A 71,852-nucleotide genomic window follows, 5' to 3' on the forward strand; every position below is an offset into this window, starting at 1 on the left:
TGTAACTCGGGTCGGGTTTAAACGGATAGGAAGGAAAATTTTTTTGTTCTCTATTTTTCGGCCTGTCCTTGCCCGTTTCGTCTTGAAATGAAGCCTGGAGGATGTTTTTTAATTTTTGAAATTTTTTCGCATTTATTTTTGAATTTTCTAACTCGGGTCGGGTTCGAACGGATAGGGAGGAAATTATTTTTGTTCTCTGTTTTTCGGCCTGTACTGGCCCGTTTCGTCTTGAAATGAAACTTGGATGATGTTTTTTAATTTTTAAAATTTTTTTGCATTTATTTTTGAATTCTCTAATTTGGGTCGGGTTCGAACGGATCGGAAGGAAATTTTTTTCGTTCTCAATTTTTAAGCTTGTCCTGATCTGTCTCGGCTTGAAATGTAGCCCGGAGGATGTTTTTTAATTTTTGAAATTTTTTCACATTTATTTTTGAATTTTCTAACTCTGGTCGGGTTCGAACGGATAGGGAGGAAATTATTTTTGTTCTCTATTTTTCGGCCTGTACTGGGCCTTTTCGTCTTGAAATGAAACCTGGATGATGTTTTTTAATTTTTAAAATTTTTTTGCATTTATTTTTGAATTCTCTAATTTGGGTCGGGTTCGAACGGATAGGAAGGAAATTTTTTTTGTTCTCAATTTTTAAGCTTGTCCTGACCCGTTTCGTCTTGAAATGAAACCCGGAGGATGTTTTTTAATTTTTGAAATTTTTTCACATTTTTTTTTGAATTTTCTAACTCTGGTCGGGTTCGAACGGATAGGGAGGAAATTATTTTTGTTCTCTATTTTTCGGCCTGTACTGGTCCGTTTCGTCTTAAAATGAAACCTGGTTGATGTTTTTTAATTTTTAAAATTTTTTTACATTTATTTTTGAATTCTCTAACTTGGGTCAGGTTCGAACGGATAAGAAGGAAAATTTTTTTTTCACAATTTTTCAGCTTGTTCTGACCCGTTTCGTCTTGAAATGAAGCCTGGATGATGTTTTTTAATTTTTATAATTTTTTTGCATTTATTTTTGAATTTTCTAACTCAGGTCGGGTTCGAACGGATAGGAAGGAAAATTTTTTTGTTCTTTATTTTTCGGCCTGTCCTGACCCGTTTCGTCTTCAAATGAAGCCTGGATGATGTTTTTTCATTTTTTAAATTTTTTTGCATTTATTTTTGAATTTTGTAACCGGGTCGGATTCGAATGGATAGGATGGAAAATTTCTTTGTTCTCTATTTTTCAGTCTGTCCTTACCCGTTTCGTCTTCAAATGAAGCCTCGATGATATTTTTTAATTTTTAAAATTTTTTTGCATTTATTTTTTAATTCTCTAACTCGGGTCGGGTTCGAACGGATAGGAAGGAAAATTTTTTTGTTCTCTATTTTTCGGCCTGTCCTTGCCCGTTTCGTCTTGAAATGAAGCCCGGAGGATGTTTTTTAATTTTTGAAATTTTTTCGCATTTATTTTTGAATTTTCTAACTCGGGTTGGGTTCGAACGGATAGGAAGGAAATTATTTTTGTTCTCAATTTTTCAGCCTGTCCTGACCCGTTTCGTCTTGAAATGAAGCCGGGATGATGTTTTTTAATTTTTCAAATTTTTTTGCATTTATTTTTGAATTCAGTAACTTGGGTCGGGTTCGAACGGATAGGAAGGAAATTATTTTTGTTCTCTACTTTTTGGCCTGTACTGGCCCGTTTCGTCTTGTAATGAAACCTGGATGATGTTTTTTAATTTTTAAAATTTTTTTGCATTTATTTTTGAATTCTCTAATTTGTGTGGGGTTCGAACGGTTAGGGAGGAAATTATTTTTGTTCTCTATTTTTCGGCCTGTACTGGCCCGTTTCGTCATGAAATGAAACCTGGATGATGTTTTTTAATTTTTTTGCATTTATTTTTGAATTCTGTAATTTGGGTCTGGTTCGAACGGATAGGAAGGAAATTTTTTTTGTTCTCAATTTTTCAGCTTGTCCTGACCCGTTTCGTCTCGAAATGACACCCGGATGATGTTTTTTAATTTTTAAAATTTTTTTGCATTTATTTATGAATTTTCTAACTCGGGTCGGGTTCGAACTGTTAGGAAGGAAAATTATTTTGTTCTCTATTTTTCGGCCTGTCCTAACCCGTTTCGTCTTGAAATGAAGCCTGGATGATGTTTTTTAATTATTAAAACTTTTTTGAATTTATTTTTGAATTTTGTAACTCGGGTCGGGTTCGAACGGATAGGAAAGAAAATTTTTTTGTTCTCAATTTTTCAGCCTGTCCTGACCCGTTTCGTCTTGAAATGAAGCTGGGATGATGTTTTTTAATTTTTCAAATTTTTTTGCATTGATTTTTGAATTCTGTAACTTGGGTCGGGTTCGAACGGATAGGAAGGAAATTATTTTTGTTCTCTATTTTTTGGCTTGTACTGGCCCGTTTCGTCTTGTAATGAAACCTGGATGATGTTTTTTAATTTTTTAAATTTTTTTGCATTTATTTTTGAATTCTGTAACATGGGTCGGGTTCGAACGGATAGGAAGGAAATTTTTTTTGTTCTCAATTTTTTAGCTTGTCCTGACCCGTTTCGTCTCGAAATGAAGCCCGGACGATGTTTTTTAATTTTTGAAATTTTTTCACATTTATTTTTGAATTTTCTAACTCTGGTCGGGTTCGAACGGATAGGGAGGAAATTATTTTTGTTCTCTATTTTTCGGCCTGTACTGGTCCGTTTTGTCTTAAAATGAAACCTGGTTGATGTTTTTTAATTTTTAAAATTTTTTTGAATTTATTTTTGAATTTTGTAACTCGGGTCGGGTTCAAACGGATAGGAAGGAAAATATTTTTGTTCTCTATTTTTCGGCCTGTCCTTGCCCGTTTCGTCTTGAAATGAAGCCTGGAGGATGTTTTTTAATTTTTGAAATTTTTTCGCATTTATTTTTGAATTTTCTAACTCGGGTCGGGTTCGAACGGATAGGGAGGAAATTATTTTTGTTCTCTGTTTTTCGGCCTGTACTGGCCCGTTTCGTCTTGAAATGAAACTTGGATGATGTTTTTTAATTTTTAAAATTTTTTTGCATTTATTTTTGAATTCTCTAATTTGGGTCGGGTTCGAACGGATCGGAAGGAAATTTTTTTTGTTCTCAATTTTTAAGCTTGTCCTGATCTGTCTCGGCTTGAAATGTAGCCCGGAGGATGTTTTTTAATTTTTGAAATTTTTTCACATTTATTTTTGAATTTTCTAACTCTGGCCGGGTTCGAACGGATAGGGAGGAAATTATTTTTGTTATCTATTTTTCGGCCTGTACTGGGCCTTTTCGTCTTGAAATGAAACCTGGATGATGTTTTTTAATTTTTAAAATTTTTTTGCATTTATTTTTGAATTCTCTAATTTGGGTCGGGTTCGAACGGATAGGGAGGAAATTTTTTTTGTTCTCAATTTTTAAGCTTGTCCTGACCCGTTTCGTCTTGAAATGAAACCCGGAGGATGTTTTTTAATTTTTGAAATTTTTTCACATTTTTTTTTGAATTTTCTAACTCTGGTCGGGTTCGAACGGATAGGGAGGAAATTATTTTTGTTCTCTATTTTTCGGCCTGTACTGGTCCGTTTCGTCTTAAAATGAAACCTGGTTGATGTTTTTTAATTTTTAAAATTTTTTTACATTTATTTTTGAATTCTCTAACTTGGGTCAGGTTCGAACGGATAAGAAGGAAAATTTTTTTTTCACAATTTTTCAGCTTGTTCTGACCCGTTTCGTCTTGAAATGAAGCCTGGATGATGTTTTTTAATTTTTATAATTTTTTTGCATTTATTTTTGAATTTTCTAACTCAGGTCGGGTTCGAACGGATAGGAAGGAAAATTTTTTTGTTCTCTATTTTTCGGCCTGTCCTGACCCGTTTCGTCTTCAAATGAAGCCTGGATGATGTTTTTTCATTTTTTAAATTTTTTTGCATTTATTTTTGAATTTTGTAACCGGGTCGGGTTCGAATGGATAGGATGGAAAATTTCTTTGTTCTCTATTTTTCAGTCTGTCCTTACCCGTTTCGTCTTCAAATGAAGCCTCGATGATATTTTTTAATTTTTAAAATTTTTTTGCATTTATTTTTTAATTCTCTAACTCGGGTCGGGTTCGAACGGATAGGAAGGAAAATTTTTTTGTTCTCAATTTTTCGGCCTGTCCTTGCCCGTTTCGTCTTGAAATGAAGCCCGGAGGATGTTTTTTAATTTTTGAAATTTTTTCGCATTTATTTTTGAATTTTCTAACTCGGGTTGGGTTCGAACGGATAGGAAGGAAATTATTTTTGTTCTCAATTTTTCAGCCTGTCCTGACCCGTTTCGTCTTGAAATGAAGCCGGGATGATGTTTTTTAATTTTTCAAATTTTTTTGCATTTATTTTTGAATTCTGTAACTTGGGTCGGGTTCGAACGGATAGGAAGGAAATTATTTTTGTTCTCTACTTTTTGGCCTGTACTGGCCCGTTTCGTCTTGTAATGAAACCTGGATGATGTTTTTTAATTTTTAAAATTTTTTTGCATTTATTTTTGAATTCTCTAATTTGTGTGGGGTTCGAACGGTTGGGGAGGAAATTATTTTTGTTCTCTATTTTTCGGCCTGTACTGGCCCGTTTCGTCATGAAATGAAACCTGGATGATGTTTTTTAATTTTTTTGCATTTATTTTTGAATTCTGTAATTTGGGTCTGGTTCGAACGGATAGGAAGGAAAATTTTTTTGTTCTCTATTTTTCGGCCTGTCCTTGCCCGTTTCGTCTTGAAATGAAGCCCGGAGGATGTTTTTTAATTTTTGAAATTTTGTTGCATTTATTTTTGAATTTTTTAATTCGGGTTGGGTTCGAACGGATAGGAAGGAAATTTTTTTTGTTCTCAATTTTTCAACCTGTCCTGACCCGTTTCGTCTTGAAATGAAGCCGGGATGATGTTTTTTAATTTTTCAAATTTTTTTGCATTTATTTTTGAATTCTGTAACTTGGGTCGGGTTCGAACGGATAGGAAGGAAATTATTTTTGTTCTCTATTTTTTGGCCTGTACTGGCCCGTTTCGTCTTGTAATGATACCTGGATGATGTTTTTTAATTTTTAAAATTTTTTTGCATTTATTTTTGAATTTTCTAACTCGGGTCGGGTTCAAACGGATAGGAAGGAAATTTTTTTTGTTCTCAATTTTTCAGCCTGTTCTGACCCGTTTCGTCTTGAAATGAAGCCGGGATGATGTTTTTTAATTTTTTTGCATTTATTATTGAATTCTGTAATTTGGGTCTGGTTCGAACGGATAGGAAGGAAATTTTTTTTGTTCTCAATTTTTCAGCTTGTCCTGACCCGTTTCGTCTCGAAATGAAGCCCGGACGATGTTTTTTAATTTTTAAAATTTTTTTGTATTTATTTATGAATTTTCTAACTCGGGTCGGGTTCGAACGGTTATGAAGGAAAATTATTTTGTTCTCTATTTTTCGGCCTGTCCTGACCCGTTTCGTCCTGAAATGAAGCCTGGATGATGTTTTTTAATTTTTCAAATTTTTTTGCATTTATTTTTGAATTTTGTAACTCGGGTCGGGTTCGAACGGATAGGAAGGAAAATTTTTTTGTTCTCAATTTTTCAGCCTGTCCTGACCCGTTTCGTCTTGAAATGAAGCCGGGATGATGTTTTTTAATTTTTCAAATTTTTTTGCATTTATTTTTGAATTCTGTAACTTGGGTCGGGTTCGAACGGATAGGAAGGAAATTATTTTTGTTCTCTATTTTTTGGCCTGTACTGGCCCGTTTCATCTTGAAATGAAGCCGGGATGATGTTTTTTAATTTTTTAAATTTTTTTGCATTTATTTTTGAATTCTGTAACTTGGGTCTGGTTGAACGGTTAGGAAGGAAAATTATTTTGTTCTCTATTTTTCGGTCTGTCCTTGCCCGTTTCGTCTCGAAATGAAGCCCGGATGATGTTTTTTAATTTTTAAAATTTTTTTGCATTTATTTATGAATTTTCTAACTCGGGTCGGGTTGAACGGTTAGGAAGGAAAATTATTTTGTTCTCTATTTTTCGGCCTGTCCTGACCCGTTTCGTCTTGAAATGAAGCCTGGATGATGTTTTTTAATTTTTAAAATTTTTTTGAATTTATTTTTGAATTTTGTAACTCGGGTCGGGTTCAAACGAATAGGAAGGAAAATTTTTTTGTTCTCTATTTTTCGGTCTGTCCTTGCCCGTTTCGTCTTGAAATGAAGCCCGGAGGATGTTTTTTAATTTTTGAAATTTTTTCGTATTTATTTTTGAATTTTCTAACTCGGGTCGGGTTCGAACGGATAGGGAGGAAATTATTTTTGTTCTTTGTTTTTCGGCCTGTACTGGCCCGTTTCGTTTTGAAATGAAACCTGGATGATGTTTTTTAATTTTTAAAATTTTTTTGCATTTATTTTTAATTCTCTAATTTGGGTCGGGTTCGAACGGATCGGAAGGAAATTTTTTTGTTCTCAATTTTTAAGCTTGTCCTGATCTGTCTCGGCTTGAAATGAAGCCCGGAAGATGTTTTTTAATTTTTGAAATTTTTTCACATTTATTTTTGAATTTTCTAACTCTGGTCGGGTTCGAACGGATAGGGAGGTAATTATTTTTGTTCTCTATTTTTCGGCCTGTACTGGGCCTTTTCGTCTTGAAATGAAACCTGGAAGATGTTTTTTAATTTTTAAAATTCTTTTGCGTTTATTTTTGAATTTTCTAACTCGGGTCGAGTTTGAACGGATAGGAAGGAAATTTTTTTTGTTCTCAATTTTTCAGCCTGTTCTGACCCGTTTCGTCTTGAAATGAAGCCGAGATGATGTTTTTTAATTTTTTAAATTTTTTTGCATTTATTTTTGAATTCTGTAACTTGGGTCTGGTTCGAACGGATAGGAAGGAAATTTTTTTTGTTCTCAATTTTTCAGCCTGTCCTGACCCGTTTCGTCTTGAAATGAAGCTGGGATGATGTTTTTTAATTTTTCAAATTTTTTTGCATTGATTTTTGAATTCTGTAACTTGGGTCGGGTTCGAACGGATAGGAAGGAAATTATTTTTGTTCTCTATTTTTTGGCCTTTACTGGCCCGTTTCGTCTTGTAATGAAACCTGGATGATGTTTTTTAATTTTTTAAATTTTTTTGCATTTATTTTTGAATTCTGTAACTTGGGTCGGGTTCGAACGGATAGGAAGGAAATTTTTTTTGTTCTCAATTTTTTAGCTTGTCCTGACCCGTTTCGTCTCGAAATGAAGCCTGGATGATGTTTTTTAATTTTTAAAATTTTTTTGCATTTATTTTTGAATTCTGTAACTTGGGTCGGGTTCGAATGGATAGGAAGGAAATTTTTTTTGTTCTCAATTTTTCATCCTGTCCTGACCTGTTTCGTCTCGAAATGAAACCCGGATGATGTTTTTTAATTTTTAATATTTTTTTGCATTTATTTATGAATTTTCTAACTCGGGTCGGGTTCGAACGGTTAGGAAGGAAAATTATTTTGTTCTCTATTTTTCGGCCTGTCCTAACCCGTTTCGTTTTGAAATGAAGCCTGGATGATGTTTTTTAATTATTAAAATTTTTTTGAATTTATTTTTGAATTTTGTAACTCGGGTCGGGTTCGAACGGATAGGAAAGAAAATTTTTTTGTTCTCAATTTTTCAGCCTATCCTGACCCGTTTCGTCTTGAAATGAAGCTGGGATGATGTTTTTTAATTTTTCAAATTTTTTTGCATTGATTTTTGAATTCTGTAACTTGGGTCGGGTTCGAACGGATAGGAAGGAAATTATTTTTGTTCTCTATTTTTTGGCCTTTACTGGCCCGTTTCGTCTTGTAATGAAACCTGGATGATATTTTTTAATTTTTTAAATTTTTTTGCATTTATTTTTGAATTCTGTAACTTGGGTCGGGTTCGAACGGATAGGAAGGACATTTTTTTTGTTCTCAATTTTTTAGCTTGTCCTGACCCGTTTCGTCTCGAAATGAAGCCTGGATGATGTTTTTTAATTTTTAAAATTTTTTTGCATTTATTTTTGAATTCTGTAACTTGGGTCGGGTTCGAATGGATAGGAAGGAAATTTTTTTTGTTCTCAATTTTTCATCCTGTCCTGACCTGTTTCGTCTTGAAATGAAGCCTGGATGATGTTTGTTAATTTTTAAAATTTTTTTGCATTTATTTTTGAATTCTGTAACTTGGGTCGGGTTCGAACGGATAGGAAGGAAAATTTTTTTGTTCTCTATTTTTCGGCCTGTCCTTGCCCGTTTCGCCTTGAAATGAAGCCCGGAGGATGTTTTTTAGTTTTTGAAATTTTTTCGCATTTATTTTTGAATTTTCTAACTTGGGTTGGGTTCGAACGGATAGGAAGGAAATATTTTTTGTTCTCAATTTTTTAGCCTGTCCTGACCCGTTTCGTCTTGAAATGAAGTCGGGATGATGTTTTTTAATCTTTCAAATTTTTTTGCATTTATTTTTGAATTTTCTAACTCGGGTCGGGTTCGAACGGATAGGAAGGAAATTTTTTTTGTTCTCAATTTTTCAGCTTGTCCTGACCCGTTTCGTCTTGAAATGAAACCCGGAGGATGTTTTTTAATTTTTGAAATTTTTTCACATTTTTTTTTCAATTTTCTAACTCTGGTCGGGTTCGAACGGATAGGGAGGAAATTATTTTGTTCTCTATTTTTCGGCCTGTCCAGACCCGTTTCGTCTTGAAATGAAGCCTGGATGATGTTTTTTAATTTTTAAAATTTTTTTGCATTTATTTTTGAATTCTCTAATTTGGGTCTGGTTCGAACGGATAGGAAGGAAATTTTTTTTGTTCTCAATTTTTCAGCTTGTCCTGACCCGTTTCGTCTTGAAATGAAGCCCAGAGGATGTTTTTTAATTTTTGAAAATTTTTCACATTTATTTTTGAATTTTCTAACTCTGGTCGGGTTCGAACGGATAGGGAGGAAATTATTTTTGTTCTCTATTTTTCGGCCTGTACTGGTCCGTTTCGTCTTGAAATGAAACCTGGTTGATGTTTTTTAATTTTTAAATTTTTTTTGCATTTATTTTTGAATTCTCTAACTTGGGTCGGGTTCGAACGGATAGGAAGGAAATTTTTTTTTCACAATTTTTCAGCTTGTTCTAACCCGTTTCGTCTTGAAATGAAGCCTGGATGATGTTTTTTAATTTTTATAATTTTTTTGCATTTATTTTACAATTTTCTAACTCGGGTCGGGTTCGAACGGATAGGAAGGAAAATTTTTTTGTTCTCTATTTTTCGGCCTGTCCTGACCCGTTTCTTCTTCAAATGAAGCCTGGATGATGTTTTTTAATTTTTTAAATTTTTTTGCATTTATTTTTGAATTTTGTAACTCGGGTCGGGTTCGAATGGATAGGATGGAAAATTTTTTTGTTCACTATTTTTCAGTCTGTCCTTACCCGTTTCGTCTTCAAATGAAGCCTCGATGATATTTTTTAATTTTTAAATATTTTTTGCATTTATTTTTGAATTCTCTAACTCGGGTCGGGTTCGAACGGATAGAAAGGAAAATTTTTTTGTTCTCTATTTTTCGGCCTGTCCTTTCCCGTTTCGTCTTGAAATGAAGCCCGGAGGATGTTTTTTAATTTTTGAAATTTTTTCGCATTTATTTTTGAATTTTCTAACTCGGGTTGGGTTCGAACGGATAGGAAGGAAATTATTTTTGTTCTCAATTTTTCAGCCTGTCCTGACCCGTTTCGTCTTGAAATGAAGCCGGGATGATGTTTTTTAAATTTTCAAATTTTTTTGCATTTATTTTTGAATTCTGTAACTTGGGTCGGGTTCGAACGGATAGGAAGGAAATTATTTTTGTTATTTATGTTTTGGCCTGTACTGGCCCGTTTCGTCTTGTAATGAAACCTGGATGATGTTTTTTAATTTTTTAAATTTTTTTGCATTTATTTTTGAATTCTGTAACTTGGGTCGGGTTCGAACGGATAGGAAGGACATTTTTTTTGTTCTCAATTTTTTAGCTTGTCCTGACCCGTTTCGTCTCGAAATGAAGCCTGGATGATGTTTTTTAATTTTTAAAATTTTTTTGCATTTATTTTTGAATTCTGTAACTTGGGTCGGGTTCGAATGGATAGGAAGGAAATTTTTTTTGTTCTCAATTTTTCATCCTGTCCTGACCTGTTTCGTCTTGAAATGAAGCCTGGATGATGTTTGTTAATTTTTAAAATTTTTTTGCATTTATTTTTGAATTCTGTAACTTGGGTCGGGTTCGAACGGATAGGAAGGAAAATTTTTTTGTTCTCTATTTTTCGGCCTGTCCTTGCCCGTTTCGCCTTGAAATGAAGCCCGGAGGATGTTTTTTAGTTTTTGAAATTTTTTCGCATTTATTTTTGAATTTTCTAACTTGGGTTGGGTTCGAACGGATAGGAAGGAAATATTTTTTGTTCTCAATTTTTTAGCCTGTCCTGACCCGTTTCGTCTTGAAATGAAGTCGGGATGATGTTTTTTAATCTTTCAAATTTTTTTGCATTTATTTTTGAATTTTCTAACTCGGGTCGGGTTCGAACGGATAGGAAGGAAATTTTTTTTGTTCTCAATTTTTCAGCTTGTCCTGACCCGTTTCGTCTTGAAATGAAACCCGGAGGATGTTTTTTAATTTTTGAAATTTTTTCACATTTTTTTTTCAATTTTCTAACTCTGGTCGGGTTCGAACGGATAGGGAGGAAATTATTTTGTTCTCTATTTTTCGGCCTGTCAAGACCCGTTTCGTCTTGAAATGAAGCCTGGATGATGTTTTTTAATTTTTAAAATTTTTTTGCATTTATTTTTGAATTCTCTAATTTGGGTCGGGTTCGAACGGATAGGAAGGAAATTTTTTTTGTTCTCAATTTTTCAGCTTGTCCTGACCCGTTTCGTCTTGAAATGAAGCCCAGAGGATGTTTTTTAATTTTTGAAAATTTTTCACATTTATTTTTGAATTTTCTAACTCTGGTCGGGTTCGAACGGATAGGGAGGAAATTATTTTTGTTCTCTATTTTTCGGCCTGTACTGGTCCGTTTCGTCTTGAAATGAAACCTGGTTGATGTTTTTTAATTTTTAAATTTTTTTTGCATTTATTTTTGAATTCTCTAACTTGGGTCGGGTTCGAACGGATAGGAAGGAAATTTTTTTTTCACAATTTTTCAGCTTGTTCTAACCCGTTTCGTCTTGAAATGAAGCCTGGATGATGTTTTTTAATTTTTATAATTTTTTTGCATTTATTTTACAATTTTCTAACTCGGGTCGGGTTCGAACGGATAGGAAGGAAAATTTTTTTGTTCTCTATTTTTCGGCCTGTCCTGACCCGTTTCTTCTTCAAATGAAGCCTGGATGATGTTTTTTAATTTTTTAAATTTTTTTGCATTTATTTTTGAATTTTGTAACTCGGGTCGGGTTCGAATGGATAGGATGGAAAATTTTTTTGTTCACTATTTTTCAGTCTGTCCTTACCCGTTTCGTCTTCAAATGAAGCCTCGATGATATTTTTTAATTTTTAAAATTTTTTTGCATTTATTTTTGAATTCTCTAACTCGGGTCGGGTTCGAACGGATAGAAAGGAAAATTTTTTTGTTCTCTATTTTTCGGCCTGTCCTTTCCCGTTTCGTCTTGAAATGAAGCCCGGAGGATGTTTTTTAATTTTTGAAATTTTTTCGCATTTATTTTTGAATTTTCTAACTCGGGTTGGGTTCGAACGGATAGGAAGGAAATTATTTTTGTTCTCAATTTTTCAGCCTGTCCTGACCCGTTTCGTCTTGAAATGAAGCCGGGATGATGTTTTTTAATTTTTCAAATTTTTTTGCATTTATTTTTGAATTCTGTAACTTGGGTCGGGTTCGAACGGATAGGAAGGAAATTATTTTTGTTATTTATGTTTTGGCCTGTACTAGCCCGTTTCGTCTTGTAATGAAACCTGGCTGATGTTTTTTAATTTTTAAAATTTTTTTGCATTTATTTTTGAATTCTCGAACTTGTGTCGGGTTCGAACGGATAGGGAGGAAATTATTTTTGTTCTCTATTTTTCGGCCTGTACTGGCCCGTTTCGTCTTGAAATGAAACCTGGAAGATGTTTTTTAATTTTTAAAATTTTTTTGCGTTTATTTATGAATTTTCTAACTCGGGTCGGGTTCGAACGGTTAGGAAGGAAAATTATTTTGTTCTCAATTTTTCGGCCTGTCCTAACACGTTTCGTCTTGAAATGAAGCCTGGATGATGTTTTTTAATTATTAAAACTTTTTTGAATTTATTTTTGAATTTTGTAACTCGGGTCGGGTTCGAACGGATAGGAAAGAAAATTTTTTTGTTCTAAATTTTTCAGCCTGTCCTGACCCGTTTCGTCTTGAAATGAAGCTGGGATGATGTTTTTTAATTTTTCAAATTTTTTTGCATTGATTTTTGAATTCTGTAACTTGGGTCGGGTTCGAACGGATAGGAAGGAAATTATTTTTGTTCTCTATTTTTTGGCCTGTACTGGCCCGTTTCGTCTTGTAATGAAACCTGGATGATGTTTTTTAATTTTTTAAATTTTGTTGCATTTATTTTTGAATTCTGTAACATGGGTCGGGTTCGAACGGATAGGAAGGAAATTTTTTTTGTTCTCAATTTTTTAGCTTGTCCTGACCCGTTTCGTCTCGAAATGAAGCCCGGACGATGTTTTTTAATTTTTGAAATTTTTTCACATTTATTTTTGAATTTTCTAACTCTGGTCGGGTTCGAACGGATAGGGAGGAAATTATTTTTGTTCTCTATTTTTCGGCCTGTACTGGTCCGTTTTGTCTTAAAATGAAACCTGGTTGATGTTTTTTAATTTTTAAAATTTTTTTGAATTTATTTTTGAATTTTGGAACTCGGGTCGGGTTCAAACGGATAGGAAGGAAAATTTTTTTGTTCTCTATTTTTCGGCCTGTCCTTGCCCGTTTCGTCTTGAAATGAAGCCCGGAGGATGTTTTTTAATTTTTGAAAATTTTTCGCATTTATTTTTGAATTTTCTAACTCGGGTCGGGTTCGAACGGATTGGGAGGAAATTATTTTTGTTCTCTGTTTTTCGGCCTGTACTGGCCCGTTTCGTCTTGAAATGAAACTTGGATGATGTTTTTTAATTTTTAAAATTTTTTTGCATTTATTTTTGAATTCTCTAATTTGGGTCGGGTTCGAACAGATCGGAAGGAAATTTTTTTTGTTCTCAATTTTTAAGCTTGTCCTGATCTGTCTCGGCTTGAAATGTAGCCCGGAGGATGTTTTTTAATTTTTGAAATTTTTTCACATTTATTTTTGAATTTTCTAACTCTGGTCGCGTTCGAACGTATAGGGAGGAAATTATTTTTGTTCTCTATTTTTCGGCCTGTACTGGGCCTTTTCGTCTTGAAATGAAACCTGGATGATGTTTTTTAATTTTTAAAATTTTTTTGCATTTATTTTTGAATTCTCTAATTTGGGTCGGGTTCGAACGGATAGGAAGGAAATTTTTTTTGTTCTCAATTTTTAAGCTTGTCCTGACCCGTTTCGTCTTGAAATGAAACCCGGAGGATGTTTTTTAATTTTTGAAATTTTTTCACATTTATTTTTGAATTTTCTAACTCTGGTCGGGTTCGAACGGATAGGGAGGAAATTATTTTTGTTCTCTATTTTTCGGCCTGTACTGGTCCGTTTCGTCTTAAAATGAAACCTGGTTGGTGTTTTTTAATTTTAAAAATTTTTTTGCATTTATTTTGGAATTCTCTAACTTGGGTCGGGTTCGAACGGATAAGAAGGAAAATTTTTTTTTTCACAATTTTTCAGCTTGTTCTGACCCGTTTCGTCTTGAAATGAAGCCTGGATGATGTTTTTTAATTTTTAAAATTTTTTTGCATTTATTTTTGAATTTTCTAACTCAGGTCGGGTTCGAACGGATAGGAAGGAAAATTTTTTTGTTCTCTATTTTTCGGCCTGTCCTGACCCGTTTCGTCTTCAAATGAAGCCTGGATGATGTTTTTTCATTTTTTAAATTTTTTTGCATTTATTTTTGAATTTTGTAACTCGGATCGGGTTCGAATGGATAGGATGGAAAATTTTTTTGTTCTCTATTTTTCAGTCTGTCCTTACCCGTTTCGTCTTCAAATGAAGCCTCGATGATATTTTTTAATTTTTAAAATTATTTTGCATTTATTTTTTAATTCTCTAACTCGGGTCGGGTTCGAACGGATAGGAAGGAAAATTTTTTTGTTCTCTATTTTTCGGCCTGTCCTTGCCCGTTTCGTCTTGAAATGAAGCCCGGAGGATGTTTTTTAATTTTTGAAATTTTGTCGCATTTATTTTTGAATTCTCTAATTTGGGTCGGGTTCGAACGGATCGGAAGAAAATTATTTTTGTTCTCAATTTTTAAGCTTGTCCTGATCTGTCTCGGCTTGAAATGAAGCCTGGAAGATGTTTTTTAATTTTTGAAATTTTTTCACATTTATTTTTGAATTTTCTAACTCTGGTCGGGTTCGAACGGATAGGGAGGAAATTATTTTTGTTCTCTATTTTTCGGCCTGTGCTGGGCCTTTTCGTCTTGAAATGAAACCTGGATGATGTTTTTTAATTTTTAAAATTTTTTTGCATTTATTTTTGAATTCTCTAATTTGGGTCGGGATCGAACGGATAGGAAGGAAAATTTTTTTTTTTCACAATTTTTCAGCTTGTTCTGACCCGTTTCGTCCTGAAATGAAGCCTGAATGATGTTTTTTAATTTTTAAAATTTTTTTGCATTTATTTTTGAATTTTCTAACTCAGGTCGGGTTCGAACGGATAGGAAGGAAAATTTTTTTGTTCTCTATTTTTCGGCTTGTCCTGACCCGTTTCGTCTTCAAATGAAGCCTGGATGATGTTTTTTCATTTTTAAAATTTTTTTGCATTTATTTTTGAATTTTATAACTCGGGTCGGGTTCGAATGGATAGGATGGAAAATTTTTTTCTTCACTATTTTTCAGTCTGTCCTTACCCGTTACGTCTTCAAATGAAGCCTCGATGATATTTTTTAATTTTTAAAATTTTTTTGCATTTATTTTTTAATTCTCTAACTCGGGTCGGGTTCGAACGGATAGGAAGGAAAATTTTTTTGTTCCCTATTTTTAGGCCTATCCTTGCCCGTTTCGTCTTGAAATGAAGCTCGGAGGATGTTTTTTAATTTTTGAAATTTTGTCGCATTTATTTTTGAATTTTGTAACTGGGGTTGGGTTCGAACGGATAGGAAGGAAATTTTTTTTGTTCTCAATTTTTCAGCCTGTCCTGACCCGTTTCGTCTTGAAATGAAGCCGGGATGATGTTTTTTAATTTTTCAAATTTTTTTGCATTTATTTTTGAATTCTGTAACTTGGGTCGGGTTCGAACGGATAGGAAGGAAATTATTTTTGTTATCTATTTTTTGGCCTGTACTGGCCCGTTTCGTCTTGTAATGAAACCTGGCTGATGTTTTTTAATTTTTAAAATTTTTTTGCATTTATTTTTGAATTCTCGAACTTGTGTCGGGTTCGAACGGATAGGGAGGAAATTATTTTTGTTCTCTATTTTTCGGCCTGTACTGGCCCGTTTCGTCTTGAAATGAAACCTGGAAGATGTTATTTAATTTTTAAAATTTTTTTGCGTTTATTTTTGAATTTTCTAACTCGGGTCGAGTTCGAACGGATAGGAAGGAAATTTTTTTTGTTCTCAATTTTTCAGCCTGTTCTGACCTGTTTCGTCTTGAAATGAAGCCGAGATGATGTTTTTAATTTTTTAAATTTTTTTGCATTTATTTTTGAATTCTGTAACTTGGGTCTGGTTCGAACGGATAGGAAGGAAATTTTTTTTGTTCTCAATTTTTCAGCTTGTCCTGACCCGTTTCGTCTCGAAATGACACCCGGATGATGTTTTTTAATTTTTAAAATTTTTTTGCATTTATTTATGAATTTTCTAACTCGGGTCGGGTTCGAACGGTTAGGAAGGAAAATTATTTTGTTCTCTATTTTTCGGCCTGTCCTAACCCGTTTCGTCTTGAAATGAAGCCTGGATGATGTTTTTTAATTATTAAAACTTTTTTGAATTTATTTTTGAATTTTGTAACTCGGGTCGGGTTCGAACGGATAGGAAAGAAAATTTTTTTGTTCTCAATTTTTCAGCCTGTCCTGACCCGTTTCGTCTTGAAATGAAGCTGGGATGATGTTTTTTAATTTTTCAAATTTTTTTGCATTGATTTTTGAATTCTGTAACTTGGGTCGGGTTCGAACGGATAGGAAGGAAATTATTTTTGTTCTCTATTTTTTGGCCTGTACTGGCCCGTTTCGTCTTGTAATGAAACCTGGATGATGTTTTTTAATTTATTAAATTTTTTTGCATTTATTTTTGAATTCTGTAACATGGGTCGGGTTCGAACGGATAGGAAGGAAATTTTTTTTGTTCTCAATTTTTTAGCTTGTCCTGACCCGTTTCGTCTCGAAATGAAGCCCGGACGATGTTTTTTAATTTTTGAAATTTTTTCACATTTATTTTTGAATTTTCTAACTCTGGTCGGGTTCGAACGGATAGGGAGGAAATTATTTTTGTTCTCTATTTTTCGGCCTGTACTGGTCCGTTTTGTCTTAAAATGAAACCTGGTTGATGTTTTTTAATTTTTAAAATTTTTTTGAATTTATTTTTGAATTTTGTTACTCGGGTCGGGTTCAAACGGATAGGAAGGAAAATTTTTTTGTTCTCTATTTTTCGGCCTGTCCTTGCCCGTTTCGTCTTGAAATGAAGCTTGGAGGATGTTTTTTAATTTTTGAAATTTTTTCGCATTTATTTTTGAATTTTCTAACTCGGGTCGGGTTCGAACGGATAGGGAGGAAATTATTTTTGTTCTCTGTTTTTCGGCCTGTACTGGCCCGTTTCGTCTTGAAATGAAACTTGGATGATGTTTTTTAATTTTTAAAATTTTTTTGCATTTATTTTTGAATTCTCTAATTTGGGTCGGGTTCGAACGGATCGGAAGGAAATTTTTTTTGTTCTCAATTTTTAAGCTTGTCCTGATCTGTCTCGGCTTGAAATGTAGCCCGGAGGATGTTTTTTAATTTTTGAAATTTTTTCACATTTATTTTTGAATTTTCTAACTCTGGTCGGGTTCGAACGGATAGGGAGGAAATTATTTTTGTTCTCTATTTTTCGGCCTGTACTGGGCCTTTTCGTCTTGAAATGAAACCTGGATGATGTTTTTTAATTTTTAAAATTTTTTTGCATTTATTTTTGAATTCTCTAATTTGGGTCGGGTTCGAACGGATAGGAAGGAAATTTTTTTTGTTCTCAATTTTTAAGCTTGTCCTGACCCGTTTCGTCTTGAAATGAAACCCGGAGGATGTTTTTTAATTTTTGAAATTTTTTCACATTTTTTTTTGAATTTTCTAACTCTGGTCGGGTTCGAACGGATAGGGAGGAAATTATTTTTGTTCTCTATTTTTCGGCCTGTACTGGTCCGTTTCGTCTTAAAATGAAACCTGGTTGATGTTTTTTAATTTTTAAAATTTTTTTACATTTATTTTTGAATTCTCTAACTTGGGTCAGGTTCGAACGGATAAGAAGGAAAATTTTTTTTTCACAATTTTTCAGCCTGTTCTGACCCGTTTCGTCTTGAAATGAAGCCTGGATGATGTTTTTTAATTTTTATAATTTTTTTGCATTTATTTTTGAATTTTCTAACTCAGGTCGGCTTCGAACGGATAGGAAGGAAAATTTTTTTGTTCTCTATTTTTCGGCCTGTCCTGACCCGTTTCGTCTTCAAATGAAGCCTGGATGATGTTTTTTCATTTTTTAAATTTTTTTGCATTTATTTTTGAATTTTGTAACCGGGTCGGATTTGAATGGATAGGATGGAAAATTTCTTTGTTCTCTATTTTTCAGTCTGTCCTTACCCGTTTCCTCTTCAAATGAAGCCTCGATGATATTTTTTAATTTTTAAAATTTTTTTGCATTTATTTTTTAATTCTCTAACTCGGGTCGGGTTCGAACGGATAGGAAGGAAAATTTTTTTGTTCTCTATTTTTCGGCCTGTCCTTGCCCGTTTCGTCTTGAAATGAAGCCCGGAGGATGTTTTTTAATTTTTGAAATTTTTTCGCATTTATTTTTGAATTTTCTAACTCGGGTTGGGTTCGAACGGATAGGAAGGAAATTATTTTTGTTCTCAATTTTTCAGCCTGTCCTGACCCGTTTCGTCTTGAAATGAAGCCGGGATGATGTTTTTTAATTTTTCAAATTTTTTTGCATTTATTTTTGAATTCTGTAACTTGGGTCGGGTTCGAACGGATAGGAAGGAAATTATTTTTGTTCTCTACTTTTTGGCCTGTACTGGCCCGTTTCGTCTTGTAATGAAACCTGGATGATGTTTTTTAATTTTTAAAATTTTTTTGCATTTATTTTTGAATTCTCTAATTTGTGTGGGGTTCGAACGGTTAGGGAGGAAATTATTTTTGTTCTCTATTTTTCGGCATGTACTGGCCCGTTTCGTCATGAAATGAAACCTGGATGATGTTTTTTAATTTTTTTGCATTTATTTTTGAATTCTGTAATTTGGGTCTGGTTCGAACGGATAGGAAGGAAAATTTTTTTGTTCTCTATTTTTCGGCCTGTCCTTGCCCGTTTCGTCTTGAAATGAAGCCCGGAGGATGTTTTTTAATTTTTGAAATTTTGTTGCATTTATTTTTGAATTTTTTAACTCGGGTTGGGTTCGAACGGATAGGAAGGAAATTTTTTTTGTTCTCAATTTTTCAGCCTGTCCTGACCCGTTTCGTCTTGAAATGAAGCCGGGATGATGTTTTTTAATTTTTCAAATTTTTTTGCATTTATTTTTGAATTCTGTAACTTGGGTCGGGTTCGAACGGATAGGAAGGAAATTATTTTTGTTCTCTATTTTTTGGCCTGTACTGGCCCGTTTCGTCTTGTAATGATAATTGGATGATGTTTTTTAATTTTTAAAATTTTTTTGCATTTATTTTTGAATTTTCTAACTCGGGTCGGGTTGAAACGGATAGGAAGGAAATTTTTTTTGTTCTCAATTTTTCAGCCTGTTCTGACCCGTTTCGTCTTGAAATGAAGCCGGGATGATGTTTTTTAATTTTTTTGCATTTATTTTTGAATTCTGTAATTTGGGTCTGGTTCGAACGGATAGGAAGGAAATTTTTTTTGTTCTCAATTTTTCAGCTTGTCCTGACCCGTTTCGTCTCGAAATGACACCCGGATGATGTTTTTTAATTTTTAAAATTTTTTTGCATTTATTTATGAATTTTCTAACTCAGGTCGGGTTCGAACGGTTAGGAAGGAAAATTATTTTGTTCTCTATTTTTCGGCCTGTCCTAACCCGTTTCGTCTTGAAATGAAGCCTGGATGATGTTTTTTAATTATTACAACTTTTTTGAATTTATTTTTGAATTTTGTAACTCGGGTCGGGTTCGAACGGATAGGAAAGAAAATTTTTTTGTTCTCAATTTTTCAGCCTGTCCTGACCCGTTTCGTCTTGAAATGAAGCCGGGATGATGTTTTTTAATTTTTCAAATTTTTTTGCATTTATTTTTGAATTCTGTAACTTGGGTCGGGTTCGAACGGATAGGAAGGAAATTATTTTTGTTCTCTATTTTTTGGCCTGTACTGGCCCGTTTCGTCTTGTAATGATACCTGGATGATGTTTTTTAATTTTTAAAATTTTTTTGCATTTATTTTTGAATTTTCTAACTCGGGTCGGGTTCAAACGGATAGGAAGGAAATTTTTTTTGTTCTCAATTTTTCAGCCTGTTCTGACCCGTTTCGTCTTGAAATGAAGCCGGGATGATGTTTTTTAATTTTTTTGCATTTATTTTTGAATTCTGTAATTTGGGTCTGGTTCGAACGGATAGGAAGGAAATTTTTTTTGTTCTCAATTTTTCAGCTTGTCCTGACCCGTTTCGTCTCGAAATGACACCCGGATGATGTTTTTTAATTTTTAAAATTTTTTTGCATTTATTTATGAATTTTCTAACTCAGGTCGGGTTCGAACGGTTAGGAAGGAAAATTATTTTGTTCTCTATTTTTCGGCCTGTCCTAACCCGTTTCGTCTTGAAATGAAGCCTGGATGATGTTTTTTAATTATTACAACTTTTTTGAATTTATTTTTGAATTTTGTAACTCGGGTCGGGTTCGAACGGATAGGAAAGAAAATTTTTTTGTTCTCAATTTTTCAGCCTGTCCTGACCCGTTTCGTCTTGAAATGAAGCTGGGATGATGTTTTTTAATTTTTCAAATTTTTTTGCATTGATTTTTGAATTCTGTAACTTGGGTCGGGTTCGAACGGATAGGAAGGAAATTATTTTTGTTCTCTATTTTTTGGCCTGTACTGGCCCGTTTCGTCTTGTAATGAAACCTGGATGATGTTTTTTAATTTTTTAAATTTTTTTGCATTTATTTTTGAATTCTGTAACATGGGTCGGGTTCGAACGGATAGGAAGGAAATTTTTTTTGTTCTCAATTTTTTAGCTTGTCCTGACCCGTTTCGTCTCGAAATGAAGCCCGGACGATGTTTTTTAATTTTTGAAATTTTTTCACATTTATTTTTGAATTTTCTAACTCTGGTCGGGTTCGAACGGATAGGGGGGAAATTATTTTTGTTCTCTATTTTTCGGCCTGTACTGGTCCGTTTTGTCTTAAAATGAAACCTGGTTGATGTTTTTTAATTTTTAAAATTTTTTTGAATTTATTTTTGAATTTTGTAACTCGGGTCGGGTTCAAACGGATAGGAAGGAAAATTTTTTTGTTCTCTATTTTTCGGCCTGTCCTGACTCGTTTCGTCTTGAAATGAAGCCTGGAGGATGTTTTTTAATTTTTGAAATTTTTTCGCATTTATTTTTGAATTTTCTAACTCGGGTCGGGTTCGAACGGATAGGGAGGAAATTATTTTTGTTCTCTGTTTTTCGGCCTGTACTGGCCCGTTTCGTCTTGAAATGAAACTTGGATGATGTTTTTTAATTTTTAAAATTTTTTTGCATTTATTTTTGAATTCTCTAATTTGGGTCGGGTTCGAACGGATCGGAAGGAAATTTTTTTTGTTCTCAATTTTTAAGCTTGTCCTGATCTGTCTCGGCTTGAAATGTAGCCCGGAAGATGTTTTTTAATTTTTGAAATTTTTTCACATTTATTTTTGAATTTTCTAACTCTGGCCGGGTTCGAACGGATAGGGAGGAAATTATTTTTGTTCTCTATTTTTCGGCCTGTACTGGGCCTTTTCGTCTTGAAATGAAACCTGGATGATGTTTTTTAATTTTTAAAATTTTTTTGCATTTATTTTTGAATTCTCTAATTTGGGTCGGGTTCGAACGGATAGGAAGAAAATTTTTTTTGTTCTCAATTTTTAAGCTTGTCCTGACCCGTTTCGTCTTGAAATGAAACCCGGAGGATGTTTTTTAATTTTTGAAATTTTTTCACATTTTTTTTTGAATTTTCTAACTCTGGTCGGGTTCGAACGGATAGGGAGGAAATTATTTTTGTTCTCTATTTTTCGGCCTGTACTGGTCCGTTTCGTCTTAAAATGAAACCTGGTTGATGTTTTTTAATTTTTAAAATTTTTTTACATTTATTTTTGAATTCTCTAACTTGGGTCAGGTTCGAACGGATAAGAAGGAAAATTTTTTTTTCACAATTTTTCAGCTTGTTCTGACCCGTTTCGTCTTGAAATGAAGCCTGGATGATGTCTTTTAATTTTTAAAATTTTTTTGCATTTATTTTTGAATTTTCTAACTCAGGTCGGGTTCGAACGGATAGGAAGGAAAATTTTTTTGTTCTCTATTTTTCGGCCTGTCCTGACCCGTTTCGTCTTCAAATGAAGCCTGGATGATGTTTTTTCATTTTTTAAATTTTTTTGCATTTATTTTTGAATTTTGTAACCGGGTCGGGTTCGAATGGATAGGATGGAAAATTTCTTTGTTCTCTATTTTTCAGTCTGTCCTTACCCGTTTCGTCTTCAAATGAAGCCTCGATGATATTTTTTAATTTTTAAAATTTTTTTGCATTTATTTTTTAATTCTCTAACTCGGGTCGGGTTCGAACGGATAGGAAGGAAAATTTTTTTGTTCTCTATTTTTCGGCCTGTCCTTGCCCGTTTCGTCTTGAAATGAAGCCCGGAGGATGTTTTTTAATTTTTGAAATTTTTTCGCATTTATTTTTGAATTTTCTAACTCGGGTTGGGTTCGAACGGATAGGAAGGAAATTATTTTTGTTCTCAATTTTTCAGCCTGTCCTGACCCGTTTCGTCTTGAAATGAAGCCGGGATGATGTTGTTTAATTTTTCAAATTTTTTTGCATTTATTTTTGAATTCTGTAACTTGGGTCGGGTTCGAACGGATAGGAAGGAAATTATTTTTGTTCTCTACTTTTTGGCCTGTACTGGCCCGTTTCGTCTTGTAATGAAACCTGGATGATGTTTTTTAATTTTTAAAATTTTTTTGCATTTATTTTTGAATTCTCTAATTTGTGTGGGGTTCGAACGGTTAGGGAGGAAATTATTTTTGTTCTCTATTTTTCGGCCTGTACTGGCCCGTTTCGTCATGAAATGAGACCTGGATGATGTTTTTTAATTTTTTGAATTTATTTTTGAATTCTGTAATTTGGGTCTGGTTCGAACGGATAGGAAGGAAAATTTTTTTGTTCTCTATTTTTCGGCCTGTCCTTGCCCGTTTCGTCTTGAAATGAAGCCCGGAGGATGTTTTTTAATTTTTGAAATTTTGTTGCATTTATTTTTGAATTTTTTAACTCGGGTTGGGTTCGAACGGATAGGATTTTCAGCCTGTCCTGACCCGTTTCGTCTTGAAATGAAGCCGGGATGATGTTTTTTAATTTTTCAAATTTTTTTGCATTTATTTTTGAATTCTGTAACTTGGGTCGGGTTCGAACGGATAGGAAGGAAATTATTTTTGTTCCCTATTTTTTGGCCTGTACTGGCCCGTTTCGTCTTGTAATGATACCTGGATGATGTTTTTTAATTTTTAAAATTTTTTTGCATTTATTTTTGAATTTTCTAACTCGGGTCGGGTTCAAACGGATAGGAAGGAAATTTTTTTTGTTCTCAATTTTTCAGCCTGTTCTGACCCGTTTCGTCTTGAAATGAAGCCGGGATGATGTTTTTTAATTTTTTTGCATTTATTATTGAATTCTGTAATTTGGGTCTGGTTCGAATGGATAGGAAGGAAATTTTTTTTGTTCTCAATTTTTCAGCTTGTCCTGACCCGTTTCGTCTCGAAATGAAGCCCGGACGATGTTTTTTAATTTTTAAAATTTTTTTGTATTTATTTATGAATTTTCTAACTCGGGTCGGGTTCGAACGGTTAGGAAGGAAAATTATTTTGTTCTCTATTTTTCGGCCTGTCCTGACCATTTTCGTCCTGAAATGAAGCCTGGATGATGTTTTTTAATTTTTCAAATTTTTTTGCATTTATTTTTGAATTTTGTAACTCGGGTCGGGTTCGAACGGATAGGAAGGAAAATTTTTTTGTTCTCAATTTTTCAGCCTGTCCTGACCCGTTTCGTCTTGAAATGAAGCCGGGATGATGTTTTTTAATTTTTCAAATTTTTTTGCATTTATTTTTGAATTCTGTAACTTGGGTCGGGTTCGAACGGATAGGAAGGAAATTATTTTTGTTCTCTATTTTTTGGCCTGTACTGGCCCGTTTCATCTTGAAATGAAGCCGGGATGATGTTTTTTAATTTTTTAAATTTTTTTGCATTTATTTTTGAATTCTGTAACTTGGGTCTGGTTGAACGGTTAGGAAGGAAAATTATTTTGTTCTCTATTTTTCGGTCTGTCCTTGCCCGTTTCGTCTCGAAATGAAGCCCGGATGATGTTTTTTAATTTTTAAAATTTTTTTGCATTTATTTATGAATTTTCTAACTCGGGTCGGGTTGAACGGTGAGGAAGGAAAATTATTTTGTTCTCTATTTTTCGGCCTATCCTGACCCGTTTCGTCTTGAAATGAAGCCTGGATGATGTTTTTTAATTTTTAAAATTTTTTTGAATTTATTTTTGAATTTTGTAACTCGGGTCGGGTTCAAACGAATAGGAAGGAAAATTTTTTTGTTCTCTATTTTTCGGTCTGTCCTTGCCCGTTTCGTCTTGAAATGAAGCCCGGAGGATGTTTTTTAATTTTTGAAATTTTTTCGTATTTATTTTTGAATTTTCTAACTCGGGTCGGGTTCGAACGGATAGGGAGGAAATTATTTTTGTTCTTTGTTTTTCGGCCTGTACTGGCCCGTTTCGTCTTGAAATGAAACCTGGATGATGTTTTTTAATTTTTAAAATTTTTTTGCATTTATTTTTAATTCTCTAATTTGGGTCGGGTTCGAACGGATCGGAAGGAAATTTTTTTGTTCTCAATTTTTAAGCTTGTCCTCATCTGTCTCGGCTTGAAATGAAGCCCGGAAGATGTTTTTTAATTTTTGAAATTTTTTCACATTTTTTTTTGAATTTTCTAACTCTGGTCGGGTTCGAACGGATAGGGAGGTAATTATTTTTGTTCTCTATTTTTCGGCCTGTACTGGGCCTTTTCGTCTTGAAATGAAACCTGGAAGATGTTTTTTAATTTTTAAAATTCTTTTGCGTTTATTTTTGAATTTTCTAACTCGGGTCGAGTTTGAACGGATAGGAAGGAAATTTTTTTTGTTCTCAATTTTTCAGCCTGTTCTGACCCGTTTCGTCTTGAAATGAAGCCGAGATGATGTTTTTAAATTTTTTAAATTTTTTTGCATTTATTTTTGAATTCTGTAACTTGGGTCTGGTTCGAACGGATAGGAAGGAAATTTTTTTTGTTCTCAATTTTTCAGCTTGTCCTGACCCGTTTTGTCTCGAAATGAAACCCGGATGATGTTTTTTAATTTTTAATATTTTTTTGCATTTATTTATGAATTTTCTAACTCGGGTCGGGTTCGAACGGTTAGGAAGGAAAATTATTTTGTTCTCTATTTTTCGGCCTGTCCTAACCCGTTTCGTTTTGAAATGAAGCCTGGATGATGTTTTTTAATTATTAAAATTTTTTTGAATTTATTTTTGAATTTTGTAACTCGGGTCGGGTTCGAACGGATAGGAAAGAAAATTTTTTTGTTCTCAATTTTTCAGCCTGTCCTGACCCGTTTCGTCTTGAAATGAAGCTGGGATGATGTTTTTTATTTTTTCAAATTTTTTTGCATTGATTTTTGAATTCTGTAACTTGGGTCGGGTTCGAACGGATAGGAAGGAAATTATTTTTGTTCTCTATTTTTTGGCCTTTACTGGCCCGTTTCGTCTTGTAATGAAACCTGGATGATGTTTTTTAATTTTTTAAATTTTTTTGCATTTATTTTTGAATTCTGTAACTTGGGTCGGGTTCGAACGGATAGGAAGGAAATTTTTTTTGTTCTCAATTTTTTAGCTTGTCCTGACCCGTTTCGTCTCGAAATGAAGCCTGGATGATGTTTTTTAATTTTTAAAATTTTTTTCCATTTATTTTTGAATTCTGTAACTTGGGTCTGGTTCGAATGGATAGGAAGGAAATTTTTTTTGTTCTCAATTTTTCATCCTGTCCTGACCTGTTTCGTCTTGAAATGAAGCCTGGATGATGTTTGTTAATTTTTAAAATTTTTTTGCATTTATTTTTGAATTCTGTAACTTGGGTCGGGTTCGAACGGATAGGAAGGAAAATTTTTTTGTTCTCTATTTTTCGTCCTGTCCTTGCCCGTTTCGCCTTGAAATGAAGCCCGGAGGATGTTTTTTAGTTTTTGAAATTTTTTCGCATTTATTTTTCAATTTTCTAACTTGGGTTGGGTTCGAACGGATAGGAAGGAAATATTTTTTGTTCTCAATTTTTTAGCCTGTCCTGACCCGTTTCGTCTTGAAATGAAGTCGGGATGATGTTTTTTAATCTTTCAAATTTTTTTGCATTTATTTTTGAATTTTCTAACTCGGGTCGGGTTCGAACGGATAGGAAGGAAATTTTTTTTGTTCTCAATTTTTCAGCTTGTCCTGACCCGTTTCGTCTTGAAATGAAACCCGGAGGATGTTTTTTAATTTTTGAAATTTTTTCACATTTTTTTTTCAATTTTCTAACTCTGGTCGGGTTCGAACGGATAGGGAGGAAATTATTTTGTTCTCTATTTTTCGGCCTGTCCAGACCCGTTTCGTCTTGAAATGAAGCCTGGATGATGTTTTTTAATTTTTAAAATTTTTTTGCATTTATTTTTGAATTCTCTAATTTGGGTCTGGTTCGAACGGATAGGAAGGAAATTTTTTTTGTTCTCAATTTTTCAGCTTGTCCTGACCCGTTTCGTCTTGAAATGAAGCCCAGAGGATGTTTTTTAATTTTTGAAAATTTTTCACATTTATTTTTGAATTTTCTAACTCTGGTCGGGTTCGAACGGATAGGGAGGAAATTATTTTTGTTCTCTATTTTTCGGCCTGTACTGGTCCGTTTCGTCTTGAAATGAAACCTGGTTGATGTTTTTTAATTTTTAAAATTTTTTTGCATTTATTTTTGAATTCTCTAACTTGGGTCGGGTTCGAACGGATAGGAAGGAAATTTTTTTTTCACAATTTTTCAGCTTGTTCTAACCCGTTTCGTCTTGAAATGAAGCCTGGATGATGTTTTTTAATTTTTATAATTTTTTTGCATTTATTTTACAATTTTCTAACTCGGGTCGGGTTCGAACGGATAGGAAGGAAAATTTTTTTGTTCTCTATTTTTCGGCCTGTCCTGACCCGTTTCGTCTTCAAATGAAGCCTGGATGATGTTTTTTAATTTTTTAAATTTTTTTGCATTTATTTTTGAATTTTGTAACTCGGGTCGGGTTCGAATGGATAGGATGGAAAATTTTTTTGTTCACTATTTTTCAGTCTGTCCTTACCCGTTTCGTCTTCAAATGAAGCCTCGATGATATTTTTTAATTTTTAAAATTTTTTTGCATTTATTTTTGAATTCTCTAACTCGGGTCGGGTTCGAACGGATAGAAAGGAAAATTTTTTTGTTCTCTATTTTTCGGCCTGTCCTTTCCCGTTTCGTCTTGAAATGAAGCCCGGAGGATGTTTTTTAATTTTTGAAATTTTTTCGCATTTATTTTTGAATTTTCTGACTGGGGTTGGGTTCGAACGGATAGGAAGGAAATTATTTTTGTTCTCAATTTTTCAGCCTGTCCTGACCCGTTTCGTCTTGAAATGAAGCCGGGATGATGTTTTTTAATTTTTCAAATTTTTTTGCATTTATTTTTGAATTCTGTAACTTGGGTCGGGTTCGAACGGATAGGAAGGAAATTATTTTTGTTCTCTACTTTTTGGCCTGTACTGGCCCGTTTCGTCTTGTAATGAAACCTGGATGATATTTTTTAATTTTTAAAATTTTTTTGCATTTATTTTTGAATTCTCTAATTTGTGTTGGGTTCGAACGGTTAGGGAGGAAATTATTTTTGTTCTCTATTTTTCGGCCTGTACTGGCCCGTTTCGTCATGAAATGAAACCTGGATGATGTTTTTTAATTTTTAAAATTTTTTTGCATTTATTTTTGAATTTTCTAACTCGGGTCGGGTTCGAATGGATAGGAAGGAAAGTTTTTTTGTTATCTATTTTTTAGTCTGTCCTGACCCATTTCGTCTTGAAATGAAGACTAGATGATGTTTTCTAATTTTTAAATTTTTTTTGCATTTATTTTTGAATTTTGTAACTCGGGTCGGGTTCGAACGGATAGGATGGAAAATTTTTTTGTCCTCTATTTTTTTGCCTGTCCTTGCCCGTTTCGTCTGGAAATGAAGGCCGGAGAATATTTTTTAATTTTTGAAATTTTTTCTCCTTTATTTTTGAATTTTCTAACTCTGGTCGGGTTCGAACGGATAGGGAGGAAATTATTTTTGTTCTCTATTTTTCAGCCTGTACTGGCCCGTTTCGTGTTGAAATGAAACCTAGATGATGTTTTTTAATTTTTAAAATTTTTTTGCATTTATTTTTGAATTCTCTAATTTGGGTCGGTTTCGAACGGATAGGAAGGAAAATTTTTTTGTTCTCTATTTTTCGGCCTGTCCTTGCCCGTTTCGTCTTGAAATGAAGCCCGGAGGATGTTTTTTTAATTTTTGAAATTTTTTCACATTTATTTTTGAATTTTCTAACTCGGGTCGGGTTCGAACGGGTAGGGAGGAAATTATTTTTTTTCTCTATTTTTCGGGCTGTACCGGCCCGTTTCGTCTTGAAATGAAACCTGGATGATGTTTTTTAATTTTTAAAATTTTTTTGCATTTATTTTTGAATTCTCTAACTTGTGTCGGGTTCGAACCTATAGGGAGGAAATTATTTTAGTTCTCAATTTTTCGGCCTGTACTGGCCCGTTTCGTCTTGAAATGAAGCCGGGATGATGTTTTTAAATTTTTTAAATTTTTTTGCATTTATTTTTGAATTCTCTAATTTGGGTCGGGTACGAACGGATCGGAAATTTTTTTTTTTTGTTCTCAACTTTTAAGCTTGTCCTGACCCGTTTCATCTTGAAATGAAGCCCGGAGAATGTTTTTTAATTTTTGAAATTTTTTTCCATTTATTTTTGAATTCTGTAACTTGGGTCGGGTTCAAACGGATAGGAAGGAAATTTTTTTGTTCTCTATTTTTCGGCCTGTCCTTGCCCGTTTCGTCTTGAAATGAAGCCTGGATGATGTTTTTTAATTTGTAAAATTTTTTTCCATTTATTTTTGAATTCTGTAACTTGGGTCGGGTTCAAACGGATAGGAAGGAAATTTTTTTTGTTCTCTATTTTTCGGCCTGTCCTTGCCCGTTTCGTCTTGAAATGAAGCCCGGAGGATGTTTTTTTAATTTTTGAAATTTTTTCCCATTTATTTTTGAATTTTCTAACTCGGGTCGGGTTCGAACGGGTAGGGAGGAAATTATTTTTGTTCTCTATTTTTCGGCCTGTACTGGCCCGTTTCGTCTTGAAATGAAACCTCGATGATGTTTTTTAATTTTTAATTTTTTTTGCATTTATTTTTGAATTCTATAATTTGGGTCGGGTTCGAACGGATCGGAAGGAAATTTTTTTTGTTCTCAATTTTTAAGCTTGTCCTGACCCGTCTCGGCTTGAAATGAAGCCCGGAGGATGTTTTTTAATTTTTTAAATTTTTTTGCATTTATTTTTGAATTCTGTAACTTGGGTCTGCTTCGAACGGATAGGAAGGAAAATTTTTTTGTTCTCTATTTTTCAGTCTGTCCTTACCCGATTCGTCTTGAAATGAGGCCTAGATGATGCTTTTTAATTTTTAAAATTTTTTTGCATTTATTTTTGAATTTTCTAACTCGGGTCGGGTTCGAACGGTTAGGAAGGAAAATTTTTTTGTTCTCTATTTTTCGGCCTGTCCTGACCCGTTTCGTCCTGAAATGAAGCCTGGATGATGGTTTTTAATTTTTAAAATTTTTTTGAAGTTATTTTTGAATTTTGTAACTCGGGTCTGGTTCGAATGGATAGGAAGGAAATTTTTTTTGTTATCTATTTTTCAGTCTGTCCTGACCCATTCCGTCTTGAAATGAAGCCTAGATGATTTTTTTTAATTTTTAAAATTTTTTTGCATTTATTTTTGAATTTTCTAACTCGGGTCGGGTTCGAACGGATAGGAAGGAAATTATTTTTGTTCTCTATTTTTCGGCCTGTACTGGCCCGTTTCATCTTGAAATGAAACCTGGATGATATTTTTTAATTTTTAAAATTTTATTGCATTTATTTTTGAATTTTTTAACTCGGGTCGTGTTCGAACGGATAGGAAGGAAAATTTTTTTGTTCTCTATTTTTCGGCCTGTCCTTGCCCGTTTCGTCTTGAAATGAAGCCTGGATGAAGTTTTTTAATTTTTAAAATTTTTTCATTTATTTTTGAATTCTGTAACTTGGGTCGAGTTCAAACGGATAGGAAGGAAAATTTTTTTGTTCCCTATTTTTCGGCCGGTCCTTGCCCGTTTCGTCTTGAAATGAAGCCCGGAGGATGTTTTTTAATTTTTGAAATTTTTTCGCATTTATTTTTGAATTTTCTAACTCGGGTCGGGTTCGAACGGATAGGGAGGAAATTATTTTTGTTCTCTATTTTTCGGCTTGTACTGGCCCGTTTCGTCTTGAAATGAAACCTGGATGATGTTTTTTAATTTTTAAAATTTTTTTGCATTTATTTTTGAATTCTATAATTTGGGTCGGGTTCGAACGGATCGGAAGGAAATTTTTTTTGTTCTCAATTTTTAAGCTTGTCCTGACCCGTCTCGGCTTGAAATGAAGCCCGGAGGATGTTTTTTAATTTTTTAAATTTTTTTGCATTTATTTTTTAATTCTGTAACTTGGGTTTGGTTCGAACGGATAGGAAGGAAAATTTTTTTGTTCTCTATTTTTCAGTCTGTCCTTACCCGTTTCGTCTTGAAATGAGGCCTAGATGATGCTTTTTAATTTTTAAAATTTTTTTGCATTTATTTTTGAATTTTCTAACTCGGGTCGGGTTCGAACGGTTAGAAAGGAAAATCTTTTTGTCCTCTATTTTTCGGCCTGTCCTTGCCCGTTTCGTCTTGAAATGAAGCCCGGAGAATGTTTTTTAATTGTTGAAATTTTTTCGCATTTATTTTTGAATTTTCTTACTCGGGACGGGTTCGAACGGATAGGGAGGAAATTATTTTTGTTCTCTATTTTTCGGCCTGTACTGGCCCGTTTCATCTTGAAATGAAACCTGGATGATGTTTTTTAATTTTTAAAATTTTTTTGCATTTATTTTTGAATTCTCTAATTTGGGTCGGGTTCGAACGGATCGGAAAAAAAAAAAATTTTGTTCTCAATTTTTAAGCTTGTCCCGACCTGTTTCATCTTGAAATGAAGCCCGGAGAATGTTTTTTAATTTTTGAAATTTTTTCGCCATTATTTTTGAATTTTCTAACTCTAGTCGGGTTCGAACGGATACGGAGGAAATTATTTTTGTTCTCTATTTTTCAGCCTGTGCTGGCCCGTTTCGTGTTGAAATGAATTCTGGATGATGTTTTTTAATTTTTAAAATTTTTTTGCAATTATTTTTTAATTCGATAATTTGGGTCGGGTTCGAACGGATAGGAAGTAAAATTTTTTTGTTCTCTATCTTCGGCCTGTACCGGCCCGTTTCGTCTTGAAATGAAACCTGGATGATGTTTTTTCATTTTTAAAATTTTTTTGCATTTATTTTTGAATTCTCTAAGTTTGTCGGGTTCGAACCGATAGAGAGGAAATTATTTTTGTTTTCTATTTTTCGATCTGTACTGGCCCGTTTCGTCTTGAAATGAAACTTGGATGATGTTTTTTAATTTTTAAAATTTTTTTGCATTTATTTTTGAATTCTCTATCTTGTGTCGGGTTCGAACGGATAGGAAGGAAATTTTTTTGTTCTCTATTTTTCTGTCTGTCCTTACCCGTTTCGTCTTGAAATGAAGCCTAGATGATGTTTTTTAATTTTTAAAAATTTTTTGCATTTATTTTTGAATTTTCTAACTTGGGTCGTGTTCGAACGGATAGGAAGGAAAATTTTTTTGTTCTCTATTTTTCAGCCCGTCCTTGCCAATTTCGTCTTGACATGAAGCCCGGATGATGTTTTTTAATTTTTAAAATTTTTTTGCATTTATTTTTGAATTCTCTAACTCTGGTCGGGTTCGAACGGATAGGAAGAAAAATTTTTTTCTCCTCTATTTTTTGGCCTGCCCTTGCCAGTTTCGTCTTGAAATGAAGCCCAGAGAATGATTTTTAATTTTTGAAATTTTTTGGCATTTATTTTTGAATTTTCTAACTCGGGTCGGGTTCGAACGGATAGGAAGGAAAATTTTTTTGTTCTCTATTTTTCGGCCCGTCCTTTCCAATTTCGTCTTGAAATGAAGCCCGGAGAATGTTTTTTAATTTTTGAAATTTTTTCGCCATTATTTTTGAATTTTCTAACTCTGGTCGGGTTCGAACGGATACGGAGGAAATTATTTTTGTTATCTATTTTTCAGCCTGTACTGGCCCGTTTCGTGTTGAAATGAAACCTGGATGATGTTTTTTAATTTTTAAAATTTTTTTGCATTTATTTTTGAATTCGATAATTTGGGTCGGGTTCGAACGGATAGGAAGGAAAATTTTTTTGTTCTCTATTTTTCGGCCTGTACCGGCTCGTTTCGTCTTGAAATGAAACCTGGATGATGTTTGTTCATTTTTAAAATTTTTTTGCATTTATTTTTGAATTCTCTAAGTTGTGTCGGGTTCGAACCGATAGAGAGGAAATTATTTTTGTTCTCTATTTTTCGGTCTGTACTGGCCCGTTTCGTCTTGAAATGAAACCTGGATGATGTTTTTTAATTTTTAAATTTTTTTTGCATTTATTTTTGAATTCTCTAACTTGTGTCGGGTTCGAACGGATAGGGAGGAAATTATTTTTGTTCTCAATTTTTCAGCCTATCCTGACCCGTTTCGTCTTGAAATGAAGCCTGGATGATGTTTTTTAATTTTTGAAATTTTGTTGCATTTATTTTTGAATTCTCTAACTCGGGTCGAGTTCGAACGGATAGGAAGGAAAATTTTTTTGTTCTCTATTTTTCGGCCTGTCCTGACCTGTTTCGTCCTCAAATGAAGCCTGGATGATGTTTTTTAATTTTTTAATTTTTTAATTTTTTTTGCATTTATTTTTGAATTTTGTAACTCGGGTCGGGTTCGAATGGATGGGATGGAAAAATTTTTTGTTCTCTATTTTTCTGTCTGTCCTTACCCGTTTCGTCTTCAAATGAAGCCCGGATGATGTTTTTTAATTTTTAAAATTTTTTTGCATTTATTTTTGAATTCTGTAACTTGGGTCGGGTTCGAATGGATAGGAAGGAAAATTTTTTTGTTCCCTATTTTTCGGCCTGTCCTTGCCCGTTTCGTCTTGAAATGAAGCCCGGAGGATGTTTTTTTAATTTTTGAAATTTTTTCACATTTATTTTTGAATTTTCTAACTCGGGTCGGGTTCGAACTGGTAGGGAGGAAATTATTTTTGTTCTCTATTTTTCAGCCTGTACCGGCCCGTTTCGTCTTGAAACGAAACCTGGATGATGTTTTTTAATTTTTAAAATTTTTTTGCATTTATTTTTGAATTCTCTAACTTGTGTCGGGTTCGAATGGATAGGGAGGAAATTTTTTTTGTTCTCAAATTTTCAGCCTGTCCTGACCTGTTTCGTCTTGAAATGAAGCCTGGATGACGTTTTTTAATTTTTGAAATTTTTTTGCATTTATTTTTGAATTCTCTAACTCGGGTCGGGTTCGAACGGATAGGAAGGAAATTTTTTTTGTTCTCTATTTTTCGGCCTGTCCTGACCCGTTTCGTCTTCAAATTAAGCCTGGATGATTTTTTTTAATTTTTTTAATTTTTTTGCATTTATTTTTGAATTTTTTAACTCGGGTCGGGTTCGAATGGATGGGATGGAAAATTTTTTTGTTCTCAATTTTTCAGCCTGTCCTGACCCGTTTCGTCTTGAAATGAAGCCTGGATGATGTTTTTTAATTTTTAAAATTTTTTTGCATTTATTTTTGAATTCTCTAATTTGGGTCGGGTTCGAACGGATAGGAAGGAAAATTTTTTTGTTCTCTATTTTTCGGCCTGTCCTTGCCCGTTTCGTCTTGAAATGAAGCCCGGAGGATGTTTTTTTAATTTTTAAAATTTTTTCACATTTATTTTTGAATTTTCTAACTCGGGTCGGGTTCGAACTGGTAGGGAGGAAATGATTTTTGTTCTCTATTTTCCGGCCTGTACCGGCCCATTTCGTCTTGAAATGAAACCTGGATGATGTTTTTTAATTTTTAAAATTTTTTTGCATATATTTTTGAATTCTCTAACTTGTGTCGGGTTCGAACCGATAGGGAGGAAATTATTTTTGTTCTCTATTTTTCGGCCTGTACTGGCCCGTTTCGTCTTGAAATGAAACCTGGATGATATTTTTTAATTTTTAAAGTTTTTTTGCATTTATTTTTGAATTCTCTAACTTGTGTCGGGTTCGAACGGATAGGGAGGAAATTATTTTTGTTCTCTATTTTTCGACCAGTACTGGCCCGTTTCGTCTTGAAATGAAACCTGGATGATGTTTTTTAATTTTTTAAGTTTTTTTGCATTTATTTTTGAATTCTGTAACTTCGGTTTGGTTCGAACGGATAGGAAGGAAAATTTTTTTGTTCTCTATTTTTCTGTCTGTCCTTACCCGTTTCGTCTTGAAATGAAGCCTAGATGATGTTTTTTAATTTTTAAAATTTTTTTGCATTTATTTTTGAATTTTCTGACTTTGGTCGTGTTCGAACGGATAGGAAGGAAAATTTTTTTGTTCTCTATTTTTCGGCCCGTCCTTGCCAATTTCGTCTTGACATGAAGCCCGGATGATGTTTTTTAATTTTTAAAATTTTTTTGCATTTATTTTTGAATTCTCTAACTCTGGTCGGGTTCGAACGGATAGGAAAATTTTTTTTTTTCTCCTCTATTTTTTGGCCTGCCCTTGCCAGTTTCGTCTTGAAATGAAGCCCAGAGAATGATTTTTAATTTTTGAAATTTTTTGGCATTTATTTTTGAATTTTCTAACTCGGGTCGGGTTCGAACGGATAGGAAGGAAAATTTTTTTGTTCTCTATTTTTCGGCCCGTCCTTGCCAATTTCGTCTTGAAATGAATCCCGGATGATGTTTTTTAATTTTTAAAATTTTTTTGCATTTATTTTTGAATTCTCTAACTCGGGTCGGATTCGAACGGATAGGAAAGAAAATTTTTTTGTCCTCTATTTCTTGGCCTGTCCTTGCCCGTTTCGTCTTGAAATGAAGCCTAGAGAATGTTTTTTAATTTTTGAAATTTTTTGGCATTTATTTTTGAATTTTCTAACTCGGGATGGGTTTGAACGGATAGGGAGGAAATTATTTTTGTTCTCTATTTTTCGGCCTGTACTGGCCCGTTTCATCTTGAAATGAAACCTGGATGATGTTTTATAATTTTTAAAATTTTTTTGCATTTATTTTTGAATTCTCTAATTTGGGACGGGTTCGAACAGATCGGAAAAAAAAAAATTTTGTTCTCAATTTTTTAAGCTTGTCCAGACCTGTCTCGTCTTTAAATGAAGCCCGGAGGATGTTTTTTCATTTTTGAAATTTTTTCACATTTATTTTTGAATTTTCTAACTCGGGTCGGGTTCGAACGGATAGGGAGGAAATTATTTTTGTTCTTTATTTTTCGGCGTATACTGGCCCGTTTCGTCTTGAAATGAAACCTGGATGATGTTTTTAATTTTTAAAATTTTTCTGCATTTATTTTTGAATTCTCTAATTTGGGTCGAGTTCGAACGGATCGGAAGGAAATTTTTTTTTTTCTCAATTTTTAAGCTTGTCCTGACCCGTTTCATCTTGGAATGAAGCCCGGAGAATGTTTTTTAATTTTTGAAATTTTTTCTCCTTTATTTTTGAATTTTCTAACTCTGGTCGGGTTCGAACGGATAGGGAGGAAATTATTTTTGTTCTCTATTTTTCAGCCTGTACTGGCCCGTTTCGTGTTGAAATGAAACCTGGATGATGTTTTTTAATTTTTAAAATTTTTTTGCATTTATTTTTGAATTCTCTAATTTGGGTTGGGTTCGAACGGATAGGAAGGAAAATTTTTTTGTTCTCTATTTTTAGGCCTGTCCTTGCCCGTTTAGTCTTGAAATGAAGCCCGGAGGATTTTTTTTTAATTTTTGAAATTTTCTCACATTTATTTTTGAATTTTCTAACTCGGGTCGGGTTCGAACGGTTAGGGAGGAAATTATTTTTGTTCTCTATTTTTCGGCCTGTACCGGCCCGTTTCGTCTTGAAATGAAACCTGGATGATGTTTTTTAATTTTTAAAATTTTTTTGCTTTTATTTTTGAATTCTCTAACTTGTGTCGGGTTCGAACGGATAGGGAGGAAATTATTTTTGTTCTCTATTTTTCGGCCTGTACCGGCCCGTTTCGTCTTGAAATGAAACCTGGATGATGTTTTTCAATTTTTAAAATTTTTTTGCATTTATTTTTGAATTTTTTAACTCGGGTCGTGTTCGAACGGATAGGAAGGAAATTTTTTTTGTTCTCAATTTTTCAGTCTGTCCTGACCCGTTTCGTCTTGAAATGAAGCCTGGATGATGTTTTTTAATTTTTAAAATTTTTTTCCATTTATTTTTGAATTCTGTAACTTGGGTCGGGTTCAAACGGATAGGAAGGAAAATTTTTTTGTTCTCTATTTTTCGGCCAGTCCTTGCCCGTTTCGTCTTGAAATCAAGCCCGGAGGATGTTTTTTAATTTTTGAAATTTTTTCGCATTTATTTTTTAATTTTCTAACTCGGGTCGGGTTTGGACGGATAGGGAGGAAATTATTTTTGTTCTCTATTTTTCGGCCTGTACTGGCCCGTTTCATCTTGAAATGAAACCTGGATGATGTTTTTTAATTTTTAAAATTTTTTTGCATTTATTTTTAAATTTTCTAACTCGGGTCGTGTTCGAACGGATAGGAAGGAAAATTTTTTTGTTCTCTATTTTTCGGCCCGTCCTTGCCAATTTCGTCTTGAAATGAAGCCCGCATGATGTTTTTTAATTTTTAAAATTTTTTTGCATTTATTTTTGAATTCTCTAACTCTGGTCGGGTTCGAACGGATAGGAAGGAAAATTTTTTTGTCCTCTATTTTTTGGCCTGTCCTTGCCCGTTTCGTCTTGAAATGAAGCCCAAAGAATGTTTTTTAATTTTTGAAATTTTTTGGCACTTATTTTTGAATTTTCTAACTCGGGACGAGTTTGAACGGATAGGGAGGAAATTATTTTTGTTCTCTATTTTTCGGCCTGTACTGGCCCGTTTCATCTTGAAATGAAACCTGGATGATGTATTTTAATTTTTAAAATTTTTTTGCATTTATTTTTGAATTCTCTAATTTGGGTCGGGTTCGAACAGATCGGAAAAAAAAAATTTTTGTTCTCAATTTTTTAAGCTTGTCCTGACCCGTTTCATCTAGAAATGAAGCCCGGAGAATATTTTTGAATTTTTGAAATTTTTTCGCCCTCATTTTTGAATTTTCTAACTCTGGTCGGGTTCGAACGGATATGGAGGAAATTATTTTTGTTCTCTATTTTTCAGCCTGTACTGGCCCGTTTCGTGTTGAAATGAAACCTGGATGATGTTTTTTAATTTTTACAATTTTTTTGCATTTATTTTTGAATTCTCTAATTTGGGTCGGGTTTAAACGGATAGGAAGGAAAATTTTTTTGTTCTCTATTTTTCGGCCTGTCCTTGCCCGTTTCGTCTTGAAATGAAGCCCGGAGGATGTTTTTTTAATTTTTGAAATTTTTTCACATTTATTTTTGAATTTTCTAACTCGGGTCGGGTTTGAACGGATAGGGAGGAAATTATTTTTGTTCTCTATTTTTCGGCCTGTACTGGCCCGTTTCATCTTGAAATGAAACCTGGATGATGTTTTTTAATTTTTAAAATTTTTTTGCATTTATTTTTGAATTTTTTAACTCGGGTCGTGTTCGAACGGATAGGAAGGAAATTTTTTTTGTTCTCAATTTTTCAGTCTGTCTTGACCCGTTTCGTATTGAAATGATGCCTGGATCATTTTTTTAATTTTTAAAATTTTTTTCCATTTATTTTTGAATTCCGTAACTTGGGTCGGGTTCAAACGGATAGGAAGTAAAATTTTTTTGTTCTGTATTTTTCGGCCTGTCCTTGCCCGTTTCGTCTTGAAATGAAGCCCGGAGGATGTTTTTTAATTTTTGAAATTTTTTCGCATTTATTTTTGAATTTTCTAACTCGGGTCGGGTTTGAACGGATAAGGAGGAAATTATTTTTGTGCTCTATTTTTCGGCCTGTACTGGCCCGTTTCATCTTGAAATGAAACCTGGATGATGTTTTATAATTTTTAAAATTTTTTTGCATTTATTTTTGAATTCTCTAATTTGGGACGGGTTCGAACAGATCGGAAAAAAAAAAATTTTGTTCTCAATTTTTTAAGCTTGTCCAGACCTGTCTCGTCTTTAAATGAAGCCCGGAGGATGTTTTTTCATTTTTGAAATTTTTTCACATTTATTTTTGAATTTTCTAACTCGGGTCGGGTTCGAACGGATAGGGAGGAAATTATTTTTGTTCTTTATTTTTCGGCGTATACTGGCCCGTTTCGTCTTGAAATGAAACCTGGATGATGTTTTTAATTTTTAAAATTTTTCTGCATTTATTTTTGAATTCTCTAATTTGGGTCGAGTTCGAACGGATCGGAAGGAAATTTTTTTTGTTCTCAATTTTTAAGCTTGTCCTGACCCGTTTCATCTTGGAATGAAGCCCGGAGAATGTTTTTTAATTTTTGAAATTTTTTCTCCTTTATTTTTGAATTTTCTAACTCTGGTCGGGTTCGAACGGATAGGGAGGAAATTATTTTTGTTCTCTATTTTTCAGCCTGTACTGGCCCGTTTCGTGTTGAAATGAAACCTGGATGATGTTTTTTAATTTTTAAAATTTTTTTGCATTTATTTTTGAATTCTCTAATTTGGGTTGGGTTCGAACGGATAGGAAGGAAAATTTTTTTGTTCTCTATTTTTAGGCCTGTCCTTGCCCGTTTAGTCTTGAAATGAAGCCCGGAGGATTTTTTTTTAATTTTTGAAATTTTCTCACATTTATTTTTGAATTTTCTAACTCGGGTCGGGTTCGAACGGTTAGGGAGGAAATTATTTTTGTTCTCTATTTTTCGGCCTGTACCGGCCCGTTTCGTCTTGAAATGAAACCTGGATGATGTTTTTTAATTTTTAAAATTTTTTTGCTTTTATTTTTGAATTCTCTAACTTGTGTCGGGTTCGAACGGATAGGGAGGAAATTATTTTTGTTCTCTATTTTTCGGCCTGTACCGGCCCGTTTCGTCTTGAAATGAAACCTGGATGATGTTTTTCAATTTTTAAAATTTTTTTGCATTTATTTTTGAATTTTTTAACTCGGGTCGTGTTCGAACGGATAGGAAGGAAATTTTTTTTGTTCTCAATTTTTCAGTCTGTCCTGACCCGTTTCGTCTTGAAATGAAGCCTGGATGATGTTTTTTAATTTTTAAAATTTTTTTCCATTTACTTTTGAATTCTGTAACTTGGGTCGGGTTCAAACGAATAGGAAGGAAAATTTTGTTGTTCTCTATTTTTCGGCCTGTCCTTGCCCGTTTCGTCTTGAAATGAAGCCCGAAGGATGTTTTTTAATTTTTAAAATTTTTTCGCATTTATTTTTGAATTCTCTAACTTGTGTCGGGTTCGAACCGATAGGGAGGAAATTATTTTTGTTCTCTATTTTTCGGTCTGTACTGGCCCGTTTCGTCTTGAAATGAAACCTGGATGATGTTTTTTAATTTTGAAAATTTTTTTGCATTTATTTTTGAATTCTCTAACTTGTGTCGGGTTCGAACGGATAGGGAGGAAATTATTTTTGTTCTCAATTTTTCAATCTGTCCTGACCCATTTCGTCTTGAAATGAAGCCCGGAGGATGTTTTTTAATTTTTGAAATTTTTTCGCATTTATTTTTGAATTTTCTAACTCGGGTCGGGTTCGAACGGATAGGGAGGAAATTATTTTTGTTCTTTATTTTTCGGCCTATACTGTCCCGTTTCGTCTTGAAATGAAACCTGGATGATGTTTTTTAATTTTTAAAATTTTTTTGCATTTATTTTTGAATTCTCTAATTTGGGTCGGGTTCGAACGGATCGGAAGGAAATTTTTTTTGTTCTCAATTTTTAAGCTTGTCCTGACCCGTTTCATCTTGAAATGAAGCCCGGAGAATGTTTTTTAATTTTTGAAATTTTTTCGCCTTTATTTTTGAATTTTCTAACTCTGGTCGGGTTCGAACGGATAGGGAGGAAATTATTTTTGTTCTCTATTTTTCAGCCTGTACTGGCCCGTTTCGTGTTGAAATGAAACCTGGATGATGTTTTTTAATTTTTAAAATTTTTTTGCATTTATTTTTGAATTCTCTAATTTGGGTCGGGTTCGAACGGATAGGAAGGAAAATTTTTTTGTTCTCTATTTTTCGGCCTGTCCTTGCCCGTTTCGTCTTGAAATGAAGCCCGGAGGATGTTTTTTCAATTTTTGAAATTTTTTCACATTTATTTTTTAATTTTCTAACTCGGGTCGGGTTCGAACGGGTAGGGAGGAAATTATTTTTGTTCTCTATTTTCCGGCCTGTACCGGCCCGTTTCGTCTTGAAATGAAACCTGGATGATGTTTTTTAATTTTTAAAGTTTTTTTGCATTTATTTTTGAATTCTCTAACTTGTGTCGGGTTCGAATGGATAGGGAGGAAATTATTTTTGTTCTCTATTTTTCGGCCTGTACCGGCCCGTTTCGTCTTGAAATGAAACCTGGATGATGTTTTTTAATTTTTAAAATTTTTTTGCATTTATTTTTGAATTTTTTAACTCGGGTCGTGTTCGAACGGATAGGAAGGAAATTTTTTTTGTTCTCAATTTTTCAGTCTGTCCTGACCCGTTTCGTCTTGAAATGAAGCCTGGATGATGTTTTTTAATTTTTAAAATTTTTTTCCATTTATTTTTTAATTCTCTAACTTGGGTCGGGTTCAAACGGATAGGAAGGAAAATTTTTTTGTTTTCTATTTTTCGGCCTGTCCTTGCCCGTTTCGTCTTGAAATGAAGCCCGTAGGATGTTTTTTTAATTTTTGAAAATTTTTCACATTTATTTTTGAATTTTCTAACTCGGGTCGGGTTCGAATGGGTAGGGAGGAAATTATTTTTGTTCTCTATTTTCCGGCCTGTACCGGCTCGTTTCGTCTTGAAATGAAACCTGGATGATGTTTTTTAGTTTTTAAAATTTTTTTGCATTTATTTTTGAATTCTCTAACTTGTGTCTGGTTCGAACCGATAGGGAGGAAATTATTTTTGTTCTCTATTTTTCGGCCTGTACTGGCCCGTTTCGTCTTGAAATGAAACCTGGATGATGTTTTTTAATTTTTAAAGTTTTTTTGCATTTATTTTTGAATTCTCTAACTTGTGTCGGGTTCGAACGGATAGGGAGGAAATTATTATTGTTCTCTATATTTCGGCCTGTACCGGCCCGTTTCGTCTTGAAATGAAACCTGGATGATGTTTTTTAATTTTTAAAATTTTTTTGCATTTATTTTTGAATTTTTTAACTCGGGTCGTGTTCGAACGGATAGGAAGGAAATTTTTTTTGTTCTCAATTTTTCAGTCTGTCCTGTCCCGTTTCGTCTTGAAATGAAGCCTGGATGATGTTTTTTAATTTTTAAAATTTTTTTCCATTTATTTTTGAATTCTGTAACTTGGGTCGGGTTCAAACGGATAGGAAGGAAAATTTTTTTGTTCTCTATTTTTCGGCCTGTCCTTGCCCGTTTCGTCTTGAAATGAAGCCCGGAGGATGTTTTTTAATTTTTGAAATTTTTTCGCATTTATCTTTTAATTTTCTAACTCGGGTCGGGTTCGAACGGATAGGGAGGAAATTATTTTTGTTCTGTATTTTTCAGCCTGTATGTTAGGAATGCTATAAGTATATGGATAATAATTGTTGTATTGAGATTTAGTTAGTTAGTTAGTTACAATTCCAAGCATGTCAATCACATTTAGCACATGTTGGAATTATTAATGCACATGGGGAATAATAGAACCTAGTTAGTTAGTTAGTTAGTTACAATTCCAAGCATGTTAATCATATTTAGCACATGTTGGAATTATTAATGCACATGGGGAATAATAGAACCAATAGGATGAGGCCATGTGGATCAATGAGATTAGAGCTAGTCTCCTATAAATACATGATTGTAATCCAATATGAGGAATCAATGAAGAATAAACCAATTTGTTAGTGCATTAGTGCATTTCTCTCTCTTAATCTCTCTCTTTCTCTATGGAGGGTGACTACCTCGAATTAAGTCAATTTCCCTACAATCCCCATCCATTCCCCTATAATTCCCATCAATCCCCATTAGGAACCATCGGGTTCCTAACAAATGGTATCAGAGCCGTTGATCCAGAGACGAGCAATTGTGATGAAAGAAAGCTTTTGAAAAAAATACAAGGAATGTTGAACAAAGCCTTAGAAGAAGCTAAGGATATTTCAAAGAAGATGAAGGCCTTGGATGAATCTAACATGGCCATGAAGGAGGAGCTCTCAAGATTGCAAGAGGGTCTCGAGAACATGACGGAAGAGGAGTTACAATCTCTTGATTCAATGAAACTCGAAGAACAAATCAAGTTCCAAGAATCTACTACTGTTGTTGCAAGCCGATATGTTGATTTTTGTGTCAAAGTGGATGATGATATACATGTACATGCTGCCCCTGAAGTTCAGTCGAAAGAATCAACAAAGAAGGTGATGATGATCTTCCAAGAACCCATTCTTGATGCACCAATGGAGGCTTCCATTCAAGAGTCTATGATTCAAGAATTGGCAATCCAAGTGTCGGTGATCCAAGAATCCAAGATACAAGCTCCAAGAATTCTAATGGTTCTAGAATCAAATGAGGTCTTGAGGATACTAGAACATTTCAAGGTTCAAAGAACCAATGTGACCTTGAAGATTGAAGAACCATTGAAGGCTCAAGAATTTGAGCAAAAGTTTGAAGATCTATGAAGAAGAAACCTTCATGTGCACCGGACTGCTTGTCAAAGAGAAATGCATGAATATGGTGATCAAAATGTCACTACGGTATTGGTCCATTGGAAGATCTCCTTTGATGAAGATGCTATTTCACAACAACACCTTGTGGGCAAGGTGTTTTCAAGGGGAGGGAAATGTTAGGAATGCTATAAGTATATGGATAATAATTGTTGTATTGAGATTTAGTTAGTTAGTTAGTTACAATTTCAAGCATGTCAATCACATTTAGCACATGTTGGAATTATTAATGCACATGGGGAATAATAGAACCTAGTTAGTTAGTTACAATTCCAAGCATGTTAATCACATTTAGCACATGTTGGAATTATTAATGCACATGGGGAATAATAGAACCAATAGGATGAGGCCATGTGGACCAATGAGATTAGAGCTAGTCTCCTATAAATACATGATTATAATCCAATATGAGGAATCAATGAAGAATAAACCAATTTGTTAGTGCCTTAGTGCATTTCTCTCTCTTAATCTCTCTCTTTCTCTATGGAGGGTGACTACCTCGAATTAAGTCAATTTCCCTACAATCCCCATCCATTCCCCTATAATTCCCATCAATCCCCATTAGGAACCATCGGGTTCCTAACACTGTACTGGCCCGTTTCGTTTTGAAATGAAACCTGGATGATTTTTTTAATTTTTAAAATTTTTTTTGCATTTATTTTTGAATTCTATAATTTGGGTCGGTTTCGAATGGATCAGAAGGAAATTTTTTTTGTTCTCAATTTTTAAGCTTGTCCTAACCCGCCTCGGCTTGAAATGAAGCCTGGAGGAAGTTTTTTAATTTTTTAAATTTTTTTGCATTTATTTTTGAATTCTGTAACTTGGGTCTGGTTCGAACGGATAGGAAGGAAAATTTTTTTGTTCTCTATTTTTCAGTCTGTCCTTACCCGTTTCGTCTTGAAATGAAGCCTAGATGATGTTTTTTAATTTTTTAAATTTTTTTGCATTTATTTTTGAATTTTCTAACTCGAGTCGGGTTCGAACGGATAGGAAGGAAAATTTTTTTGTTCTCTATTTTTCGGCCTGTCCTTGCCCATTTCGTCTTGAAATGAAGCTCGGATGATGTTTTTTAATTTTTTAAATTTTTTTGCATTTATTTTTGAATTCTCTAACTCGGGCCGGGTTCGAACGGATAGGAAGGAAAATTTTTTTTTCCTCTATTTTTTGGGCTGTCCTTGCCCGTTTCGCCTTGAAATGAAGCCCAGAGAATCTTTTTTAATTTTTGAAATTTTTTGGCATTTATTTTTGAATTTTCTAACTCGGGACGGGTTTGAACGGATAGGGAGGAAATTATTTTTGTTCTCTATTTTTCGGCCTGTACTGGCCCGTTTCATCTTGAAATGAAACTTGGATGATGTTTTTTAATTTTTAAAATTTTTTTCAATTTATTTTTGAATTCTCTAATTTGGGTCGGGTTCGAACGGATCGGAAAAAAAAATTTTTTGTTCTCAATTTTTTAAGCTTGTCCTGACCCGTTTCATCTTGAAATGAAGCCCGGAGAATATTTTTTAATTTTTGAAATTTTTTCGCCTTTATTTTTGAATTTTCTAACTTGGGTCGGGTTCGAACGGGTAGGGAGGAAATTATTTTTGTTCTCTATTTTTCGACCAGTACTGGCCCGTTTCGTCTTGAAATGAAACCTGGATGATTTTTTTAATTTTTAAAATTTTTTTTGCATTTATTTTTGAATTCTATAATTTGGGTCGAGTTCGAACGGATCGGAAGGAAATTTTTTTGTTCTCAATTTTTAAGCTTGTCCTAACCCGTCTCGGCTTGAAATGAAGCCTGGAGGATGTTTTTTAATTTTTTAAATTTTTTTGCATTTATTTTTGAATTCTGTAACTTGGGTCTGGTTCGAACGGATAAGAAGAAAAATTTTTTTGTTCTCTATTTTTCAGTCTATCCTTACCCGTTTCGTCTTGAAATGAAGTCCGGATGATGTTTTTTAATTTCTAAAATTTTTTTGCATTTATTTTTGAATTTTCTAACTCGGGTCGGGTTCGAACGGATAGGAAGGAAAATTTTTTTGTTCTCTATTTTTCGGCCTGTCCTTGCCCATTTCGTCTTGAAATGAAGCCCGGATGATGTTTTTTAATTTTTTAAATTTTTTTGCATTTAATTTTGAATTCTCTAACTCGGGTCGGGTTCGAACGGATAGGAAGGAAAATTTTTTTTCCTCTATTTTTTGGGCTGTCCTTGCCCGTTTCGTCTTGAAATGAAGCCCAGAGAATCTTTTTTAATTTTTGAAATTTTTTGGCATTTATTTTTGAATTTTCTAACTTGGGACGGGTTTGAACGGATAGGGAGGAAATTATTTTTGTTCTCTATTTTTCGGCCTGTACTGGCCCGTTTCATCTTGAAATGAAACTTGGACGATGTTTTTTAATTTTTAAAATTTTTTTGCATTTATTTTTGAATTCTCTAATTTGGGTCGGGTTCGAACGGATCGGAAAAAAATTTTTTTTGTCCTCAATTTTTTAAGCTTGTCCTGACCCGTTTCATCTTGAAATGAAGCCCGGAGAATATTTTTTAATTTTTGAAATTTTACGCCTTTATTTTTGAATTTTCTAACTCGGGTCGGGTTCGAACGGGTAGGGAGGAAATTATTTTTGTTCTCCATTTTTCGACCAGTACTGGCCCGCTTCGTCTTGAAATGAAACCTGGATGGTGTTTTTTAATTTTTAAAATTTTTTTGCATTTATTTTTGAATTTTTTAACTCGGGTCGTGTTCGAACGGATAGGAAGGAAATTTTTTTTGTTCTCAATTTTTCAGTCTGTCCTGACCCGTTTCGTCTTGAAATGAAGCCTGGATGATGTTTTTTAATTTTTAAAATTTTTTTGTATTTATTTTTGAATTCTCTAATTTGGGTCGGGTTCGAACGGATAGGAAGGAAAATTTTTTTGTTCTATATTTTTCGGCCTGTCCTTGCCCCTTTCGTCTTGAAATGAAGCCCGGAGGATGTTTTCTTAGTTTTTGAAATTTTTTCACATTTATTTTTGAATTTTCTAACTCGGGTCGGGTTCGAACGGGTAGGGAGGAAATTATTTTTGTTCTCTATTTTCCGGCCTGTACCGGCCCGTTTCGTCTTGAAATGAAACCTGGATGATGTTTTTTAATTTTTAAAATTTTTTTGCATTTATTTTTGAATTCTCTAACTTGTGTCGGGTTCGAACCGATAGGGAGGAAATTATTTTTGTTCTCTATTTTTCGGCCTGTACTGGCACGTTTCGTCTTGAAATGAAACCTGGATGATGTTTTTTAATTTTTAAAGTTTTTTTGCATTTATTTTTGAATTCTCTAACTTGTGTCGGGTTCGAACGGATAGGGAGGAAATTATTTTTGTTCTCTATTTTTCGACCAGTACTGGCCCGTTTCGTCTTGAAATGAAACCTGGATGATGTTTTTTAATTTTTAAAATTTTTTTGCATTTATTTTTGAATTTTTTAACTCGGGTCGTGTTCGAACGGATAGGAAGGAAATTTTTTTTGTTCTCAATTTTTCAGTCTGTCCTGACCCGTTTCGTCTTGAAATGAAGCCTGGATGATGTTTTTTAATTTTTAAAATTTTTTTCCATTTATTTTTGAATTCTGTAACTTGGGTCGGGTTCAAACGGATAGGAAGGAAAATTTTTTTGTTCTCTATTTTTCGGCCTGTCCTTGCCCGTTTCGTCTTGAAATGAAGCCCGGAGGATATTTTTTAATTTTTGAAATTTTTTCGCATTTATTTTTTAATTTTCTAACTCGGGTCGGGTTCGAACGGATAGGGAGGAAATTATTTTTGTTCTCTATTTTTCAGCCTGTACTGGCCCGTTTCGTCTTGAAATGAAACCTGGATGATGTTTTTTAATTTTTAAAATTTTTTTTGCATTTATTTTTGAATTCTATAATTTGGGTCGGGTTCGAACGGTTCGGAAGAAAATTTTTTTTGTTCTCAATTTTTAAGCTTGTCCTAACCCGTCTAGGCTTGAAATGAAGCCTGGAGGATGTTTTTTAATTTTTTAAATTTTTTTGCATATATTTTTGAATTCTGTAACTTGGGTCTGGTTCGAACGGATAGGAAGGAAAATTTTTTTGTTCTCTATTTTTCAGTCTGTCCTTACCCGTTTCGTCTTGAAATGAAGCCCGGAGGATGTTTTTTAATTTTTAAAATTTTTTTCCATTTATTTTTGAATTCTGTAACTTGGGTCGGGTTCAAACGGATAGGAAGGAAAATTTTTTTGTTCTCTATTTTTCGGCTTGTCCTTGCCCGTTTCGTTTTGAAATGAAGCCCGGAGGGTGTTTTTTAATTTTTGAAATTTTTTCGCATTTATTTTTAATTTTTTAACTCGGGTCGGGTTCGAACGGATAGGGAGGAAATTATTTTTGTTCTCTATTTTTCAGCCTGTACTGGCCCGTTTCGTCTTGAAATGAAACCTGGATGATTTTTTTAATTTTTAAAATTTTTTTTGCATTTATTTTTGAATTCTATAATTTGGGTCGGGTTCGAACGGATTGGAAGGAAATTTTTTTGTTCTCAATTTTTAAGCTTGACCTAACCCGTCTCGGCTTGAAATGAAGCCTGGAGGATGTTTTTTAATTTTTAAAATTTTTTTTCATTTATTTTTGAATTCTGTAACTTGGGTCTGGTTCGAACGGATAGGAAGGAAAATTTTTTTGTTCTCTATTTTTCAGTCTGTCCTTACCCGTTTCGTCTTGAAATGAAGCCTAGATAATGTTTTTTAATTTTTAAAATTTTTTTACATTTATTTTTGAATTTTCTAACTCGGGACGGGTTTGAACGGATAGGGAGGAAAAAAAAAATTTTTGTTCTCAATTTTTTAAGCTTGTCCTGACCCGTTTCATCTTGAAATGAAGCCGGGACAATATTTTTTAATTTTTGAAATTTTTTCGTTTTTATTTTTGAATTTTCTAAATCTGGTCGGGTTCGAACGGATAGGGAGGAAATTATTTTTGTTCTCTATTTTTCAGCCTGTACTGGCCCGTTTCGTGTTGAAATGAGACCTGGATGATGTTTTTTAATTTTTAAAATTTTTTTGCATTTATTTTTGAATTCTCTAATTTGGGTCGGGTTCGAACGGATAGTAAGGAAAATTTTTTTGTTCAATATTTTTTGGCCTGTCCTTGCCCGTTTCGTCTTGAAATGAAGCCCGGAGGATGTTTTTTTAATTTTTGAAATTTCTTCACATTTATTTTTGAATTTTCTAACTCGGGTCGGGTTCGAATGGGTAGGGAGGAAATTATTTTTGTTCTCTATTTTTCGGCCTGTACTGGCCCGTTTCGTGTTGAAATGAGACCTGGATGATGTTTTCTAATTTTTAAAATTTTTTTGCATTTATTTTTGAATTCTCTAATTTGGGTCGGGTTCGAACGGATAGGAAGGAAAATTTTTTTGTTCTCTATTTTTCGGCCTGTCCTTCCCCGTTTCGTCTTGAAATGAAGCCCGGAGGATGTTTTTTTAATTTTTGAAATTTCTTCACATTTATTTTTGAATTTTCTAACTCGGGTCGGGTTCGAACGGGTAGGGAGGAAATTATTTTTGTTCTCTATTTTTCGGCCTGTACCGGCCCGTTTCGTCTTGAAATGAAACCTGGATGATGTTTTTTAATTTTTAAAATTTTTTTGCATTTATTTTTTTATTCTCTAACTTGTGTCGGGTTCGAACCGATAGGGAGGAAATTATTTTTGTTCTCTATTTTTTCGGCCTGTACTGGCCCGTTTCGTATTGAAATGAAACCTGGATGATGTTTTTTAATTTTTAAAATTTTTTTGCATTTATTTTCGAATTCTCTAACTTGTGTCGGGTTCGAACGGATAGGAAGGAAATTTTTTTCGTTCTCAATTTTTCTGCTTGTCCTGACCCGTTTCGTCTTGAAATGAAGCCGGGATGATGTTTTTAAGTTTTTAAAAGTTTTTTTCCATTTATTTTTGAATTCTCTAATTTGGGTCGGGATCGAACGGATCGGAAAAAAAAATTTTTTGTTCTCAATTTTTAAGCTTGTCCTAACCCGTTTCATCCTGAAATGAAGCCCGGAGAATGTTTTTTAATTCTTGAAATTTTTTCGCCTTTATTTTTGAATTTTCTAAATCTGGTCGGGTTCGAACGGATAGGGAGGAAATTATTTTTGTTCTCTATTTTTCAGCCTGTACTGGCCCATTTCGTCTTGAAATGAAACCTGGATGATGTTTTTTCATTTTTAAAATTTTTTTGCATTTATTTTTGAATTCGATAATTTGGGTCGGGTTCGAACGGATAGGAAGGAAAATTTTTTTGTTCTCTATTTTTCGGCCTGTCCTTGCCCGTTTCGTCTTGAACTGAAGCCCGGAGGATGTTTTTTTAATTTTTGAAATTTTTTCACATTTATTTTTGAATTTTTTAACTCGGGTCGGGTTCGAACGGGTAGGGAGGAAATTATTTTTGTTCTCTATTTTTCGGCCTGTACCGTCCCGTTTCGTCTTGAAATGAAACATGGATGATGTTTTTTAATTTTTAAAATTTTTTGGCATTTATTTTTGAATTTTTTAAGTCGGGTCGGGTTCGAACGGATAGGAAGGAAATTTTTTTGTTCTCAATTTTTCAGCCTGTCCTGACCCGTTTCGTCTTGAAATGTAAGCTGGATGATGTTTTTTAATTTTTAAAATTTTTTTGCATTTATTTTTGAATTCTCTAACTTGTGTCGGGTTCGAACCGATAGGGAGGAAATTATTTTTGTTCTCTATTTTTCAGTCTGTACTGGCCCGTTTCGTCTTGAAATGAAACCTGGATGATGTTTTTGAATTTTTAAAATTTTTTTTGCATTTATTTTTGAATTCTCTAACTTGTGTCGAGTTCGAACGGATAGGGAGGAAATTATTTTTGTTCTCAATTGTTCAGCCTGTCCTGACCCGTTTCGTCTTGAAATGAAGCCCGGATGATGTTTTTTAATTTTTGAAATTTTTTTGCATTTATTTTTGAATTCTCTAACTCGGGTCGGGTTCGAACGGATAGGAAGGAAAATTTTTTTGTTCGCTATTTTTCTGCCTGTCCTAACCCGTTTGGTCTTCAAATGAAGCCTAGATGATGTTTTTTAATTTTTTAAATTTTTTTGCATTTATTTTTGAATTTTGTAACTCGGGTCGGGTTCGAATGGATAGGATGGAAAATTTTTTTGTTCTTTATTTTTCAGTCTGTCCTTACCCGTTTCGTCTTCAAATGAAGCCTGGATGATGTTTTTTAATTTTTAAAATTTTTTTACATTTATTTTTGAATTCTGTAACTTGGGTCGGGTTCGAATGGATAGGAAGGAAATTTTTTTGTTCCCAATTTTTCAGCCTGTCCAGACCCGTTTCGTCTTGAAATGAAACCTGGATGATGTTTTTTAATTTTTAAAATTTTTTTGCATTTATTTTTGAATTCTGTAACTTGGGTCGGGTTCAAACGGATAGGAAGGAAAATTTTTTTGTTCTCTATTTTTCAGCCTGTCCTTGCCCGTTTCGTCTTGAAATGAAGCCCGGAGGATGTTTTTTAATTTTTGAAATTTTTTCGCATTTATTTTTGAATTTTCTAACTCGGCGGGTTCGAACGGATAGGGAGGAAATTATTTTTGTTCTTTATTTTTCGGCCTAGACTGGCCCGTTTCGTCTTGAAATGAAACCTGGATGATGTTTTTTAATTTTTAAAATTTTTTTGCATTTATTTTTGAATTCTCTAATTTGGGTCGGGTTCGAACGGATCGGAAGGAAATTTTTTTTGTTCTCAATTTTTAAGCTTGTCCTGACCCGTTTCATCTGGAAATGAAGCCCGGAGAATGTTTTTTAATTTTTGAAATTTTTTCGCCTTTATTTCTGAATTTTCTAACTCTGGTCGGGTTCGAACGGATAGGGAGGAAATTATTTTTGTTCTCTATTTTTCAGCCTGTACTGGCCCGTTTCGTGTTGAAATAAAACCTAGATGATGTTTTTTAATTTTTAAAATTTTTTTGCATTTATTTTTGAATTCTCTAATTTGGGTCGGGTTCGAACGGATAGGAAGGAAATTTTTTTTGTTCTCTATTTTTCGGCCTGTCCTTGCCCGTTTCGTCTTGAAATGAAGCCCGGAGGATGTTTTTTTAATTTTTGAAATTTTTTCACATTTATTTTTGAATTTTCTAACTCGGGTCGGGTTCGAACGGGTAGGGAGGAAATTATTTTTGTTCTCTATTTTCCGGCCTGTACTGGCCCGTTTCGTCTTGAAATGAAACCTGGATGATGTTTTTTAATTTTAAAGTTTTTTTGCATTTATTTTTGAATTTTCTAACTTGTGTCGGGTTCGAACGGATAGGGAGGAAATTATTTTTGTTTTCTATTTTTCGGCCTGTACCGGCCCGTTTCGTCTTGAAATGAAACCTGGATGATGTTTTTTAATTTTTAAAATTTTTTTGCATTTATTTTTGAATTTTTTAACTCGGGTCGTGTTCGAACGGATAGGAAGGAAATTTTTTTTGTTCTCAATTTTTCAGTCTATCCTGACCCGTTTCGTCTTGAAATGAAGCCCAGAGAATGTTTTTTAATTTTTGAAATTTTTTGGCATTTATTTTTGAATTTTCTAACTCGGGTCGGGTTCGAACGGATAGGAAGGAAAATTTTTTTGTTCTCTATTTTTCGGCCCGTCCTTGCCAATTTCGTCTTGAAATGAATCCCGGATGATGTTTTCTAATTTTTAAAATTTTTTTGCATTTATTTTTGAATTCTCTAAGTCGGGTCGGATTCGAACGGATAGGAAGGAAAATTTTTTTGTCCTCTATTTCTTGGCCTGTCCTTGCCCGTTTCGTCTTGAAATGAAGCCCAGAGAATGTTTTTTAATTTTTGAAATTTTTTGGCATTTATTTTTGAATTTTCTAACTCGGGATGGGTTGGAACGGATAGGGAGGAAATTATTTTTGTTCTCTATTTTTCGGCCTGTACTAGCCCGTTTTATCTTGAAATGAAACCTGGACGATGTTTTTTAATTTTTAAAATTTTTTTGCATTTATTTTTTAATTCTCTAATTTGGGACAGGTTCGAACAGATCGGAAAAAAAAAAATTTTTCTTCTCAATTTTTTAAGCTTGTCCTGACCCGTTTCGTCTTGAAATGAAGCCCGGAGGATGTTTTTTAATTTTTGAAATTTTTTCACATTTATTTTTGAATTTTCTAACTCGGGTCGGGTTCGAACGGATAGGGAGGAAATTATTTTTGTTCTTTATTTTTCGGCGTATACTGGCCCGTTTCGTCTTGAAATGAAACCTGGATGATGTTTTTTAATTTTTAAAATTTTTTTGCATTTATTTTTGAATTCTCTAATTTGGGTCGAGTTCGAACGGATCAGAAGGAAATTTTTTTTGTTCTCAATTTTTAAGCTTGTCCTGACCCGTTTCATCTTGGAATGAAGCCCGGAGAATGTTTTTTAATTTTTGAAATTTTTTCGCCTTTATTTTTGAATTTTCTAACTCTGGTCGGGTTCGAACGGATAGGGAGGAAATTATTTTTGTTCTCTATTTTTCAGCCTGTACTGGCCCGTTTCGTGTTGAAATGAAACCTGGATGATGTTTTTTAATTTTTAAAATTTTTTTGCATTTATTTTTGAATTCTCTAATTTGGGTCGGGTTCGAACGGATAGGGAGGAAATTATTTTTGTTCTCTATTTTTCGCCTGTACCGGCCCGTTTCGTCTTGAAATGAAACCTGGATGATGTTTTTTAATTTTTCAAATTTTTTTGCATTTATTTTTGAATTTTTTAACTCGGGTCGTGTTCGAACGGATAGGAAGGAAATTTTTTTTGTTCTCAATTTTTCAGTCTGTCCTGACCCGTTTCGTCTTGAAATGAAGCCTGGATGATGTTTTTTAATTTTTAAAATTTTTTTCCATTTATTTTTGAATTCTGTAACTTGGGTCGGGTTCAAACGGATAGGAAGGAAATTTTTTTTGTTCTCAATTTTTCAGTCTGTCCTGACCCGTTTCGTCTTGAAATGAAGCCTGGATGATGTTTTTTAATTTTTAAAATTTTTTTCCATTTATTTTTGAATTCTGTAACTTGGGTCGGGTTCAAACGGATAGGACGGAAAATTTTTTTGTTCTCTATTTTTCGGCCTGTCCTTGCCCGTTTCGTCTTGAAATGAAGCCCGGAGGATGTTTTTTAATTTTTGAAATTTTTTCGCATTTGTCTTTTAATTTTCTAACTCGGGACGGGTTTGAACGGATAGGAAGGAAATTATTTTTGTTCTCTATTTTTCGGCCTGTACTGGCCCGTTTCATCTTGAAATGAAACCTGGATGATGTTTTTTAATTTTTAAAATTTTTTTGCATTTATTTTTGAATTCTCTAATTTGGGTCGGGTTCGAACAGATCGGAAAATTTTTTTTTTTGTTCTCCATTTTTTAAGCTTGTCCTGACCCGTTTCATCTAGAAATGAAGCCCGAAGAATATTTTTTAATTTTTGAAATTTTTTCGCCTTTATTTTTGAATTTTCTAACTCTGGTCGGGTTCGAACGGATATGGAGGAAATTTTTTTTGTTCTCTATTTTTCAGCCTGTACTGGCCCGTTTCGTGTTGAAATGATACCTAGATGATGTTTTTTAATTTTTACAATTTTTTTGCATTTATTTTTGAATTCTCTAACTTGGGTCGGGTTTGAACGGATAGGAAGGAAAATTTTTTTGTTCTCTATTTTTCGGCTTATCCTTGCCCGTTTCGTCTTGAAATGAAGCCCGGAGGATGTTTTTTTAATTTTTGAAATTTTTTCACATTTATTTTTGAATTTTCTAACTCGGGTCGGGTTCGAACGGGTAGGGAGGAAATTATTTTTGTTCTCTATTTTCCGGCCTGTACGGGCCCGTTTCGTCCTGAAATGAAACCTGGATGATGTTTTTTAATTTTAAAGTTTTTTTGCATTTATTTTTGAATTCTCTAATTTGGGTCGGGTTCGAACGGATAGGAAGGAAAATTTTTTTGTTCTCTATTTTTCGGCCTGTCCTTCCCCGTTTCGTCTTGAAATGAAGCCCGGAGGATGTTTTTTTAATTTTTGAAATTTCTTCACATTTATTTTTGAATTTTCTAACTCGGGTCGGGTTCGAACGGGTAGGGAGGAAATTATTTTTGTCTCTATTTTTCGGCCTGTACCGGCCCGTTTCGTCTTGAAATGAAACCTGGATGATGTTTTTTAATTTTTAAAATTTTTTTGCATTTATTTTTTTATTCTCTAACTTGTGTCGGGTTCGAACCGATAGGGAGGAAATTATTTTTGTTCTCTATTTTTTCGGCCTGTACTGGCCCGTTTCGTATTGAAATGAAACCTGGATAATGTTTTTTAATTTTTAAAATTTTTTTGCATTTAGTTTCGAATTCTCTAACTTGTGTCGGGTTCGAACGGATAGGAAGGAAATTTTTTTCGTTCTCAATTTTTCTGCTTGTCCTGACCCGTTTCGTCTTGAAATGAAGCCGGGATGATGTTTTTAAGTTTTTAAAATTTTTTTCCATTTATTTTTGAATTCTCTAATTTGGGTCGGGATCGAACGGATCGGAAAAAAAAATTTTTTGTTCTCAATTTTTAAGCTTGTCCTAACCCGTTTCATCCTGAAATGAAGCCCGGAGAATGTTTTTTAATTCTTGAAATTTTTTCGCCTTTATTTTTGAATTTTCTAAATCTGGTCGGGTTCGAACGGATAGGGAGGAAATTATTTTTGTTCTCTATTTTTCAGCCTGTACTGGCCCATTTCGTCTTGAAATGAAACCTGGATGATGTTTTTTCATTTTTAAAATTTTTTTGCATTTATTTTTGAATTCGATAATTTGGGTCGGGTTCGAACGGATAGGAAGGAAAATTTTTTTGTTCTCTATTTTTCGGCCTGTCCTTGCCCGTTTCGTCTTGAACTGAAGCCCGGAGGATGTTTTTTTAATTTTTGAAATTTTTTCACATTTATTTTTGAATTTTTTAACTCGGGTCGGGTTCGAACGGGTAGGGAGGAAATTATTTTTGTTCTCTATTTTTCGGCCTGTACCGTCCCGTTTCGTCTTGAAATGAAACATGGATGATGTTTTTTAATTTTTAAAATTTTTTGGCATTTATTTTTGAATTTTTTAAGTCGGGTCGGGTTCGAACGGATAGGAAGGAAATTTTTTTGTTCTCAATTTTTCAGCCTGTCCTGACCCGTTTCGTCTTGAAATGTAAGCTGGATGATGTTTTTTAATTTTTAAAATTTTTTTGCATTTATTTTTGAATTCTCTAACTTGTGTCGGGTTCGAACCGATAGGGAGGAAATTATTTTTGTTCTCTATTTTTCAGTCTGTACTGGCCCGTTTCGTCTTGAAATGAAACCTGGATGATGTTTTTGAATTTTTAAAATTTTTTTTGCATTTATTTTTGAATTCTCTAACTTGTGTCGAGTTCGAACGGATAGGGAGGAAATTATTTTTGTTCTCAATTGTTCAGCCTGTCCTGACCCGTTTCGTCTTGAAATGAAGCCCGGAGGATGTTTTTTTAATTTTTGAAATTTCTTCACATTTATTTTTGAATTTTCTAACTCGGGTCGGGTTCGAACGGGTAGGGAGGAAATTATTTTTGTTCTCTATTTTTCGGCCTGTACCGGCCCGTTTCGTCTTGAAATGAAACCTGGATGATGTTTTTTAATTTTTAAAATTTTTTTGCATTTATTTTTTTATTCTCTAACTTGTGTCGGGTTCGAACCGATAGGGAGGAAATTATTTTTGTTCTCTATTTTTTCGGCCTGTACTGGCCCGTTTCGTATTGAAATGAAACCTGGATAATGTTTTTTAATTTTTAAAATTTTTTTGCATTTAGTTTCGAATTCTCTAACTTGTGTCGGGTTCGAACGGATAGGAAGGAAATTTTTTTCGTTCTCAATTTTTCTGCTTGTCCTGACCCGTTTCGTCTTGAAATGAAGCCGGGATGATGTTTTTAAGTTTTTAAAATTTTTTTCCATTTATTTTTGAATTCTCTAATTTGGGTCGGGATCGAACGGATCGGAAAAAAAAATTTTTTGTTCTCAATTTTTAAGCTTGTCCTAACCCGTTTCATCCTGAAATGAAGCCCGGAGAATGTTTTTTAATTCTTGAAATTTTTTCGCCTTTATTGTTGAATTTTCTAAATCTGGTCGGGTTCGAACGGATAGAGAGGAAATTATTTTTGTTCTCTATTTTTCAGCCTGTACTGGCCCATTTCGTCTTGAAATGAAACCTGGATGATGTTTTTTCATTTTTAAAATTTTTTTGCATTTATTTTTGAATTCGATAATTTGGGTCGGGTTCGAACGGATAGGAAGGAAAATTTTTTTGTTCTCTATTTTTCGGCCTGTCCTTGCCCGTTTCGTCTTGAACTGAAGCCCGGAGGATGTTTTTTTAATTTTTGAAATTTTTTCACATTTATTTTTGAATTTTTTAACTCGGGTCGGGTTCGAACGGGTAGGGAGGAAATTATTTTTGTTCTCTATTTTTCGGCCTGTACCGTCCCGTTTCGTCTTGAAATGAAACATGGATGATGTTTTTTAATTTTTAAAATTTTTTGGCATTTATTTTTGAATTTTTTAAGTCGGGTCGGGTTCGAACGGATAGGAAGGAAATTTTTTTGTTCTCAATTTTTCAGCCTGTCCTGACCCGTTTCGTCTTGAAATGTAAGCTGGATGATGTTTTTTAATTTTTAAAATTTTTTTGCATTTATTTTTGAATTCTCTAACTTGTGTCGGGTTCGAACCGATAGGGAGGAAATTATTTTTGTTCTCTATTTTTCAGTCTGTACTGGCCCGTTTCGTCTTGAAATGAAACCTGGATGATGTTTTTGAATTTTTAAAATTTTTTTTGCATTTATTTTTGAATTCTCTAACTTGTGTCGAGTTCGAACGGATAGGGAGGAAATTATTTTTGTTCTCAATTGTTCAGCCTGTCCTGACCCGTTTCGTCTTGAAATGAAGCCCGGATGATGTTTTTTAATTTTTGAAATTTTTTTGCATTTATTTTTGAATTCTCTAACTCGGGTCGGGTTCGAACGGATAGGAAGGAAAATTTTTTTGTTCGCTATTTTTCTGCCTGTCCTAACCCGTTTGGTCTTCAAATGAAGCCTAGATGATGTTTTTTAATTTTTTAAATTTTTTTGCATTTATTTTTGAATTTTGTAACTCGGGTCGGGTTCGAATGGATAGGATGGAAAATTTTTTTGTTCTTTATTTTTCAGTCTGTCCTTACCCGTTTCGTCTTCAAATGAAGCCTGGATGATGTTTTTTAATTTTTAAAATTTTTTTACATTTATTTTTGAATTCTGTAACTTGGGTCGGGTTCGAATGGATAGGAAGGAAATTTTTTTGTTCCCAATTTTTCAGCCTGTCCAGACCCGTTTCGTCTTGAAATGAAACCTGGATGATGTTTTTTAATTTTTAAAATTTTTTTGCATTTATTTTTGAATTCTGTAACTTGGGTCGGGTTCAAACGGATAGGAAGGAAAATTTTTTTGTTCTCTATTTTTCAGCCTGTCCTTGCCCGTTTCGTCTTGAAATGAAGCCCGGAGGATGTTTTTTAATTTTTGAAATTTTTTCGCATTTATTTTTGAATTTTCTAACTCGGCGGGTTCGAACGGATAGGGAGGAAATTATTTTTGTTCTTTATTTTTCGGCCTAGACTGGCCCGTTTCGTCTTGAAATGAAACCTGGATGATGTTTTTTAATTTTTAAAATTTTTTTGCATTTATTTTTGAATTCTCTAATTTGGGTCGGGTTCGAACGGATCGGAAGGAAATTTTTTTTGTTCTCAATTTTTAAGCTTGTCCTGACCCGTTTCATCTGGAAATGAAGCCCGGAGAATGTTTTTTAATTTTTGAAATTTTTTCGCCTTTATTTCTGAATTTTCTAACTCTGGTCGGGTTCGAACGGATAGGGAGGAAATTATTTTTGTTCTCTATTTTTCAGCCTGTACTGGCCCGTTTCGTGTTGAAATAAAACCTAGATGATGTTTTTTAATTTTTAAAATTTTTTTGCATTTATTTTTGAATTCTCTAATTTGGGTCGGGTTCGAACGGATAGGAAGGAAATTTTTTTTGTTCTCTATTTTTCGGCCTGTCCTTGCCCGTTTCGTCTTGAAATGAAGCCCGGAGGATGTTTTTTTAATTTTTGAAATTTTTTCACATTTATTTTTGAATTTTCTAACTCGGGTCGGGTTCGAACGGGTAGGGAGGAAATTATTTTTGTTCTCTATTTTCCGGCCTGTACTGGCCCGTTTCGTCTTGAAATGAAACCTGGATGATGTTTTTTAATTTTAAAGTTTTTTTGCATTTATTTTTGAATTTTCTAACTTGTGTCGGGTTCGAACGGATAGGGAGGAAATTATTTTTGTTTTCTATTTTTCGGCCTGTACCGGCCCGTTTCGTCTTGAAATGAAACCTGGATGATGTTTTTTAATTTTTAAAATTTTTTTGCATTTATTTTTGAATTTTTTAACTCGGGTCGTGTTCGAACGGATAGGAAGGAAATTTTTTTTGTTCTCAATTTTTCAGTCTATCCTGACCCGTTTCGTCTTGAAATGAAGCCCAGAGAATGTTTTTTAATTTTTGAAATTTTTTGGCATTTATTTTTGAATTTTCTAACTCGGGTCGGGTTCGAACGGATAGGAAGGAAAATTTTTTTGTTCTCTATTTTTCGGCCCGTCCTTGCCAATTTCGTCTTGAAATGAATCCCGGATGATGTTTTCTAATTTTTAAAATTTTTTTGCATTTATTTTTGAATTCTCTAAGTCGGGTCGGATTCGAACGGATAGGAAGGAAAATTTTTTTGTCCTCTATTTCTTGGCCTGTCCTTGCCCGTTTCGTCTTTAAATGAAGCCCAGAGAATGTTTTTTAATTTTTGAAATTTTTTGGCATTTATTTTTGAATTTTCTAACTCGGGATGGGTTGGAACGGATAGGGAGGAAATTATTTTTGTTCTCTATTTTTCGGCCTGTACTAGCCCGTTTTATCTTGAAATGAAACCTGGACGATGTTTTTTAATTTTTAAAATTTTTTTGCATTTATTTTTTAATTCTCTAATGCGGGACAGGTTCGAACAGATCGGAAAAAAAAAATTTTTCTTCTCAATTTTTTAAGCTTGTCCTGACCCGTTTCGTCTTGAAATGAAGCCCGGAGGATGTTTTTTAATTTTTGAAATTTTTTCACATTTATTTTTGAATTTTCTAACTCGGGTCGGGTTCGAACGGATAGGGAGGAAATTATTTTTGTTCTTTATTTTTCGGCGTATACTGGCCCGTTTCGTCTTGAAATGAAACCTGGATGATGTTTTTTAATTTTTAAAATTTTTTTGCATTTATTTTTGAATTCTCTAATTTGGGTCGAGTTCGAACGGATCAGAAGGAAATTTTTTTTGTTCTCAATTTTTAAGCTTGTCCTGACCCGTTTCATCTTGGAATGAAGCCCGGAGAATGTTTTTTAATTTTTGAAATTTTTTCGCCTTTATTTTTGAATTTTCTAACTCTGGTCGGGTTCGAACGGATAGGGAGGAAATTATTTTTGTTCTCTATTTTTCAGCCTGTACTGGCCCGTTTCGTGTTGAAATGAAACCTGGATGATGTTTTTTAATTTTTAAAATTTTTTTGCATTTATTTTTGAATTCTCTAATTTGGGTCGGGTTCGAACGGATAGGGAGGAAATTATTTTTGTTCTCTATTTTTCGCCTGTACCGGCCCGTTTCGTCTTGAAATGAAACCTGGATGATGTTTTTTAATTTTTCAAATTTTTTTGCATTTATTTTTGAATTTTTTAACTCGGGTCGTGTTCGAACGGATAGGAAGGAAATTTTTTTTGTTCTCAATTTTTCAGTCTGTCCTGACCCGTTTCGTCTTGAAATGAAGCCTGGATGATGTTTTTTAATTTTTAAAATTTTTTTCCATTTATTTTTGAATTCTGTAACTTGGGTCGGGTTCAAACGGATAGGAAGGAAATTTTTTTTGTTCTCAATTTTTCAGTCTGTCCTGACCCGTTTCGTCTTGAAATGAAGCCTGGATGATGTTTTTTAATTTTTAAAATTTTTTTCCATTTATTTTTGAATTCTGTAACTTGGGTCGGGTTCAAACGGATAGGACGGAAAATTTTTTTGTTCTCTATTTTTCGGCCTGTCCTTGCCCGTTTCGTCTTGAAATGAAGCCCGGAGGATGTTTTTTAATTTTTGAAATTTTTTCGCATTTGTCTTTTAATTTTCTAACTCGGGACGGGTTTGAACGGATAGGAAGGAAATTATTTTTGTTCTCTATTTTTCGGCCTGTACTGGCCCGTTTCATCTTGAAATGAAACCTGGATGATGTTTTTTAATTTTTAAAATTTTTTTGCATTTATTTTTGAATTCTCTAATTTGGGTCGGGTTCGAACAGATCGGAAAATTTTTTTTTTTGTTCTCCATTTTTTAAGCTTGTCCTGACCCGTTTCATCTAGAAATGAAGCCCGAAGAATATTTTTTAATTTTTGAAATTTTTTCGCCTTTATTTTTGAATTTTCTAACTCTGGTCGGGTTCGAACGGATATGGAGGAAATTTTTTTTGTTCTCTATTTTTCAGCCTGTACTGGCCCGTTTCGTGTTGAAATGATACCTGGATGATGTTTTTTAATTTTTACAATTTTTTTGCATTTATTTTTGAATTCTCTAACTTGGGTCGGGTTTGAACGGATAGGAAGGAAAATTTTTTTGTTCTCTATTTTTCGGCTTATCCTTGCCCGTTTCGTCTTGAAATGAAGCCCGGAGGATGTTTTTTTAATTTTTGAAATTTTTTCACATTTATTTTTGAATTTTCTAACTCGGGTCGGGTTCGAACGGGTAGGGAGGAAATTATTTTTGTTCTCTATTTTCCGGCCTGTACGGGCCCGTTTCGTCCTGAAATGAAACCTGGATGATGTTTTTTAATTTTAAAGTTTTTTTGCATTTATTTTTGAATTCTCTAATTTGGGTCGGGTTCGAACGGATAGGAAGGAAAATTTTTTTGTTCTCTATTTTTCGGCCTGTCCTTCCCCGTTTCGTCTTGAAATGAAGCCCGGAGGATGTTTTTTTAATTTTTGAAATTTCTTCACATTTATTTTTGAATTTTCTAACTCGGGTCGGGTTCGAACGGGTAGGGAGGAAATTATTTTTGTCTCTATTTTTCGGCCTGTACCGGCCCGTTTCGTCTTGAAATGAAACCTGGATGATGTTTTTTAATTTTTAAAATTTTTTTGCATTTATTTTTTTATTCTCTAACTTGTGTCGGGTTCGAACCGATAGGGAGGAAATTATTTTTGTTCTCTATTTTTTCGGCCTGTACTGGCCCGTTTCGTATTGAAATGAAACCTGGATAATGTTTTTTAATTTTTAAAATTTTTTTGCATTTAGTTTCGAATTCTCTAACTTGTGTCGGGTTCGAACGGATAGGAAGGAAATTTTTTTCGTTCTCAATTTTTCTGCTTGTCCTGACCCGTTTCGTCTTGAAATGAAGCCGGGATGATGTTTTTAAGTTTTTAAAATTTTTTTCCATTTATTTTTGAATTCTCTAATTTGGGTCGGGATCGAACGGATCGGAAAAAAAAATTTTTTGTTCTCAATTTTTAAGCTTGTCCTAACCCGTTTCATCCTGAAATGAAGCCCGGAGAATGTTTTTTAATTCTTGAAATTTTTTCGCCTTTATTGTTGAATTTTCTAAATCTGGTCGGGTTCGAACGGATAGAGAGGAAATTATTTTTGTTCTCTATTTTTCAGCCTGTACTGGCCCATTTCGTCTTGAAATGAAACCTGGATGATGTTTTTTCATTTTTAAAATTTTTTTGCATTTATTTTTGAATTCGATAATTTGGGTCGGGTTCGAACGGATAGGAAGGAAAATTTTTTTGTTCTCTATTTTTCGGCCTGTCCTTGCCCGTTTCGTCTTGAACTGAAGCCCGGAGGATGTTTTTTTAATTTTTGAAATTTTTTCACATTTATTTTTGAATTTTTTAACTCGGGTCGGGTTCGAACGGGTAGGGAGGAAATTATTTTTGTTCTCTATTTTTCGGCCTGTACCGTCCCGTTTCGTCTTGAAATGAAACATGGATGATGTTTTTTAATTTTTAAAATTTTTTGGCATTTATTTTTGAATTTTTTAAGTCGGGTCGGGTTCGAACGGATAGGAAGGAAATTTTTTTGTTCTCAATTTTTCAGCCTGTCCTGACCCGTTTCGTCTTGAAATGTAAGCTGGATGATGTTTTTTAATTTTTAAAATTTTTTTGCATTTATTTTTGAATTCTCTAACTTGTGTCGGGTTCGAACCGATAGGGAGGAAATTATTTTTGTTCTCTATTTTTCAGTCTGTACTGGCCCGTTTCGTCTTGAAATGAAACCTGGATGATGTTTTTGAATTTTTAAAATTTTTTTTGCATTTATTTTTGAATTCTCTAACTTGTGTCGAGTTCGAACGGATTGGGAGGAAATTATTTTTGTTCTCAATTGTTCAGCCTGTCCTGACCCGTTTCGTCTTGAAATGAAGCCCGGATGATGTTTTTTAATTTTTGAAATTTTTTTGCATTTATTTTTGAATTCTCTAACTCGGGTCGGGTTCGAACGGATAGGAAGGAAAATTTTTTTGTTCGCTATTTTTCTGCCTGTCCTAACCCGTTTGGTCTTCAAATGAAGCCTAGATGATGTTTTTTAATTTTTTAAATTTTTTTGCATTTATTTTTGAATTTTGTAACTCGGGTCGGGTTCGAATGGATAGGATGGAAAATTTTTTTGTTCTTTATTTTTCAGTCTGTCCTTACCCGTTTCGTCTTCAAATGAAGCCTGGATGATGTTTTTTAATTTTTAAAATTTTTTTACATTTATTTTTGAATTCTGTAACTTGGGTCGGGTTCGAATGGATAGGAAGGAAATTTTTTTGTTCCCAATTTTTCAGCCTGTCCAGACCCGTTTCGTCTTGAAATGAAACCTGGATGATGTTTTTTAATTTTTAAAATTTTTTTGCATTTATTTTTGAATTCTGTAACTTGGGTCGGGTTCAAACGGATAGGAAGGAAAATTTTTTTGTTCTCTATTTTTCAGCCTGTCCTTGCCCGTTTCGTCTTGAAATGAAGCCCGGAGGATGTTTTTTAATTTTTGAAATTTTTTCGCATTTATTTTTGAATTTTCTAACTCGGCGGGTTCGAACGGATAGGGAGGAAATTATTTTTGTTCTTTATTTTTCGGCCTAGACTGGCCCGTTTCGTCTTGAAATGAAACCTGGATGATGTTTTTTAATTTTTAAAATTTTTTTGCATTTATTTTTGAATTCTCTAATTTGGGTCGGGTTCGAACGGATCGGAAGGAAATTTTTTTTGTTCTCAATTTTTAAGCTTGTCCTGACCCGTTTCATCTGGAAATGAAGCCCGGAGAATGTTTTTTAATTTTTGAAATTTTTTCGCCTTTATTTCTGAATTTTCTAACTCTGGTCGGGTTCGAACGGATAGGGAGGAAATTATTTTTGTTCTCTATTTTTCAGCCTGTACTGGCCCGTTTCGTGTTGAAATAAAACCTAGATGATGTTTTTTAATTTTTAAAATTTTTTTGCATTTATTTTTGAATTCTCTAATTTGGGTCGGGTTCGAACGGATAGGAAGGAAATTTTTTTTGTTCTCTATTTTTCGGCCTGTCCTTGCCCGTTTCGTCTTGAAATGAAGCCCGGAGGATGTTTTTTTAATTTTTGAAATTTTTTCACATTTATTTTTGAATTTTCTAACTCGGGTCGGGTTCGAACGGGTAGGGAGGAAATTATTTTTGTTCTCTATTTTCCGGCCTGTACTGGCCCGTTTCGTCTTGAAATGAAACCTGGATGATGTTTATTAATTTTAAAGTTTTTTTGCATTTATTTTTGAATTTTCTAACTTGTGTCGGGTTCGAACGGATAGGGAGGAAATTATTTTTGTTTTCTATTTTTCGGCCTGTACCGGCCCGTTTCGTCTTGAAATGAAACCTGGATGATGTTTTTTAATTTTTAAAATTTTTTTGCATTTATTTTTGAATTTTTTAACTCGGGTCGTGTTCGAACGGATAGGAAGGAAATTTTTTTTGTTCTCAATTTTTCAGTCTATCCTGACCCGTTTCGTCTTGAAATGAAGCCCAGAGAATGTTTTTTAATTTTTGAAATTTTTTGGCATTTATTTTTGAATTTTCTAACTCGGGTCGGGTTCGAACGGATAGGAAGGAAAATTTTTTTGTTCTCTATTTTTCGGCCCGTCCTTGCCAATTTCGTCTTGAAATGAATCCCGGATGATGTTTTCTAATTTTTAAAATTTTTTTGCATTTATTTTTGAATTCTCTAAGTCGGGTCGGATTCGAACGGATAGGAAGGAAAATTTTTTTGTCCTCTATTTCTTGGCCTGTCCTTGCCCGTTTCGTCTTTAAATGAAGCCCAGAGAATGTTTTTTAATTTTTGAAATTTTTTGGCATTTATTTTTGAATTTTCTAACTCGGGATGGGTTGGAACGGATAGGGAGGAAATTATTTTTGTTCTCTATTTTTCGGCCTGTACTAGCCCGTTTTATCTTGAAATGAAACCTGGACGATGTTTTTTAATTTTTAAAATTTTTTTGCATTTATTTTTTAATTCTCTAATGCGGGACAGGTTCGAACAGATCGGAAAAAAAAAAATTTTTCTTCTCAATTTTTTAAGCTTGTCCTGACCCGTTTCGTCTTGAAATGAAGCCCGGAGGATGTTTTTTAATTTTTGAAATTTTTTCACATTTATTTTTGAATTTTCTAACTCGGGTCGGGTTCGAACGGATAGGGAGGAAATTATTTTTGTTCTTTATTTTTCGGCGTATACTGGCCCGTTTCGTCTTGAAATGAAACCTGGATGATGTTTTTTAATTTTTAAAATTTTTTTGCATTTATTTTTGAATTCTCTAATTTGGGTCGAGTTCGAACGGATCAGAAGGAAATTTTTTTTGTTCTCAATTTTTAAGCTTGTCCTGACCCGTTTCATCTTGGAATGAAGCCCGGAGAATGTTTTTTAATTTTTGAAATTTTTTCGCCTTTATTTTTGAATTTTCTAACTCTGGTCGGGTTCGAACGGATAGGGAGGAAATTATTTTTGTTCTCTATTTTTCAGCCTGTACTGGCCCGTTTCGTGTTGAAATGAAACCTGGATGATGTTTTTTAATTTTTAAAATTTTTTTGCATTTATTTTTGAATTCTCTAATTTGGGTCGGGTTCGAACGGATAGGGAGGAAATTATTTTTGTTCTCTATTTTTCGCCTGTACCGGCCCGTTTCGTCTTGAAATGAAACCTGGATGATGTTTTTTAATTTTTCAAATTTTTTTGCATTTATTTTTGAATTTTTTAACTCGGGTCGTGTTCGAACGGATAGGAAGGAAATTTTTTTTGTTCTCAATTTTTCAGTCTGTCCTGACCCGTTTCGTCTTGAAATGAAGCCTGGATGATGTTTTTTAATTTTTAAAATTTTTTTCCATTTATTTTTGAATTCTGTAACTTGGGTCGGGTTCAAACGGATAGGAAGGAAATTTTTTTTGTTCTCAATTTTTCAGTCTGTCCTGACCCGTTTCGTCTTGAAATGAAGCCTGGATGATGTTTTTTAATTTTTAAAATTTTTTTCCATTTATTTTTGAATTCTGTAACTTGGGTCGGGTTCAAACGGATAGGACGGAAAATTTTTTTGTTCTCTATTTTTCGGCCTGTCCTTGCCCGTTTCGTCTTGAAATGAAGCCCGGAGGATGTTTTTTAATTTTTGAAATTTTTTCGCATTTGTCTTTTAATTTTCTAACTCGGGACGGGTTTGAACGGATAGGAAGGAAATTATTTTTGTTCTCTATTTTTCGGCCTGTACTGGCCCGTTTCATCTTGAAATGAAACCTGGATGATGTTTTTTAATTTTTAAAATTTTTTTGCATTTATTTTTGAATTCTCTAATTTGGGTCGGGTTCGAACAGATCGGAAAATTTTTTTTTTTGTTCTCCATTTTTTAAGCTTGTCCTGACCCGTTTCATCTAGAAATGAAGCCCGAAGAATATTTTTTAATTTTTGAAATTTTTTCGCCTTTATTTTTGAATTTTCTAACTCTGGTCGGGTTCGAACGGATATGGAGGAAATTTTTTTTGTTCTCTATTTTTCAGCCTGTACTGGCCCGTTTCGTGTTGAAATGATACCTGGATGATGTTTTTTAATTTTTACAATTTTTTTGCATTTATTTTTGAATTCTCTAACTTGGGTCGGGTTTGAACGGATAGGAAGGAAAATTTTTTTGTTCTCTATTTTTCGGCTTATCCTTGCCCGTTTCGTCTTGAAATGAAGCCCGGAGGATGTTTTTTTAATTTTTGAAATTTTTTCACATTTATTTTTGAATTTTCTAACTCGGGTCGGGTTCGAACGGGTAGGGAGGAAATTATTTTTGTTCTCTATTTTCCGGCCTGTACGGGCCCGTTTCGTCCTGAAATGAAACCTGGATGATGTTTTTTAATTTTAAAGTTTTTTTGCATTTATTTTTGAATTCTCTAATTTGGGTCGGGTTCGAACGGATAGGAAGGAAAATTTTTTTGTTCTCTATTTTTCGGCCTGTCCTTCCCCGTTTCGTCTTGAAATGAAGCCCGGAGGATGTTTTTTTAATTTTTGAAATTTCTTCACATTTATTTTTGAATTTTCTAACTCGGGTCGGGTTCGAACGGGTAGGGAGGAAATTATTTTTGTTCTCTATTTTTCGGCCTGTACCGGCCCGTTTCGTCTTGAAATGAAACCTGGATGATGTTTTTTAATTTTTAAAATTTTTTTGCATTTATTTTTTTATTCTCTAACTTGTGTCGGGTTCGAACCGATAGGGAGGAAATTATTTTTGTTCTCTATTTTTTCGGCCTGTACTGGCCCGTTTCGTATTGAAATGAAACCTGGATAATGTTTTTTAATTTTTAAAATTTTTTTGCATTTAGTTTCGAATTCTCTAACTTGTGTCGGGTTCGAACGGATAGGAAGGAAATTTTTTTCGTTCTCAATTTTTCTGCTTGTCCTGACCCGTTTCGTCTTGAAATGAAGCCGGGATGATGTTTTTAAGTTTTTAAAATTTTTTTCCATTTATTTTTGAATTCTCTAATTTGGGTCGGGATCGAACGGATCGGAAAAAAAAATTTTTTGTTCTCAATTTTTAAGCTTGTCCTAACCCGTTTCATCCTGAAATGAAGCCCGGAGAATGTTTTTTAATTCTTGAAATTTTTTCGCCTTTATTGTTGAATTTTCTAAATCTGGTCGGGTTCGAACGGATAGAGAGGAAATTATTTTTGTTCTCTATTTTTCAGCCTGTACTGGCCCATTTCGTCTTGAAATGAAACCTGGATGATGTTTTTTCATTTTTAAAATTTTTTTGCATTTATTTTTGAATTCGATAATTTGGGTCGGGTTCGAACGGATAGGAAGGAAAATTTTTTTGTTCTCTATTTTTCGGCCTGTCCTTGCCCGTTTCGTCTTGAACTGAAGCCCGGAGGATGTTTTTTTAATTTTTGAAATTTTTTCACATTTATTTTTGAATTTTTTAACTCGGGTCGGGTTCGAACGGGTAGGGAGGAAATTATTTTTGTTCTCTATTTTTCGGCCTGTACCGTCCCGTTTCGTCTTGAAATGAAACATGGATGATGTTTTTTAATTTTTAAAATTTTTTGGCATTTATTTTTGAATTTTTTAAGTCGGGTCGGGTTCGAACGGATAGGAAGGAAATTTTTTTGTTCTCAATTTTTCAGCCTGTCCTGACCCGTTTCGTCTTGAAATGTAAGCTGGATGATGTTTTTTAATTTTTAAAATTTTTTTGCATTTATTTTTGAATTCTCTAACTTGTGTCGGGTTCGAACCGATAGGGAGGAAATTATTTTTGTTCTCTATTTTTCAGTCTGTACTGGCCCGTTTCGTCTTGAAATGAAACCTGGATGATGTTTTTGAATTTTTAAAATTTTTTTTGCATTTATTTTTGAATTCTCTAACTTGTGTCGAGTTCGAACGGATAGGGAGGAAATTATTTTTGTTCTCAATTGTTCAGCCTGTCCTGACCCGTTTCGTCTTGAAATGAAGCCCGGATGATGTTTTTTAATTTTTGAAATTTTTTTGCATTTATTTTTGAATTCTCTAACTCGGGTCGGGTTCGAACGGATAGGAAGGAAAATTTTTTTGTTCGCTATTTTTCTGCCTGTCCTAACCCGTTTGGTCTTCAAATGAAGCCTAGATGATGTTTTTTAATTTTTTAAATTTTTTTGCATTTATTTTTGAATTTTGTAACTCGGGTCGGGTTCGAATGGATAGGATGGAAAATTTTTTTGTTCTTTATTTTTCAGTCTGTCCTTACCCGTTTCGTCTTCAAATGAAGCCTGGATGATGTTTTTTAATTTTTAAAATTTTTTTACATTTATTTTTGAATTCTGTAACTTGGGTCGGGTTCGAATGGATAGGAAGGAAATTTTTTTGTTCCCAATTTTTCAGCCTGTCCAGACCCGTTTCGTCTTGAAATGAAACCTGGATGATGTTTTTTAATTTTTAAAATTTTTTTGCATTTATTTTTGAATTCTGTAACTTGGGTCGGGTTCAAACGGATAGGAAGGAAAATTTTTTTGTTCTCTATTTTTCAGCCTGTCCTTGCCCGTTTCGTCTTGAAATGAAGCCCGGAGGATGTTTTTTAATTTTTGAAATTTTTTCGCATTTATTTTTGAATTTTCTAACTCGGCGGGTTCGAACGGATAGGGAGGAAATTATTTTTGTTCTTTATTTTTCGGCCTAGACTGGCCCGTTTCGTCTTGAAATGAAACCTGGATGATGTTTTTTAATTTTTAAAATTTTTTTGCATTTATTTTTGAATTCTCTAATTTGGGTCGGGTTCGAACGGATCGGAAGGAAATTTTTTTTGTTCTCAATTTTTAAGCTTGTCCTGACCCGTTTCATCTGGAAATGAAGCCCGGAGAATGTTTTTTAATTTTTGAAATTTTTTCGCCTTTATTTCTGAATTTTCTAACTCTGGTCGGGTTCGAACGGATAGGGAGGAAATTATTTTTGTTCTCTATTTTTCAGCCTGTACTGGCCCGTTTCGTGTTGAAATAAAACCTGGATGATGTTTTTTAATTTTTAAAATTTTTTTGCATTTATTTTTGAATTCTCTAATTTGGGTCGGGTTCGAACGGATAGGAAGGAAATTTTTTTTGTTCTCTATTTTTCGGCCTGTCCTTGCCCGTTTCGTCTTGAAATGAAGCCCGGAGGATGTTTTTTTAATTTTTGAAATTTTTTCACATTTATTTTTGAATTTTCTAACTCGGGTCGGGTTCGAACGGGTAGGGAGGAAATTATTTTTGTTCTCTATTTTCCGGCCTGTACTGGCCCGTTTCGTCTTGAAATGAAACCTGGATGATGTTTTTTAATTTTAAAGTTTTTTTGCATTTATTTTTGAATTTTCTAACTTGTGTCGGGTTCGAACGGATAGGGAGGAAATTATTTTTGTTTTCTATTTTTCGGCCTGTACCGGCCCGTTTCGTCTTGAAATGAAAGCTGGATGATGTTTTTTAATTTTTAAAATTTTTTTGCATTTATTTTTGAATTTTTTAACTCGGGTCGTGTTCGAACGGATAGGAAGGAAATTTTTTTTGTTCTCAATTTTTCAGTCTATCCTGACCCGTTTCGTCTTGAAATGAAGCCCAGAGAATGTTTTTTAATTTTTGAAATTTTTTGGCATTTATTTTTGAATTTTCTAACTCGGGTCGGGTTCGAACGGATAGGAAGGAAAATTTTTTTGTTCTCTATTTTTCGGCCCGTCCTTGCCAATTTCGTCTTGAAATGAATCCCGGATGATGTTTTCTAATTTTTAAAATTTTTTTGCATTTATTTTTGAATTCTCTAAGTCGGGTCGGATTCGAACGGATAGGAAGGAAAATTTTTTTGTCCTCTATTTCTTGGCCTGTCCTTGCCCGTTTCGTCTTGAAATGAAGCCCAGAGAATGTTTTTTAATTTTTGAAATTTTTTGGCATTTATTTTTGAATTTTCTAACTCGGGATGGGTTGGAACGGATAGGGAGGAAATTATTTTTGTTCTCTATTTTTCGGCCTGTACTAGCCCGTTTTATCTTGAAATGAAACCTGGACGATGTTTTTTAATTTTTAAAATTTTTTTGCATTTATTTTTTAATTCTCTAATGCGGGACAGGTTCGAACAGATCGGAAAAAAAAAAATTTTTCTTCTCAATTTTTTAAGCTTGTCCTGACCCGTTTCGTCTTGAAATGAAGCCCGGAGGATGTTTTTTAATTTTTGAAATTTTTTCACATTTATTTTTGAATTTTCTAACTCGGGTCGGGTTCGAACGGATAGGGAGGAAATTATTTTTGTTCTTTATTTTTCGGCGTATACTGGCCCGTTTCGTCTTGAAATGAAACCTGGATGATGTTTTTTAATTTTTAAAATTTTTTTGCATTTATTTTTGAATTCTCTAATTTGGGTCGAGTTCGAACGGATCAGAAGGAAATTTTTTTTGTTCTCAATTTTTAAGCTTGTCCTGACCCGTTTCATCTTGGAATGAAGCCCGGAGAATGTTTTTTAATTTTTGAAATTTTTTCGCCTTTATTTTTGAATTTTCTAACTCTGGTCGGGTTCGAACGGATAGGGAGGAAATTATTTTTGTTCTCTATTTTTCAGCCTGTACTGGCCCGTTTCGTGTTGAAATGAAACCTGGATGATGTTTTTTAATTTTTAAAATTTTTTTGCATTTATTTTTGAATTCTCTAATTTGGGTCGGGTTCGAACGGATAGGGAGGAAATTATTTTTGTTCTCTATTTTTCGCCTGTACCGGCCCGTTTCGTCTTGAAATGAAACCTGGATGATGTTTTTTAATTTTTCAAATTTTTTTGCATTTATTTTTGAATTTTTTAACTCGGGTCGTGTTCGAACGGATAGGAAGGAAATTTTTTTTGTTCTCAATTTTTCAGTCTGTCCTGACCCGTTTCGTCTTGAAATGAAGCCTGGATGATGTTTTTTAATTTTTAAAATTTTTTTCCATTTATTTTTGAATTCTGTAACTTGGGTCGGGTTCAAACGGATAGGAAGGAAATTTTTTTTGTTCTCAATTTTTCAGTCTGTCCTGACCCGTTTCGTCTTGAAATGAAGCCTGGATGATGTTTTTTAATTTTTAAAATTTTTTTCCATTTATTTTTGAATTCTGTAACTTGGGTCGGGTTCAAACGGATAGGACGGAAAATTTTTTTGTTCTCTATTTTTCGGCCTGTCCTTGCCCGTTTCGTCTTGAAATGAAGCCCGGAGGATGTTTTTTAATTTTTGAAATTTTTTCGCATTTGTCTTTTAATTTTCTAACTCGGGACGGGTTTGAACGGATAGGAAGGAAATTATTTTTGTTCTCTATTTTTCGGCCTGTACTGGCCCGTTTCATCTTGAAATGAAACCTGGATGATGTTTTTTAATTTTTAAAATTTTTTTGCATTTATTTTTGAATTCTCTAATTTGGGTCGGGTTCGAACAGATCGGAAAATTTTTTTTTTTGTTCTCCATTTTTTAAGCTTGTCCTGACCCGTTTCATCTAGAAATGAAGCCCGAAGAATATTTTTTAATTTTTGAAATTTTTTCGCCTTTATTTTTGAATTTTCTAACTCTGGTCGGGTTCGAACGGATATGGAGGAAATTTTTTTTGTTCTCTATTTTTCAGCCTGTACTGGCCCGTTTCGTGTTGAAATGATACCTGGATGATGTTTTTTAATTTTTACAATTTTTTTGCATTTATTTTTGAATTCTCTAACTTGGGTCGGGTTTGAACGGATAGGAAGGAAAATTTTTTTGTTCTCTATTTTTCGGCTTATCCTTGCCCGTTTCGTCTTGAAATGAAGCCCGGAGGATGTTTTTTTAATTTTTGAAATTTTTTCACATTTATTTTTGAATTTTCTAACTCGGGTCGGGTTCGAACGGGTAGGGAGGAAATTATTTTTGTTCTCTATTTTCCGGCCTGTACGGGCCCGTTTCGTCCTGAAATGAAACCTGGATGATGTTTTTTAATTTTAAAGTTTTTTTGCATTTATTTTTGAATTCTCTAATTTGGGTCGGGTTCGAACGGATAGGAAGGAAAATTTTTTTGTTCTCTATTTTTCGGCCTGTCCTTCCCCGTTTCGTCTTGAAATGAAGCCCGGAGGATGTTTTTTTAATTTTTGAAATTTCTTCACATTTATTTTTGAATTTTCTAACTCGGGTCGGGTTCGAACGGGTAGGGAGGAAATTATTTTTGTTCTCTATTTTTCGGCCTGTACCGGCCCGTTTCGTCTTGAAATGAAACCTGGATGATGTTTTTTAATTTTTAAAATTTTTTTGCAT

The sequence above is a fragment of the Quercus robur genome, chromosome 4 (assembly GCF_932294415.1).
Source record: "Quercus robur chromosome 4, dhQueRobu3.1, whole genome shotgun sequence".
Classification (NCBI taxonomy): Eukaryota; Viridiplantae; Streptophyta; class Magnoliopsida; order Fagales; family Fagaceae; genus Quercus; species Quercus robur.